Raw genomic sequence first — 72,089 nt, forward strand, 5'->3', positions numbered from 1 at the left:
AGTTCAAATAGTAAATAGAAATATAGAATGATAAAATTATTAGTAAAACATTATTCCTTTTTTTTTAAAATATAATAAGAAGAAAGTAACAAACTACACTTGTAATCATAACTAGAGTATTTTGTGGCAAAAAATCAATAACGGTCAATTCAAAGGAATTCACAATCAACTATCTATTCGGCTAATTCTGCCTATTCATGATGTCAAGAATACTATTTGTAGAATATTTTTATATAATTCATATAATGGTAATATTAGAAGCAGCAGATATAAAATATTTCAGATAAAAGTTATGATCATTTGATAAATTATATATATATATATATATTTTAACGGTCTACATTTTTTTTTTATATATATTACTCGTACGAAATTTGAAACTTCGTTGGGGTGACACACAACATATAGCGTCAACTCAGTCAGAGACTCGGACCCAATTATCCAATAAAACTATTTCAAAAACACCCGTTGTTCTCAACTTCTCCCAAATGAAATTTAAACATTTGACTTATGAGTAAAACTTAAATGTTTCACTATGTGGTTCATTGGCTATCGATAAAAATTGTATAGAGCCTCTAGTAATACGAACGACTTCTAAGGTTTGGACTTTTCAATATGTGATGCTAGTTAAGTTAAGATATTCTGCCACTTAAAAAAAAGGAAGATTAAGATATTCAATAATGGAGCCCATTGGCGTCTCAAATTAGGAATAGATTGGAAGCTAGACACTTGTGCTTTATATGGTTTCACCAAATCCTAGTAAATGGCCTTTTGGCCACACAAAAGATGCCAAAATCTTTTTGCTTGTGAGTTGTGGTGACACCAAAATTTTAGTGAACAAACACCATGTGAAGTTATTCTTTTCAAATGCGAATTCTATTCCCTATAGTTATCTGTATAAACCTAACATACTTTGATTTCTGAGGTCAAAATTTTAATCACGTTTACTTTACATAATTAGATTATGCATGTGCTTAATTAGAATGGCATCATAAAGACTCCCAATCCGTTTTTTTTTTCTCATAATATTTATGTAGTGGGTTTTTGTCATAAAACGTGTTAATTAATTTAAGTATGAACCGGCAAGTGGCGGCTTAACATTTTTAAAGGTCTTAAACGAAATCAACTTTGGGGGCTTAGTCCATTACCATATAAATTAAAATTAAAAAAAATGTAAAAAAAAAGTAACACGACTTTTGTTATTGAACTACTAATAATAAATAAGATTCAGATATTGATGTAAAACCAAAATGATGTTACTTTAATACAAATTATATAATAATACTTAGTCCAACATTAAGACTAATACACAAAATATTGAGGCCTAAAACGATCGTCTAGTGTCATAATACTGTTGAGCCATATCTGGGAGAACCGCCATGTGAATCATATAGAAATAATGGCGTATAAGGCATGTTGCTATTCAAGAAAGTCGCATCATATTCTATTGTAGTTTTAAGATGTCGGAAATTAAGTCAATATCGATATAACACAATATGAAGAAAGTTTTTTTGGTTTCTTTAGGAATTAGACAAAAGAAGTATTAGACGATAGGGTTAGGGTGACAATAATTATTTCTTGTATCTCGTTTTTGTGATAAACTAATAGCGGTTGTCCAATCACCCTTTGTTATATACATACAAACTAGTTTTAATGCTCGTAATATACATACATATGATATCACTATGACAAAATTGCAACTATTGAGTAATAGCCCAGTGACCACTAGTCTTCATTTTCCAGCAGTGATTTAAGGTTTCAGTCTTATCAAAGGCAAACTTGAGATAATCAGGGGATTTTTAAGTGGTTGAGATTCACCTGGATCCTGGGTTCGAGTCTAGTCAAAGGCAAACTTGAGATAATCAAGGGATTATTAAGTGGTTGAGATTCACCTGGACAGATGTTCCTATCCAATTACCCTTTTCACTATAACAAAAATGTTATTTATTTATACTTAATTTTAAAAAGTAAAAAAAATAATAATTCTTAATTTGTTCACACTTAAAAATGTTTAAAAGTGTAAATAAATTTAAAAAATCAAAACTTTCTCTCTCACAAACACATATTTACAAGGATACAAAATGTTAATCTGATCACTTTAGTACGACGTTATCTTACCACCATTTATCTATTGTGTAGCAAAAAATCTGAGTCAAAACATGTATTTTGGTCACGTACAAAGTAGAAAGGATTGAATGAATCAAGCAAATGCAGTACATAAACAAACACAATTCAGAAATGATTTTGGCGGTTTCTTAGATAAGTACCCCCCCCCCCCCCCCCCCCCAAGCCTCAAGAAACTTTGGCGAATGCCTTCTTTAGCAAAATCGCACGGGGTCTAGGAGATGTTTTTGGTCTGTCACCCCGCCAAAAGGTAGTTATTGAATGCCTGCAAGGTCCTCATGCTTAGGATTTTTTGACAGTTACCCTAATTGACGGTTTGGGCCAATGCATGTCTGCAGTTGAGTATAGGGCCATCCTTAAGTACCGGTTGATGATTCCCATGTACCCTGAAGACGAAACATGTCATGTCTGCTGCAAGGCCTGTCTGGATAAGTATGACGAACATGTGGTTCATTGTAAGGAGCTGCCCGGGTTTAAATATAGACACAATTGGATGCGGGACGTTCTATGGGACATTTTAAGGCGAGCTGGGATCGCATCCAAAAAGGAGGCCCCCATGAACTTCCTTACAAATCCCGCGGAAGGGAGATCTACTCTGCGACCAGCAGATTTGCTCGTCTTTGGTTGGGTAGGGGGAAAACACGCATGTGTTGACCTCACAGGAGTATCCCCTCTAGCTGGTTTGAGGGATAATGATTTTGTAACTGAACAAACAATGAGAAAAGCTGAAGCGAAGAAAGTCAATAAGCATGTCAAAGCGTGTGAAGAGAATCAACATGTATTTGTTCCCCTAACTTTTGATACCTTTGGTTCCTTGGCACCATAAGCAATTCGTTCTTGTCTAGGGTTCAACGGGTTATCCATAGCAATATCCCGACTCCAGGGGGATATGGGTTTGTTTTTAGTAGATTAGGTTCCGCAATTCAGAAAGGGGTAGCGGCACAACTTGTTACCCGCCTACCGGCTATTACGATGTAATTTGATAAAATTGTTAAATATATATGTCGGAAATGGCTCAAATTCTGGAAAAAAAAAAATGTATGTTTCATAACGTCTGATAAATGAGTTTTATGTACCTAATAACCTAAATATTAAATAAAGAAATATCAAAAAGCATCAAATCCATAAAATTAAACATGTGCTCCATAATTAACCTTAACCTCAAACAGGCCAAATTGAAATATGTATGGCATTTATTTGAGGCACTAAAACAAGTTATAGGAATGATTAAGGCATGTTAAATATAAATATCTAGATTAAGTTTGGCATCCATCTTAGTAACATCACTTTTCTTGGACCATCTCGATACTTTAACCCCCGTCAACATGGTGTTGCTCTTTCCAATTTTTCTGTATATCTATGTGTCCAATAAATTTACCATTTCAAGATTTTCACATGTGAAAATAATTGGTTTGAAGTAAGTTGAACTGATTGTCTAACCGAACAAAACGACAACATCATATAAACTAAAAGAATGAGGAAATATGTTACGCTATAAAGATATATTACACTACTTTAAGATATTTCAGCCCATATGCAAAAGCTTCTAAGTTCGATTGCTACATCTATGAGAATTGAGAACGAAAAGGGACAGAAATTGAGAATAACATTAATCGACGTATCCATGGGCCTTACACGTTTTGCAACAATTTCGAATTAGAGCCGGTGTGTCGCATCTCGTTAAGATATGGTGCATCGTATTAGCCGGTGGGTTTGATTTTTAAAATGCCTATATATACATGACCAAAGAGCCCTAATATGAACCAACTTATTTTTCATCCAAATTTAGCGTTTCTAGAGAGGTTTTTCTTGGAAGACTTTTGAATTTTTAAGCTATTCGTTCATCAGATTAGAGCAGTTAGATTAAGTATTCGTCTTTTCATAATTTAGTATAATCTTTGTAAACATAAACTCTTCTATTGTTTATATTTTCATTATTGATTGCGTATCCCCAACAATAAACTCTTCAATTGTTTTTATTTATTCATTCATCCAAATTAACTCTTCTATTGTGTATACGTCATACTTTTTAGTATTTTGATACTATATTAATATAAACTCCGTTGTTAAAAAAAAAACAATACCCATTAGATACTACGCAGAGTATATGTTTTTTACATCTTTATCTTATTGTACTAATAATTTTTGATATATTCAAAAGTAGAATATATGTATACACATTAGCTTATAAGGTAAAAAAATGTTTCAAAGTAGTTTTATGTTATTATACTTTCACAAGAATATTTTTCATTTGAAACAACTTAAATCAAATGATGTAAACTGTAAACTATAATATCATTCAAATCATTTTTTCTTACTTTAACAACAATACATCTTTATATTACTATTTAATAAATATATAGTAAATTAATAGTCATGTATAAATAATACATGATACATAATTCTATTATTGACATTCATCATGTTTACTTTTAGTTTTATTACATGACTTGATTTCTTTGTTCAAATTTACTTTTAAACACACCAATAAAATCAAATTATCATTTTTCTTATTATATTAATCAATTCGCAACATCATGCAAACAAATTAAAGGGACACTCACCCACCATAAGATATTTTCATTATTATAATACTAATTTAACGTCATTGCAATTAGATGTCTATAAAAATGACATATATATATATATATATATATGTTTAATTTATATGTCTAAAAATAGGTCTACTTCATACATTATATGATACTTGTTTTTCACTAATTCTCTTTTATTATATTTATTTTTGATTCTGTCACATGACTTGATCTTCTTTTTAAAGCTATCTTTAAGCATACTAATTAAGCACAATAATTATTTTTCTAAAAAATTATTAATTATTGTTAAAAGTATGTTTAAAATCTGACAAAAATACATTTACTCAACTCATTCTCTCTATTCTTTTTAATCTTATACGAGTACTAGACAAAAGACACCGTACGATGCGAAGACCACGGTGGTAGCGGTGGGGTAATGGTGGTGACGGATGGTGGTGGTGATGTGGTCATTGATATCAAGATAATTGGTAAAAAAAATGAGAGTGCAGTTATTTCAATAGTTGAGAGATAGATGTTACAGATTATTTAACTAAGGGTATTTTAAGTATATTGATTAATTACGAGAGCAAGTATCCGCGCGTTGTGACGATCAGATGGTGAGGGTGATAGGTCATAGAGTGTGATAAGTCATAGGAGATGATATGTTATAGTGTGTCATAGCCAAATGCCTTAGCCGTACGGGCTCCCCCATCGGATTTAAAAATTCATCGAAAGTATATCAAATGACATCTCTAATGAAAGAACTTGAAACTTTAAGGACACCCATATAATTTTTATAATTTATCGATATACGGTTTTTGAGATAAAAGATTTTGAAAGAGTTAGAGGAATAAAATGATTTATGGAGGAGAGGGAAAAAAAATGATTGGTTAAGATTTGAGGAGAAAGAAAGGGTATTATAGTTATTTTACGTAAATATAGAATAGATGGGAGGGACATTTTGGAGAAGTACTAAAAATCAATATTGAAAATTTAAGTTCAATGTTAAAAATTTAGAGGTTTTTTGTTTTATAATATAGTCAGATATAGATAAAAGAAAGTTGTTTGAAAAAAACATTATGGGTTTTTTATTAAAAGTTTAAAATTAAAAAATAAAGAAAAAGAAAGTGTTAATTGATTAAAGAGTATAGATATATCATGACTTAATACATCAGAATTTAGCTAGTTTTCTTTAAAACGATAGTGGGATTTCCACTGTCAATCATGCCCTCGAATTGACTGTGCTGGTGACATGGTCGATCTCTATCAGACGATAAAGAGGCATGCCGCTTAGCCCAACCACCAATGTTAAATTTTTTTTACAAATCTAGCAAATTAATCACCTTGTTACAAAAGGCTATTTTCGTCAATAATCACAGAATTTCCCACCCAAACATAACGGGAAGCAACCCTTCCGTTACCTCTCCGTTATCTAATCGTTTAATCCTGGCCCCAAAAAAGTAAAACAAGAACCTTTAACTAACCACACAGGCTTCCACGTGTCCACACACAATCGGATCTAAAAAGATCCGCAAATCCGCCCCAAAACAATTCTCAGCCCGTATATTGATCTTCCTACGTGTCATCCTACGTGTCATATCCTACACCCTTGATTAATTCCACGTCATCATCATAAATCGAATAATAAAAATAATTTAATTATTATCTTCTTCTTCAACATCCCAAAATTTTCCTTTATAATAACAATAAACTATCTCTCATTATATGTAAAAAAAAATCTTCATCTGCCCAACAAATTTCTTCCACTTACTTTCTAAATTAAATCAAACTTTTTTCAATATTTAGTCCTCTTGCCTGGAACTTTTTTTGGCCCAATTTTTCGGATTTCTGTTTCTCCGGAATTTACGGTAAATTTATATATCTATATTGTAGTTGTAATTGAGTCAACTTATAGTAAAGGGTATGCTTGAAATGAATATTTTTTAAGTTATTTTAGTTAAAGTTTGGAATTTTTTAAGTTTTCTTGAAAATTGTGGAGGATTATATGGTGTATATATGTATATATATATATATATATAGGTTTATATATGGTAATTGAAGTAAAGGGTATGCTTGAAATGATGTTTTTGATGTTGGTTTTAGTTAAAGTTTGGATCTTTATTAGTTTTGTTATGGTTTTTATTTAATTAAATATTATGCAAGATTTTATTGTTATTGTAACGTTTATTTTATTTGGTTTTCATCAAAATTTTAGCAGAAAAAAAGGATTTTTTTTAGGAAGATTGAAATGAATTATGTATGTATATGTGTGCAATATCTAGTTATAGTTTACTGTAATTATAAATAGTTCTATTTGTTAAATTTCTCTTAGAACATAATGAGTTTTAGCTTTTAAGAAATATGTAAGACAAAAGATTATTTTTTACTGTTAACATTATGTAATAATGGTTTTGTATGCTTGCTGATTCCTCAAGTGAATTATGCAGGATTATTGCAAGATTTTCGTAAAAAGGTTCGTTACTTGCAGACAAACATTATGTGCCATTTTGCAACAAGGAAACAACTAGTTTTAATATCTCAAACCAACGCCTTATTCACCGATAGTCTATTTGAATTTTGTTAATGAGGTGTGTTGGGGTGAGCACTAATGTTCCGGCAACTAAAGGGTTGGCGGAGCTTAACCACCATAATCGTGTGGAGCTTAAGGAAGTGAGAAATGAAGCTGGTTTTGATGGTCAATGGTTGTCTGAAGAAGAAGTGTCAAGGCTCAATGAGGATGTGAATAGTGCTAGGCCCGAGGAGCTAAGCCAGCGTAGACAACCACAGCAGCAGCAGCAGCAGCAGCAGCAACCTCAAGAACCTGTGGTTCAATGGGAGACCTTTTTGCCTCTTAGGTCTCTCAAGGTTCTTTTGGTTGAAGATGATGATTCAACTCGTCAAGTTATTAGCGCTTTGCTTCGGAATTGCAGCTACGAAGGTTTATAACTATTTAAATTGCCAATAATTGCTTGTGGTACATATACCATGTAAAAGAAATGACAATTTTTATAGTGTGGTTGCAAAGGTTTCTATTTATGTATGATTAATCATAGCTGTCTGTTTATCAAGATAAACTCATCACTTACTATATAGGTATGTCTGTGACCGTAGTTACCATGACTTGGGATACGTTACCACAGACGCTTTTTGTAGTTACTCAATTCTTCTGTTAGTTTAACATTTTAGGGGCAAATTGGACAGATACATGTGTTCAAACTTGTTAAATAATCTACCTATCAGACTTTCTAAATGATTATGCATTCAGACTTTGCTGCCTTTAAAAGTCGCAATTGGTTTCTCAGACTTCCTCCTTCTACACAAAAACTAGTAAAAATGAATACTTTTCCAACAAGACTTGTACGAAACATAAAGAGAGGAAAACATCTAATATCATTATCAAAAAACATGTCAGCTAAAGTCTTAAATTGTTTTTGTTTTACTAGGCGCTTTCATATTAGCTTATTTATCAAGGAAGAGAACCAAAGGGCTTTTGGCCTATAAGCAATATTGGGTTTCTACCATCAACCAAGAAGTTGTGGGTTCATATCTTAGTCAAGACAATTGCTGTAGATAATAGATCGTTTGGAGCATAAGTCTATGTCTCTGCAAGTTTAGATATATGTTTTTAGCCCCAATATTGGATTGTATGATTCATAACTTTGCATCCTTTATCTGTCAAATAGCTAAAATTGTCCATTGGGGATATATTGCCAAGGCAGAGTTCATTCAAGAAAAAAAGCATGGATATATTAATTTCTTGATTAATGTTTTTTTTACCCTGTTTTCTTAAGTTTACTGACCAATATTAATTTCTTTATGACAGTTACTGCTGTGGCAAATGGTCTGGAAGCGTGGAAAGTGTTGATTGATCTAAACAAGCAAATCGATCTAGTTTTAACTGAGGTAGTCATGCCGTATATGTCTGGTATCGGTCTCTTAACGAAGATCATGAGCCATGTTACCCGCAAGAATCTCCCAGTGATAAGTGAGTTTATTTCCTACTCTCCTTGGAAATCTTGCAACTTCACTAACTCCGGTTTCAACATATCTTTGAAATTCCAACTTTTGTACTTAACAAGTTTTACGTGCAGTGATGTCATCCGATGACTCAATGGGTATAGTCTTTAATTGTTTATCCAAAGGTGCAGTTGACTTTTTAGTCAAGCCTATTCGAAAGAATGAGCTAAAAAACCTCTGGCGGCATGTATGGATGAAATGTCACAGTGTGAGTTAATTTATTTAGTTGTTATGGTGCTTATGTATGATTAAAATCGGACAAGTTTTGGACTTCGGCTTCAGGTGTGTTCTGATTTCGTATGTTTATTATTGTGGGGTGGAGTGTACTAGATTTGAGCTACTACTTATCCAGTATGCTCGTCTGTCCATATGAAATTTTCAAACAAATGTCGCCAAGAAACTAAAGAAATCTTTTTCTGTTTTGCTTTAATTTTTCATGTGTTTCAGCAGTCTACCGGTAGTGGGAGTGGAAGTGGGAGTGTGAGTGGCATACGCGATCGCAAATCTACAAAATCAAAAAGAGCCCAGGAGTCAGGTGATGACAGCGATAGCAGTGATGAGGATGATGACATCAGCATTGAACTGAACGCGAAGGGTGGCAGCGATAATGGAAGTGGAACTCAGGTAAATTTTCAATGAATAATATTACCACTACTCTGATATGAATTATGCAAGTCAGAAGTGGGGGGATAATTACCAAAGGCACATAAAATAGGGGTTCAAGCCTCCAAGGCCAATTAATTTACTTATTAAGGGTTGTCTTTTATCTGTTTTAATTTCCTTATTTTAGAAGATGTTTAATTCGGTTTTATATAGCCTCATAACGATTTATCCATCATTGGATAATAATTATTTTCAGTCTTTGGACTTAGGACTTAGGAGAGCTAATGTCTAAAACTGTTAGGAGTACTATAGTTTCTGCTTTTTTTTTTTAGTTTCCCTTTACAATAATCAGTATTTGCAAATCCATTTCGTGGCACGCTACTTTATTTTTGCACTTTTCAACACTTTCTGGCACTTTTTATTCTGCTAAGAGCAGAGGTCTTACCACCACTAAACAAGTAGGCCTACACGTTATCTTTTTAATGGTTCCTTTTCTCTTCCATTTTCATTTTTTCTGTAAATCATTAATCCGTCATTTATTTCAAACAGTGGGATTGCTACCCTAGATCTGTGAATAATATAATTACGGCTTTCTGCGTTAATATATACTTTGACCTTGCGGGATCATTTCGTCCCACTCCACTTTCAGCCAAGTTTTTCAATGTGCTCATTGACCCATGACACAAGCCGAATTGACCCATTCATAAGGGAAGGTGACTTGTACACCACATAAAATTACTACACACATAAGACATAACATGGTACAATATCACTAGGACAACACATAGTGGCTTGTATTATCGAAGTAATATGGACTACAAATCACCTAGCAATTATATGATAACGGATCTAAATTGCTGCCTCTATTTTCTTCATATGTGAATTTTCCTGATCTGTATGATTATTTTCCAATTGTAAATTTGATGATTTTTTTCATTAAGTTGTCCCTAAATACTGTTATATTTGTTATTATCTAGAGTTCTTGGCCAAAAAGGGCTGTGGAAGTTGATAGCTCCCAAGAAAAGTCTTTGTATGATGAAGTACCAAATCCTCGTGATACCAATGCTCTGGCTGCAAGGCCTGAAACATGTAAGAACAATTGGCGATTAGCGATTGCCAATAGAGAGGATCTAACGGAGGATGATAAACTAGGTAATTCATCGCTATTGCTTAATTTCGAAGCTAGTTAGTGAGTTTCACAAACTTTAGTTATTTGAAAATATATTCGAACTATAGATCCAATAACTTATTTACCAACATGGCAACATATGACGTGCCAAATATTTCATAAGCATTCTGGTCCGACATATAAGCAATCTGGCACCATTATACTTTGAATAAGATGTGGTAATCTTAACCCTATTAAATATACATGGGTTGGTTTGGGTTATGTATCTCTTTAATGGGCCGCATGGGTTAAGCTAAAAGGTTTAACTAAAAAATAAACTGGTTGGAAGTCATGTAAAGCATTTTTAGCATGCAGTCACTTTATCAAAAAGTTTAGATTATTGTTGTAGTAAACAAGTTTTGCTAATCATAATAAAAGGATGGATAAGAAAGAGTTATTTGGTTCAGTTCATCCTGTTTAAATTAGTCATTTTGCCATATTTTGGAAAAGATACTTGTGTATTTTCCCGTCACTATTTTATGTGAAACTAGCTGCCTTAATAGATAGTTATTCTTCCCGTTAGTTTTTCTTTCCGTAAGGAATGTTAGTTGTGCATAGTCAAATGCATCATTATTATGTTAAGATCTAAATTTTGCTATTGTAGAAATTATTGAAATGGGAAAAGACTTGGAGATTGGAGTGCCTAAAAGTTCAAATTTTGTGGTTGAAAACACAAACAAAAAGGGAGTGGACAACACAAACTCAAAGAAAGGGGGCGAAAAGTCTGATACTGCTATGCAACTTGGTTGCCAAAGTGGTGCACCAAAGAAGGAACCTCTTGGTCCCACCAAGATAAGTAATACCCATATGGAAGCTTTAAAAGCAAACCACTTGCTCAAGAATATTAACATTGAAGATAAATCTTCATATTATTCAAAGGAATCGCCTGCCCTCGAGCTCAGTTTGAAGAGGCCAAGAGATGTGCAGGATGCTGAAGCTAGTGCCCAAGACCGGACTGCTTTACGTCACTCCGACCATTCAGCATTCTCAAGGTATATTATTTGTAGAGGATGCAATCAGTGTGTGAAATGGGTAATAAAACATGTCAAAGCTGATGACTCACTTTATGTTGAACTGAAACACCTTTTAACTACGTTTTAGTGTTTGTGTGCTAATGATCATTTCTATGCCAGGTATAACACTGTATCAAACACTAACCAGGCTCCAACCGGGATTGTGGGCAGCTGCTCGCCACTTGGTATCAGCTCAGAAGCTGCAAAGCCTGATAACTTACAATCTAATTCAAATGGAACACCTAATCAACGTTCCCATGGCAGTGATGATATGGGGTCCACTACCAACAATGCTTTCACTACCAAACCAGACAACAAACCACTTCCCAAAAATACCACTCTTGTCGTTACCCACAACCATACTTCCACCCTTGAACCACTCATCCCGTCTGCTGCTGAGGATGGGGATGGAGTTAAGACCACTGCTGGACAATCAAAGCAGCAGGTGCAAGTCCGCCACCATCATCACCACTATCACCACCACCACCATCATGTCCATAAACTTCAGCAACAGAAAATGGTTGATCCCGATGATGGATCTTTGAGAAATATGGTGTCTAATGTCTTGACAGCTTCAGCTGAAGGAAATGCTGCTAATTATGGTAGTGCATCAGGAAGTAATAATAAGAGCAATGGTGAAAATGGAAGCAGTTGGCAGAAGGGAAGCAGCTCTGCTCTGGTGGCTGAAGGTGGTAAGATTGAAATGGATAATGCTCCTGCTAAAAAAGATAATGGTGTCGCAAAGGTTTGTAATGATGGAGATGGCAGTGGAAGCGGGAGTGGAAGAGGTAGTGGTTTGGATCAAGAACGCTTAACTCAGCGAGAGGTCGCCCTTAATAAATTTCGTCAGAAGAGGAAGGAAAGATGTTTTGAGAAAAAGGTATATACTTTCTTTAAACAAGCTTTCACATGTTTACCAGTGATAGCAACAATTTCATTTTCTTACCAGTCATGGTAATATTATATTTATCAATCATAGCACAGGCTTATAGCTACCCAATATATCTCATTGCTGCTATGATTGGTTGTAAAAAAAACAAACAGTAATTCTTGATAATTCTCTAAGTATGTCGCTATTGTTGGTAAACACGTGGAAGTATGTTGACTGTTTGTGGAATCATCCCTATATCAAATAAGTGGATGACCAAAGTGACTTAGTTTGGATTAAGAAGACAATTTATGAAATGGAGCCAGATATTCTTTTTCTCCCCTTTTTGTCGTTGGTATGAAACTGAATATCCAATGGACAACTCATTGTTTGAGAACTAAGTTATTATTTGCTTAAAATTAGAAACTAAGAGGTTCATGGTTAGAAGTAATCAAATTATAAGCCTGAAAACACAAATCCGGGCATACCTTTGACAGTGAAACTAACCGGCTTTTATCTGGTGATTTTTGAAGGTCCGGTACCAAAGCAGGAAGAGACTAGCAGAACAGAGACCACGTATTCGTGGACAGTTTGTTCGACATGGGGCTAATGGGGTCAATAATGAGGATGCAGATTCGTAACGGCTGACTTTGACTTTGTTTCTGATATCAAATAAGTAAATCAAGGTTAGCAGTGTTGTAGATATGAAGAGTACGTTTCAAGATACGAGGGGATGCAATGAACGATTTTAGAAGAATGGAATTCAACCAAATCTTGAATTAAAACATATAGTCCACCCGTCTCTAGCAGTAAATCTTTTTTCTCCTGGACATTCCTATATTATGTTCATCCTAATAATGATTTTTCCAATTTCAGTTTTCGGTTTGTGTTGCTTAATATTGTTTGTGCCTGGAGTTTTCTTATATAGAACCTTTCTAGGTATTTAGATGTTCTTGAACTATTGTCCAAGATTATCTATTAATGTGAGCAAGTCATTTTGATAATCTTGTTACCAGTCTACCGTAGTTCTATATGTGTTTTTATGAATTCGGTGTGATTCGATAAGCAAGCCAGTCAAGTGGGAAGAGCTGATGAATCTAATTCCTCACATTTTTTAATTGTTAAAACTAACACACTTACAAGTGTCAGGTCTTTATTTAACAAATAAGTATTGACATTTTTACACTAAAACAAATCATGAAAAGTAAGCTTTAAGAATCCGATCCTTGTATTTCCGGCCAAGGTAAGAATGTGCAAACTTGTGGTACTTTGTCGACAAAAAATCCAAGAAAATGAACATATTTAAAACTCAATTAATATCATACCTCCAACAAGATCCCGGAAAAGAACATACTCACATACATGTACCATGACATAGTATAAATATCTTATGTGGTCTATAACAGAACCTTAGACGGTCATGTGAAATTCGAACCACAAAATGATTGATTATGGAAATTGAAAATAATAATCAATCTCAAACACTCCTACTCCTTATGTAGGTTGACGTGACCTACCAGGACTCCAGGAGGTTCTCGTCATTCTGCCAAAAACATGTCGTACACCGTGAGGGCGTGTTAATGCTCGGTGTTACCAGTAGTATCAAAGGATTAGAGCAAGCCCCTGCAAAACTCGATGTTGAGTTGTTTTATGGCATGTGAGTATAATATGCTTATCGTATAACGATCCTATTCACAAGACTCGGTTTTCCAACCAACCATAAAAAAGGGTTTGCTTTTTTCTATTTTTTAATCTTTATAAAGATATGGTGCATTGTTGCAAGAAATTCGGGCGAAAACTGAGGATAACTACTAATAAGCTTCACGTGTAAAACAATTCATTGTGGTCAAACTCAAACATCGGGACTCTGTAAAACAAAAATACACAAAACATGAATCAATTATAGACCAAACTACACATGAGTTTCTATCAGTTCTCATTGAGATTTGAGCTATGTATTGATTTGTTCGATAAAAAATTAATTTAATCCTTTATAATCAGGTGTGTTGAATCAGTTGGTTATAATGAACAAAACAAAATCTTCTATAAACTACGACTTGACGAAACATGCCCCGAAGGCCCAGTCATGCGCATCTTTTCTTAGAGTACACGGAATCCCCTTACCCCCCCCCCCCCCCCCAAGGGTGTTCAAAATGTTAAGGGAAAAGGCAAATTTATGGCCGGGAACTCCTCCCGGGGGCATTCAATGGCGTTCTCAAGCACTTTTTGGTAAGGTAATGCCCTTTAAAGGGCTACTCCTAATAGTCTTATAACCAACAAAAAGGACAATATCAATGACCCTCAATCCAAGTGGTCCAATGACTTAGTAATGAGAAGGTCTTGGGTTTAGATGACACATGTAACCAAAAAAAGAAAAAAGTATGGGCACTTAAAGAATAGAGATCATCGGCTGGGTCAGCGGCTCATGTATGATCCAACTTGCCGTAAGAAAAAAAAACTAACATGGGACAATGCATGAACACATGCATCATCTATTGACACATCAATTTTGCTATTGAAATGCAATATCCATTACAACCGAATGCATATCTTGACAATAATTACCATCAAAAATGACCTTCAAACAAAACACCCAGCCTGATAACAAAAACTAATTTCACCTATCTTGCAACTTAAACAAAAAACTGATGCAAAAAATGGGTTTAAACAGTCGGCAATCCCTAGTTCATTGGAGCTACAGATCATCTAGATTCTAGAATTAAAAAAAATACTATCTTGAATGCAAATACATGACACTAGTGAAAAAGGATTTGACCAGAATGGTACATATTTTCAAGAGCAGCTCCCTGGATAGAAATAATCCACGCAATTTTCCTTGACCCTGTAACGGAAATTATGTATCTTGCCCTTTGAGCTTCCTGATCCATCAGTGGTTCCCTTGTTCAATACTGTCAACTGCATGCTGACAACTTATGAGTATGTAATATTGTTTAAAGCGGACAAGATAAATGGCTTGAGTTAGTTTAGGTAATGGGTGCTACAGTCCAGGTCTAAAACAGTCGATTTTGGCACAGACCAGGTAGGGTTGAACGGAACACTCTGTCCAAAACTTATCATCCACATATAAGTAACTGGCATGTCAAATGGATCTGAAAAATGATGTTACTCCCTTATAACAAACATGAAACTTTTTAAATAAAATATATAGCAGTTACTATGCATAGAGAATACACTATGAAAGGCCTTCAACTCATCTTTGAGATATAGTTTTCTATTTTACCTGTTTGACAAGAGATAAAAGAAATCAACACATTCATAAGTAAATGGGTCGACATTGCACCAATACTTATAGTGGATGCTAGATTCATTAGTTAATTACAACCACATAAACCGGATAAACTAAAAACACGCATTAACTTTGATTGCCAAGCTCACAGCAAGACACTACAGTCAGGGGCTTGCCTAAAGGGTGGGCAAGGGGGGCTAATGCCCCCTTCAAAAATTTTATTTTGTTATGTATTTTTAAATTTTTTATGGATTTAAAAAAATTTCCTATATGTTTTTAACATTTTGCCCCCTTTTAGATTTATATTTCATGAATTTTTTAATTTTGCCCCGTCCTAAATTTTTTTCCTGGTACCGCCATCGACTACATTTTTGCTTTCTTTTTAGTGACTTTGAGTTCCTTAACAAAACGGAAAGGCAAAATTACTTTTCTTCGTAAGTCATGCGTTTGGACTACTGAACTATGACTGGCCAGAGGAAGCAAAATAATAACAAATACCTGCCCATGGACATCTGCAGCCAAACCAGTAATCAAAGGCTCTGTCTTTATAGTGATGTCAGCAAGGTACTCCATTTGTAAAGGAAGGGTTAATCCTTCTCCACTTGAATAGATATCTTCATGAACAACAGTAACAATTGTACAACCCTGTGAAAACAAACATTCAGATCAACATCATGTTGTGTAGCAAAATGTAGAAGGCACTTAAAACTCAAAATCCAAACAGTGTCTTACAAACTGTGTGGTTAATGTGTGACAATAATGCATAAAATCCAGGACATCTTTTGTAGAACCATTAGCAGCCACCTCCAGAAGAGAAATATCATCAATCATAATTATAATGTTTTTCTTTAACGAATTGACTTCAACAGCTTTTTGAATATTACCAAACAAAGCAATTAATCCACCTTCAACTCCGCCATCTGTTATCAACACGTGAAACCCAAATTTATCAATCTTACAATTATCTGATATCAGTTACTAAGTGGTGCTTAAGAGACATTTATAACGATACTGTTTTAAAAAAAAAAAAAAAAAAAAAAAAGCCATAAAAGAAGTATCTCGTTCCAAATTCCGTACTAGCTCGAAAAGATTAACATTTAGTAGGACAACATTCACCTGATATTCTCACCTGGACACTCCAGCATAAGCATGTCAAAAAATATGAATCTTTTATTCTCCCTTTGCACGGCTAAGTTGCATCCCTGTAGCAGCAACAAATTTGTATATTTAATTGTTCTCGCATAAACCGTTTCCCTTGACTTCTAACAGACAAAAGATGCTCAAACTATAAAGCACCGAAAAGTCATTTCTTACGACTGCCGCATCATCAAATTGCAAGTATTACATTTTGTGACATTTTAGAGCATTAAAATTAACTACACTCTTTATCTACAAATACTTATCTACACGGCTAACTCTGTATATAACTCGTGTCCCTTCAAAAGTTCAAATAAACACAAATTCGGTACATTATTTGTTATAAATTTTCTGTCTCTATAACTCTATGTCTAATAATACTAAAAAAAAAAAAAACAATACATATCTCTACTACTTTATAAAAATTATCGCATTCTCTTACCTGATACTTTTCCACACTCTTTCTCATAAAAAATGTCCCCATTTCTACCCTTAATGAATTAATTAATATTCTATTTTATTCATTAATTTAAACATTCTCACTTAAAATACCTAATAACATTTAATGAAACGAGAGCAAGTACCCGCGCGTTGCGGCGGTAAGATGGTGGGGTGATACCTAGGTCATAGAGTATGATAGGTTATAGGAGTTGATATGTGATAGAGTATGATAGTTAAATGCCTTAGCCGTACGGGTTCCGCCCTCAGATCTAAAAATTTGTCGAAAGTATATTGAATGACATCTCTAATGAAAGAGCATGAAATTTTAAGAACACCCATACAATTTTTATAATTTATTGATGTACGGTTTTTGAGATAAAAGATTTTGAATGAATTGGAGGAATAAATGATTTATGGAGGAGAGAGAAAAAAATGATTGGTTGAGATTTGAGTAGAGAGAAAGGGTATTATAGTTATTTTAGATAAATATAGAATAGATGAGAGGGGTTTGTAGGGGATTATTTAAAATCAATGTTGAAAATCTAGAAGTAATCTGCTTTATAATATAAGTATAGATAATTACAACATAAACCAATCAACCCCTAAAATAGTTACACTACCCCTTCTACTCTAATTATTTTTATAATAATAACCACCCCGCCACCACCACACCGCGCCAACACCAGCACCACCGTGCGTGGGTAAAATGCTAGTATATATGTAATATGTGTGTGTGTGTATATTACAAGAAAGAAATTACCATTTTTCGGAGAATACGGTCATAATGATTAAAAGGTTGAGCAAAGGCCAGAAAAATGACGATATTTTCGGAAGACGGTGATAAAAACCGTTTAATTAGGTGGTGTAAAACGAACGCGCCGCTAGTTTCCACACAATCCGAAACTAACAACAGCCGCCCGGTTTGTGAGTGTTGCATATTAAGTGCTTCATCTAGCAAACCTGCCGGCCGGTCCATTTTTTCCGATCAGTTTTTATTTATTTATTATTTAGGGTTTATATTAGTTTGAGTGGGATTCGTTGAGTCTTGTTGACTTTGTATTACTTGAGTCTTGAGTGGGATACAATAGGGAAACAAAAGGGGGAATTGGACGTGCTGTCCATGTCAATGTAATATTTAATCCAATTTAAAATACAAATTTATACTACAACAACAACAGAACTCAATCTTTGCGCAGGGTATTAGGGAGGTAAGCTATAGACAGTCTTACCTTTACACATAGGTAGAGAGACTGCTTCCATATGGACCTCTGGCCACAAAGATGTGCAAGATGGAAAATGAGAATTGTTTAGAAAAACCATATCTGTCTGCCGAGAATCTGGAAAGAAGAAATACTTGTCTCCTGAGTCTGGCTACTTTGCGGGTCGAAACGAGTATCAACCATGCGTTCTACCGAAATCTTAGAAACATGTTTGACAATACAAATACAAAGGCAACCATATTGAGCATATTAAGCAACATAAAAGTAGCAAACTAATAGGCAACTCGAACAAGTAGTAAGAAACAACCAAGACAAATATACATATAGATAAGAAATGCCAAAACCTGAAAGGGACTCGATGGGACCAAGGCAGTAACGACTTCTAAACAACCTATGGAAAAAAAAGGAACTTAGGCCGCCTAGCTACACTAATCCTAGTCCTCTCACTGGCTCTCCAAACCATTAAACTAAACCTAAACACCTAGTTCTCTAGATAAACTTGTCACAAAATCCTGTTTTAGGACTAAGCTTTTAAAATGACTGTTATGAGGAATGAAACCGGTAAACAGTTCTATTTGGGACTCGTACCGGCTAAGAGATTATTTGTTGCCGCTTATATGCCACTTTAGCCTCCACCTCGTCACCTTTCACGTGCCTAACACACTCCACCACACTTTGACCGTATTAATAAATAAAAAAAATAAAAAACCTAAAACTAAATAATTTCCCTCTTTCTATCATCTCCATCTTTCTCTCCCCAATACCCCTTTTCTTTGACATAAACCTTAGAAAATAAAATGTCATATGGTTCATATCATCCACGAAGAAACCGTAGTAATGTATTGCGTGAAGGTGAGGCACTGTGTTATTGTGGATATCGAATCAATCCACGTACATCTTGGACAAGGAAGAATCCGGGAAGAAGATTCTTGTCATGTCCAATTGTTGTAAGTTTTGAAAAATGTTCAAATCTTTTTTTTCTGCTATACATTTTGTTAATCCATTTTTGTTATTAGGATGATAGAAAGAAATGTCAATTATGATTCTTGGATGAAGAAGTCCCCACCCAATACACAAAGATCTTGTCTTCCAACTACACACTGACTTGAAAAACTTGAAAGAAGAAAGTGAAATGGAGAATGATTTGTTTGAAGAAAGAATTTCTCTAAAGTCAGATTTGAATGTTGCAAATGGGAAATTACAAGTCTATGAAAGTGTTTTTATATGGATGGTTGTTGTTATAATTGGGTTGTGCTTGGTAATCGGTGTAATGGTCATGTATTTGATGTAGTTCACTTTGACTATCTAATGTATCTCCTATTTTCTTATGAAATTATGTGTATGGAACACTTGGTAATTGGTGTAATGCTCATATATTTTTGATGTGGTTTTGAAATTATGTTCACCTATTTTATTGTCTATGTGTTGGAAGTAAATATATAAGAAACAACAAGATAATAAAGTTTGCCCATACACAGTATATTACTGCATAAGTACCAAAATTAAGGGCATACATACCAAAAGATGTGGTTATGAAATTATGTTCTCCTACATGTTTCTGCATGCAAATTCTAAGTACCAAAAGATAGGTTATACATGTTTCTGCATGCAAATTCTAACATACATACCAAAAGACATAGACAAAAGATCAGTTTAACATAACACATCATATTGCAACATAATTAAGTCACTACAAATTGATCATCTTCAATTTGTCCTTGTCCTGGAACTCTCATTGCAAGTTTTTTTTGAGAATCCTTTCACTTGGAACCCTCTTCCATTCCATCAACCTTGGACTCCTCCGTTCTGGTATGACATTTCTGTTAGTCTTTTTGGGGGTGGACTGATTTTGACTAGATGTTGCATTGTCTCTGGACTCCTGAATGGATGCTTCTTTGGGTGTTGAAATCTCCACATTCTGAGTCTGTTGTGGTTCCTTTCCCTTTGACTGCTTCTAAATGGATGCTTGTTTCTTGTTCCAATTCTCTATTGCACTTGGAGGTGTCACATCTTTTGGCCAAATTGGACAAGGCACCCCATCACCACCACCAATAAATGTTTCTCCAGATTTTAAATCAACACACAAGCCAACACCCCACCATCCATGTAATTTTCTGGGACCTGTGAATGCATTTGGATCAACACACAAGTGCAAAACAAATTGCATAGTATTTAGAATCCCTAAATCCAGTTGTAAAACAAATTACAATGACAAAATAAATAAGCATAATACCTTTCACACCAAAGAATTTAGGATCCCTAAATCCAGCACTTGAAACACCTAGGTCCACCCCTGATTTGGTAATTGCACTTAAAGATCCAATGACAAAATTATCTACATTACTTGGACCACACAGATTCTTCTTTGGGCTTAGCACTTTATCCACGTATACTTTTGATTTGATCCACCTTTTTGTGGTGGAAGGTGTTGTTTGGTTCTGGCTACAAAAACCACCATGTTGGCTAATACTTGTTTCACACACCTTTTGTTTTTTCAAAGACTGCCCCACACCCTGGTTTTGTTCTCTTTGCCTTTTATGACCCACAGTTTGTGTCTCATCTTCAACACCTTGAGTTGTTTGACCCACACCTTGACTTGACTTGACTAACCCACACCTTGACTAGTCTACCTTTGTTGACTTCTCATCCTTTGTTGACTTGACTGACCCACACCTTGACTTGTCTGACCCACACCATGACTTGTCGGGGAGAAAAGGGGGACAAAAAGGAAAGAAGGGAGTTAGGTGGGGTAAATGCGTCGGGTGAGATTAAATACAGATATCATCGATAGATATAGATATAGATATAAACCGGGTAGTGGAATCCTACGTGTATAATTTTGATGACATGTAATTTAAATGTACTAAAAATAATTCGAAAATGGATTTAAATTTTGAATGTTACCGGGTACTTGATCGCGGGTCCCAAATAGAACTGTTTACCGGTTTCATTCCTCATAACAATCATTTTAAAAGCTTAGTCCTAAAACAAGATTTTGTGACAAGTTGAGGTATTTTCCAATCAATTAGCCCTTTAAATATATATATATATATATATATATAAAGTAAAGTAATGTCGTTATTTATTGGTTTTGAATCTCGATACTTCAATTGTATATGGAAAAGGTTGAGATATGGACAAGCTAACCTATATATATATATATATATATATATATATATGTATATAGTTATTTATAAAATTACAAAGTTTACCATTGTGAATTGTATGATGTTCGATAGTCAGAAGTGCTATGCATGATGTTCGATAGTCAGAAGTTACATTATTATCTATAGACATATATCTTAGTGATTGAACCCGTTTTAATCGACTTTTTCCATCCCAATTATTTTTTTCTTTTTGAAAGATATAAATTACTAACAAATGTCCATTGCTTTTGAAATATCATTTAAAGTCTCCGCTACATAAGCACACATCTATACTATTATATAAAGATTATAGCCCCATGCTGAAATTTTAGAAAAAATGAGACATGCGAACTCACCAAATTATCTTAATGAATTAAATCACAACCAACTTTTAATATTAAATTACACCATTATTCTCTTATTTTATAACATATCTCTACCACCCCTTTAATCAAACACTTTTAAATCAGTTACCTACACCATTTGACGCCGCTACCACCATCCACACCCGTTGCCGCCCACACCTGTCGCCGCCATCACCACTGCATTGCGCAGGTACCATGCTAGTTCATTCTAATCGCTATTAAACAAATAAAAACATACAAAAATCACTTCCCAATGTCATATTTCAAATCTTAAATGCCCAAACAAAGCCTGTCAAAATGTATATATAACCATGTTTACATATCTCACCATGTTTGGCATTGCTAGTGATAATCAGTTCCCAAGTATAAAGTTTCCAACAAAATTCACCTTTAAAAAAAAAAGTTCCCGAAGTACAATTCCAAATGTACATTCTCATGAATTTCGTGCATCTAAATCATCAGGCAATAATAAATCCTAAGGGGGGACGGAGTGGACGATTTTATGGTGACTTTATGACTTGATACTGGTGGGAACACCGTCGTCAGTCTAGATTTTATGGCTCGCCAGCATGAAAGAAAGGTTGTGAATCGTTGCCCATAAAATCGGAATAATGGGACCCACATGCAAAAATAGACGTTGATGTTTGAATGTGTTGACCAAAAATAGTTGTAGGATATTTAAAATAGGATAATGATAAATCAACCTAATTGGTGTGCTTAAAGATGTGTCTAATTGTAAGAAGATGATGACATGTGGAAAAATCAGGGGGCAAGATTAGGAAAGAGAATTAGTGGAATTCACATGTCAAATTCTTAAGGTTTTAGGTATATCTTTAGGCACACCAATTAGGTTGATTAATCATTTTCATTTAAAATAAAAAAAAAACTTTCATATATTTTTGTATATGTATATAAATCTCGGGGTGCCCAGATCATGTGAGGATTAGGATGGAGGTATTTTACCGGCATCATATGACTCATACGGAGTGCATCGACGGGTATCCAATTATGGTACCGGGGCTAGGGTTCCCCCATTACCCTTTTTTTTTTAATCTCTTTCACTTTCTTCTTTTTCAATTTCACACACAACACACATTAATCTTTCATCAACAAAACATTAACCTTACAATCATGGATCATAGAAAAAACAAAAAAGTTGAACCCGGGTTTAATTGAGGGCGTGGAATTGGTGGGTCTAGGCGAGGGCGTGGCTTAAGCAGTTCTAGTCGCGGGCGCGGTTATGTGCCTCAACAAACAATGTCTCAACCACCCTCTATCGTGACAAGTTGCCAAGCGACGATGATGAAGACGTTGTTCCCGAAACACAAGAACTTCCAAACGGTATTGATTTTATTTATATATGATACGGTTCTTTTATGTTTTATTCATATTTAATCCGCAAATCTCGAGTTTAACAAAATGCGCAGTAGCAAAGCTTGGGTGGGTGATGGTTGATTTGAATTCGGTAGTAGCTAGAAAAATTGGGAAAATGGTGTTACTCTCATCATTATTTGAATTAGGTAGTAGCTAGCTATTGAAATTAAGCCTGGCAATGGATTGGATATTGATCCAATCCGATTCGATCCAATCCATGTATATCACTTATTGGATCAAAAATAATATCCATTTATCCATTTACCAATCCAATGGATTGCTCCATTTCTCCATTTAATTATTTGGATCGACCCATGATCCATCCGGATTGATCCAGATCGACATATCACCAAAATTGACTAATTGACATATCACCATTGACGAGTGCCCCCGGTCAAATGGTGCCCTTGGTCAAAGGTACCCCGGTGACCCGTGTCCCCAATCAAAAGGTGCCCCCGGTGACCCTTTTTTCGGTCATGGGGGCCATCGGTCAACTGGTGACCCATATGCCCAGTCAAAGCTACCATTTGATCAGTGGCATAGGTCATTTGGTAAGGGGATTCTTACAATTTTTGCACTACATAGAATCGTCACATCGACCAAAGACATCAAGTCCATACCAACAATAACGTCAAAACTCCCCATTTCAAAAGGTACTAAGTCAATAAAGAAAGCATAATTATTAAGAACTAATGTGCACAAACGGATGACCTGGTCTAATCTGACTAACCCACCATTAGCCATTTCTATGTCAAAACATAAATACATAGGGCTCGGCTTAGCACTCAATAAAGGAATGAAACTAGTCGCGACAAAACTATAATCAGCTCCAGAATCAAAGAGAACAGTAGCATAATGACCATTTAGAAGAAAAGTACATGCAACAACGTTCGGGTCGTTGCGAGCCTCGGCAGCATTTAGAACAAAAGCACGACCTCTAGCAGCTGGAGCCTGATTGCCCCTATTCTGATTGGGTCCAGTAATCTGTAGCTGGTTAGGATGAACTGCCACTTGAACCTGTTGCCCAACCCACTTAGGGCATGTGTTCCGATAGTGATCAGTGGCCCCACATTCATAACATCCTCCACGAACTCCGGTTGGTCTCCTTTGATTCAATGGTACAACATTCAATGGTGCCCTATTTAATGGTGCCACCTGAGTCCTTGGTTCCCGGCAGTAATTTGCCAAATGCCCAGTCTTATTGCAGTTGTAGCATATTAAGCAATTTCGATTTGCTGTACGGTGAAGATTGCACTTGGTACACTTAGGATGAGGACCCACATATTCCTTTTTGCCAGCATCAGTCACTGCAAATACCTTGCCTCTGTTACGTCTCTTCCCATCAGATCGCCAAACTTTCTTATTATTACTCGTCCCACTGCTTTCCTTCCTTTTTGTCCCAACAGCAGTAATAGTTCCACACTGAACCAACTCCTCTGTCATAGCCTCAGACCTCAATATAGCCTCCTCTAGGATAAGTGGGTGAACAACAGCCATAGTCGACCTAACCTGAGGAATTAACCCACGAAGATACTTCTCTATACCTTTGTTCTCAGGTTCAACCAAATGTGGAACGAGCCTTGAGAGTTCATTAAAACGAGTAGTATATCCAGCATGATCAGCACCGACCATCTTATGTTCCAAAAACTCTCGTTTTAGCTTCACCAGTTCGGTTGCTGTGCAGAACTTTTTCATCATCAACTCTCTGAAGTTATACCAAGACATCGCCTCTGTCGCTAATCTGCCTCTGATTCGGCATTGAGTGTTCCACCAAGACAAAGCATCTTTAGTGAAAGAGTTTGCCACATACTTGACCCTTTATTCGGGAGTACATTCACTAATACCAATCACAGCTTCCATCTTCTCTAACCATTGAATAAACTTGACTGCTCCACCTCTACCATCATACTCTTGCACGCCACAATCCTTAAAGTTTTTGTAAGTACAAGTCCTGACGCCACTTCTAAGTCCCCTTGGCACATTCCCAAGTCGAATTCCTTGATCAACGTCTTCATAATATTCACCATCCTGATCATCCCCTGTGTCCTCATACTGAGCATCTTCATTCTCTGCATTTTGAGCATTTTGAGCATTTTGTGCAAGTATAGTATTAACCACTTGGGTGATCATGGCAATCATGGCTGGGTCTGGTTGCATTCCAGCTTGCTCATTAGTAGTTTCATTTTCAGCTTCACCACGACCGCGTCCATGACCACTACCTCGGCCGCCACCGCGGCCTGCACCACAACCAACTCCACGACCAGTACCTCGACCTCCAGCTTGTTCATTTCCTCGACCTGCACCGCGGCCAACACCTTGAACTACTTCAGGCCCAGTGCCACGACCAATACCATGGCCTCCACTCCGTCCAGTTCCTCGACCAATACCACGACCTTGACCAGAGTCTTCGTTTTCACCACGGTCTCTTCCACGACCGCCGCTAGTTCCAGCACTAGTTCGTGTTCTTGCCATTGTCCTATAACCACACATCGTTAGTTGGGGAAGAATATACTCGACGATGTTAATATCACAAGATACTCTCAGTAAGCTCTCTCATCTTATGGTCTAAGGAATGCTATCTAGAACCTAAACTATTCATGCAATTCATGTCAATGCAATGCATATATATATACTAATAATATATAACCCTAAATTGTAGTTAAAATGTGGTCCGAATCTAACACCTACCTTCGTTGCACTAGTGGTGTATGTATACAGGGTGTACTAGCGGCTAACCCTCCACACCCCTAGTACATCTAATGCAAGGTTGGATCACGGTACTGGTATGCTCTCTAGGTATTGGCTCGGTATGTATACAGGGTGTACCAGCGGCTAACCCTCCACCTAACCAACACCCGTTAAACATCCCAGGGTAGCTACCACACTCTCACTACAAGTGCAATCACTGATGTCAATAAATGTCGCAAGGCATGGCGGTAATCATAGAACAGTTGATCAGGCTTTTCTATGATTATCGCTATGCGATACTAGTTAGCGCCATCACTTCATCTTGCTCTAATACACATAAGTAATCACAATAACACCAAAAGCACACAGTCACCAAATAATAGCCATAGCCAAAATAAACACAGGGTCAATAAGTCTAAACAGGATGTGAACTCAAAATATAAGCGACGTTAGCACGTCTAGAATGCATCTATGATTCCTATCGTAAATGCTATACGGGGTTCTTAGGTTATAGTCTAGGCTTTTCCACCTAATTCTCTACAACCACGGCTCTGATACCATTCTATAACACCCCACCGTTGGCGGAAACATGAGGTGTCATGAAAAGTACAGCACGACATGGAGTTACATAGATACTGCTAAATGAAATGGAATATAATAGATATATTCCCAAAAACATGAGTTCAAAGTCATAACAGTGCTAAAATAGCTTATTACAACCAAGTTCATAAAGAAATAATCCAATGCATGTAGCCTTAAAGTCTGACAATAAATAAGGAGCACTAATCTCCGAAGTCCAGTCTAGCATAGCAATCTTTATCCCTCATTAATCTGAGCACCTGAAAAGTATACTAAAACGTGTCAACACAAAGGTTGGTGAGTTCGTAGGTTTTATGTCAAAAGTCTAATAAAAGAAATAAGCCTTTTGTCGATTCTTTTAAGTCTAAACAAGTAATAGTTCAATATATAACGAGCAGAGTTACGCCATAATAAGTCCAAATGTCTCAAAGTCCGGCCTTACGGTACCTGCCTTAGTCCAAAGTCTCAAGTCTCAACTCATACAATAAGTACGTCTAAAGCACAACAAACAACACATAGTCACACACATACAACAAGATCAAAGCACGACAAATGGCACAAATAACTCTATACACACAGGCTCAATATTGAACATAAAACAGAAATCGACAAAACTGTTTGAAAATAAGTATACTTTCCACCCCAAAACTTGTAAAAGAGGGGCTACGAAACTCACCTGAAAGCAGCACAAGTATAAATATCCTATATCAACGAACAGGAACACGAACAGCCAGATACACTCGAAACAAGCTCACTGTCTGCCCAACAGTCCTACATCGTTCACAAGTCACTCCATAAGAACTTAACTAATTGCACAAGTCCATGTCCTATACCAGTGTCTTAGGAAATGCCATTATGTCTTATCCAATGTCTTAATATATATATATATATATATATATATATATATATATGTATATAATAGCCGTTTGTCCTTATAAGTTGTTCAAGGAATAGTTCATTTAATAATGTCACGTTTTATTGTTTATATCCGTTAAGTCTTCGTGTCAACGTCATTATAAAATATATTAAGTCCGGAAAGTCATATAATTGGTACATCGTCTTTACAAAGTCTTTTAATCTTTGCATTTATATGTAACTATTATAAAATATATAAAGTTCGATACATTATTAATTATTGTTATATGAATGTATAATTTATATATGGTCCTTAAAACGTATTTTTAATATATATATATATATATAATTAGTCATATGTCCATATTAGATTTTTATCCTTATATATATATATAGGTTTTAGGTAAAATAAAACAAGTATTAAAGTAAAACAAATAAAATAATAGGTTTTTTTTCACTGAAAATCATCGTGCATCATAAAAATCATAGGGCATCAATTTCTTCGTGAATCTTCGTGCATCAATTTAACCATGATCTAAGGGTCAAGATCTTGTCCTATTTTTTTACTATAATACTTGTTTTACAATACCCAATCCCTATATATATATATATATATACATTTGTCCATATCAATTCAATTCTTGTATATATATAGTTATGTCTAATAAGCCTTTTAGTATATATTTATATACATATATCCATATTAATTTCGTAATTATGAAAATTGGAATTTAATTATAAACAAGGGTCAAATTAATTTAAATCTAATTTAACTTTGTTTAAATACTTTAATTTTTGACTAAATGACCAATATAATACCAAAACCCTAATCCTTATCAATAAGCCGCCGTTGATCAAGTTTGACCGAACCAAAACTTTGACCTAACACCAAAATACAAACCAAATTCAATTTTTGAACTAAAAACTTTTCCGGCCGGTTTGACCAAGTTTGACCGGCGTTGACCGGCAGAAAACGATTCCCAAAATTAGATCTAAACACATTTTTAGGACCAAAATCACCAATACTATTCGGACCTATGCTAGATCTATCCGTAATCGACCAAGATTTTATATATATCCACGGTTCTTATCATTTTCCGATTTACATACATGTTCTAAAGAATTGAAAATACAAAACACACATTAAATCTAGACAAGAACATAGATTTCGGAGTTAAACTTTTCGGATTGAAGGATTTCGGATTTAAAAGATTCCGGATTCAAAGATTTCGGACTATACTTTTCGGATCTAATGAATCTTACAAACATACATCTCGAATCTCAATGGTTTTCGGGTAAGGTTTTCGGATTTAAGAGATTTCAATCTAAATATATATATATACAATATCTGATATATATATATAAATATACATTTTTGGGTATGTTTAAACAACCAAAACCGAATATATATATATACATATATACAAACCTTAGGATTTTCGAAAGAAGAAGAAGAATATAACCCGATTTATATATATATATAAGAAAAGGATTTCGGATCTTATAACTATATATCTATTCATGATCGAAATATATACATATTGATAAAAATATATAAAAAATTCGTGTATACATAGATGTGCAAGAACCGATTTTAATGATGAACAGACACGGATCCCATCAAAACTTACCAAGATCTAAGAAAATGAAGAAAAAAATGAATAATGATGGTGGTTCGTGGTGGATGGTGGTGGTTTGTAGTGGTGTTCGGCCGATTTAGAGGGAGAGAGAAGGAGAAAAGGGGGGAACGGTTTGAGAGAATGAGGGAGGGAGGAGAAATGTGAGAGAACGAGAGGGGAAAATGGGATGGGGGCTAGGGTTTATTTTTCCTTATATACCCTCCCATAACCCTAGTTACTCCCCTTTGACTTTCCTTTAAAACGTTTGACCCGACAATTTTAAGAAACTCGAGACCCACAAATTTATTTCGTCGACACATTTAAATATAGATTTTCAATAGCTTTCTAATGGATATAAACATGACCATATTTGTTTAATAAATCTATATTTGATTAAATTTTATATATATCACTTAATTTGGCATTTCCACAAGACAACTAGTATTCTTCCTATTCTCGAGTCCACGTATAATTTTTCTAAAGTCTAAACGTTCATAAAGCCCAAATCCAATAGAAATTCATTTATTCCGTGATAAAGTCTTATAAGACTAATTACGTACATAAACTAACGAACTAAAATGACCGAAAAGTGTTTCGGGAAGTGCGCTCAGATGACGGTTGTCACAAACACTATTGGGAGGAACAACTCGAGCCTATCATAGTTTAAATACAAAATGGTCTACAATGAATGGAGCCATGAATTTGTTTTATGGACTCTACCACCAATCGGTAATGGTATATGTATTTCGATTATGCTTATGTAATAGTTTTTTAGTACCTATTTGTACTTTTTTTTGGTGAACTTTAGGTTGTAGTTTCGGCCCATATCAACTTGTAATAAGTTTCTTTTATTGATTTCTTTAACTTGTTGGAAAACGCCTTTGGGCTGATTATGACCCTAAAGTAGGTAAAGCTTTTCCTTACCGATTGGCTTGGAATGTTGTAAAAGATGAAGCTAAATGGAAGCCAAAAGACTACTTAACAAATAACAACAAGCGACTCAACAACATGTTGTCGGTGCTTCATCCACTAGTTCCGACAAGGGAAGAAAATCATCCTATGGGGGCAACTATGCGTCTAGTAGCAATGATCCGGCTACAATCATTCCGGATTTGAATGAAGACAACACCCCCACTCGTCCAAGGAAAGGCAAGAAACTGGTTAGTGAAACGTCTTCGAGCGCGGTTACTATTATTGACTCCGTTCAATCGTATGCGGAGGTGAAGAAGAAAATGATGGCAGATATCACCGAGAAGACAAAAGCTATTTTGGACCTCCAATATACACAACATAAAGAGAAGACCGAGCGGGATGACTACACGTTCTTCAAGGACTCACATAGTGATATTGATGACCCGCTTTTGTTGGAATGGGTGCTCAAGAAAAAACGCCACATCGCAGACACAAATGGGTGGCCATTCAATCCTTAATTTATCATCCTTTATTTGTAGTTTTATTGTGTAATTGACGTTATCGTATTTTTATTTGAATTGTTATGTAATGGACTTTTTATTTATATGTTTTTTTTAAGTTAATGAAGTTGTATTTTAGTTGTTTAGATAATTAATTTCTTTTAATTTAAAAAAAAAATGTTGAAATTTAAATGAATTTGGGAGGGCTGAAAAATTAATGAATGCCAATGAATAAGGTTTAGAGGGTTGAAAAGTTAGAATGAGATGGATGAATTTGATTGGCTAATTTTGGGAGGGCCGATAAAATCACAAAAACAACTCCTAGTCCTCTAACAAGCATTATATGTTCGTTGTTTTCCTAAAAAAACGACTTCAAAAAATAACACAATGCATAATCTATACATTCAAACTAGCTTCAGCAAATACTTAGCTTTACCCTTGTAATTTTTATATTCATTCTCCAAATTATGAATTATCATCTGAAAAAATCATTTAAATTAAGAATATACGCAATTGGATAAGTAGTATCTAGTTATTTACATTGTTTTTTCGTTTATTTCAATAATATCTAAGTCGACACTATCCATTTTGGTTATCACAAACTTCTAAAGTTTTGGTACAGTTCATTATATGCATATAATTGGTATAATATCATGTTGATGTCGTGACATGACGAGTCCAAGAAGCAACTATGGTAGGGTAGCCCAAAGTCGATATGTGATACTCGATAATGACCACCTTGTTTAACTTTATACAAGAGAAAATATCCGTGCGTTACAGTAGGGAGATGATGGGGTGATAGATCATAGGAGGTGATAGGTCATAAAGTGTGATAGCCAAATGTCTTAGTCGTACGGGCTCTGCCATTAGATTTAAAAATTCGTCGAAAGTACATCGAATGACCACTCTAATGAAAGAACATTAAATTTTAAGAACACATGTATAAATTTTATAATAGGGATTCATATCCCAACCAAGTTTTTTTGGTATCTAGACCACACATACTACTTGCAGCGATAGTCGCTGCAAATAGTGTCGGCCCCCTGTCTATAATGGCAAATTTGGCAAAAAATAGCGGGCCCCCTCTCAATAATCGCTGCAAATAGTTGGATATGGACAAAAACACCACTATTTGCAGCGATAATCGTTGCAAATAGTCTGGTTTAATTACCAAAAAAGTGGTCGGGATACCAGCCGCCTATATAATTTATCAATGTACGGTTTTTGAGATAAAAGATTTTGAATGAATTTGAGGAATAAAGTGATTTATGGAGTAGAGAGAAAAAAAATGAGTGGTTGAGATTTGAAGAGAGATAAAAATAAGTGGTTGAGATTTAAGGGTATTTTAGGTATATTAGATGATGATATTCAAACTAATGCATAAAAGGGAAGGGTAATTTGGTTAGATCTAAGTATTTTTATTTTTTTTTAGAAAATGAAGGTAATGATTTATAAGACGAGATGGGTACCCGCGCAATGCGGCGGCGGTGGTAATGATGTGGTTATTAATCTAAAAGTAATTGACGTAAATGTTAGTGTAGTTATTTTATGGTTAATAGATGTATCTTTTGTAATTAACTTTATTAAGAATATTATAAAGATATTAGGTGAAAATATTTAAATTAATTAATAAAGGAGATAGATAATTTGGATAAATATGTGTGTAAAATATTTTAGGGATATTTGGTAGATTTAGTGTGTGAGTTATGAATGTGTTGAAAATTAAGGGTATTTAGGGTATTTTAAAGGTAGAGAGTTGAAAAGAGATGAGGGTAGTTTGTTTATTAAGATAGTATAGATAGTTTAGATTTATATTTAGATTTAGATATATGTTGTCAATTCAATGATTTACTTGATTTAATAGGTAATATCATGTATATCTCTTAAAAAAAAACTCAAAATTTGAATCTCATTAGGTATAATTTTGAATATATATAAAAATTTTGAATACAGTTATAAAATACTCAATGAGGCATATACATTTAAATTTAAAAAATCTAAACTTTTTCAGATAGTTTGAATAGAAAAATCTTATTCATTTATCAAAATATTGATTCGCGTGGATAATAAACAATTAAACATTGTACCAAATCCAATCCATACTAGCCACCAAACTTCAAGTAAAAGTGTGATTTCTTTTTGTTTAATTGTACACACCAACTAATTAAAGCAAAGTCATAATTTGCCTTTTTTTTTTTAGAAATGATAGGGAAGCCTAACTATAAAGGCCTAAAGATTGACCTAACTACAAATAATTGACATCTGTATAAAAAACAAATTAATCTCCAGCTCTTTTTATTATAATCCTATTATACCCTTCATAAATGAATTAAATTATTATTAGATTTATATTTTTCTCTTGAAAAACTTTCACATTTTTGGTCACATGGAATATAGATCCACTTTTATTGTTTATGTAATTATGTTTCCCTTCAACCGTTTACTTATTGTTTTTTGAATTGGCTTATTCTGGGTTGGAGACTTATATATTATGAGTTAATCTGTTGCTTTTTTAATCATAGAAATTGACAATTGACATTGCAACCATCTAATAATTTTCAAAGAGTGTGATCCAGTGGCTCATTGGTTACAAAAGAATCTATACGCATATATCTATATAATGTTTCATGTTACAAAAGATTAGCAAACGATTTCAAAAAATAAGACGGAAAAAGTTATTTAATATGAGCAATGTCAAAAAGAGAAAAAAAAATGGTGTTCTTGGCTTCTTGTTGGCGAGAGGAAGACGAAAGCGGCGTGAGAATGTGAGATTCATTGGAAATAGGTAATAAATATAAATATTTAATTTTATAAAAGAGGGTATAGTGGGAATTAAAATTAATGACAAATGGGTTTTCAAAAGTTGGGACAGATGTCATCACATGATTGTTAGGTTTCTTTTTAGGCTTATTTATTAGGTGTCTGTATCATTTTTGTTTATTTTAGTTAATTGCAAGATTGGTTCATGTAGTTTACACATTTTAACAATAAGGTCTTTTTTTTAGTATCGTTGCAATAGGGGTCCTCATTTTGAGAATTTTACAAGATTGGTTCCTTTATAATGGAACCTTTAACGGGTGCTTTATATTTTTCACGTGGTCATCACATGCAGGGGCAATATTGTCTTTTCATACAACACATAAGATACCCCCATTGCTAGTAAACTCGAAAAAGGGACCCCTATTGCTAAATTAGAAAAACCACATGGACCAATCTTACAATTAACACATTGGAAACTTTTTTAAATAAATAAAAGATTGCAATATAAAATTTTAATTTTTCAATTGAAAACTAATTAGTATATAAATTTTTATTATAATTTAAGGTTAAGAATTAAGATATTTTACGTTAAAAATTAGATATTATTTATAAAAAAAAAATTTGTCCGAATAATATAAATGTCATATATGATATTTTAGTTATCTATGTAGCTATTAGACATTTATGCAGTTGGTTGATTTATACATACTAATTAATAAATATAAGTGAAAATTTATCTTAATGTAAATGCTAACAAATATTTTGGTTTATTTTAAATATATCGAGTAATATATTTTATTTTATCGTATGTGGAAAAAAATTTTAAGCAATTTAATAAATAATTATAAAAAATGAAAAAGTATTAATAACTAATTAAGTATTTAGCAAAGTTTATTCTTAAATAAAGAAACTACAAAGTATAATTTAGTGACGGATTATAAAAAAAAACTAAATTATTAAGACTTTTTTACTATTACAGTATTACTATTAGTGATATTAGTTTTTTATGTTCGTATTCTACAATTTTAGCGCTTAATTAAGTTTTTTAGTTGGTTAATAAATCGTAAATCAGTAGTGTTTTAGTATGTATAAAGAAAAAAAGAAAAATGATGATATATAGTAATTGCAAGATTGGTCCTTGTGGTTTACACACTTTAGCAATGGGGGTCCTTTTTCAAGTTCATTAGCAATAAAGGTCCATTCAATGTTGTGTGAAAAGACGATATTGTCCCTACACGTTATTGTCACGTGTAGAATTAACGTCACCCGCTAACGATTATGTTAAAAATGGACCAATCTTGCACAAAATTCTCAAAATAGGGACCTCATTGCAACGATACTTGAAAAGGAACCCCCATTACTAAAATGTACAAACCACTGGGACCAATCTTGCAATTAACTTATTTTTTAAACCATCTATACAAATTAAAGACCAATGATTTTTCATGCTTACAAAAAAGGATGGAATTGTGTATATGAGAAACAACCGTTATATAGCTATACTAGATTAAACTCGGTTGTCCAGGCCGGACCTAATACATAAAAAAAAAATATATTGATAATTACAGTATTATTCATAGTTTATGATATTATAAAAGTTATTAGATTACCACTGATGCAAATAATAAAATTATGATTTTTTTATAAATATTTATATCTATACTATATTATAAAGCAGATTTACCTCTAGATTTTCAACATTGAACTTAAATTTTCAATATTGATTTTAAGTACCTTCCCAAAATGTCTCTTCTATCATTTCTATATTTACCTAAAAATAACTATAATACACTTTCTCTCCTCAAATATCAACCAATCATTTTTTTTCTCTCTCCACCATAAATCATTTTATTATTCAAATTCTTTCAAAATCTTTTATCTCAAAAACCATACATCGAAAAATTATAAATTGTATGGGTGTTCTTAAAATTTCATGTTCTTTCATTAGAGTGGTTATTCGATATACATTCGACGAATTATTAAATCCGAAGACGGAGTGCGTACGACTAAGGACGGAGCCCGTCAGGTAGATCACCCCATCACCGCCACCGTCGTCGCCGCCATTACATCACCATCCCGCCATCACCTCTATCACCGTCGCAACGCGCGGGTACCATTTTAGTATGATATATGTAAAATGTATTAAAGCATAATTAATTAAACAAAATATTAAGTTATAACAAATTTATATGTGAGAGTAATAATAATGTTAATAATAGTAATAAGAAAAACTAAAATAAAAATAATTAAATAATAATAATAATTATACCCATAAGTATAGAGTATATGTATAATGATAAAATAGATTTTTGTTTGGTTCAACTCTTCAAGATGCAGCCGACTTAATTGATACGGATATATTTCTTACATTTTACTTTTTATTTTATTTTTATTATTAATTAATGATGATTAGGATTAACGATTATGAATAATTTGAAGGGTTTTGTTAAACAAAGGCCTAAGGACTTTCGTTAATGTGCATTAACTAGTTGTACACTTACCATAAAATTCAGAGGGTAGACTTTTAATAAGGAAATGTACAATTTTTTTATGCACGTTTAGTGAAGCTCTAAGAGCTTTGTTTAACATTTTCCTAATTTAAATGACATGAAATGCTTAAAATTAGAAAATTAATGTAAAAATGAAACATCAAAAATCCTACATGACATGCTCTCATAATTGTCAACTAAACAAAAGTATATCCTCTCTACAAATTTCTTCAATAACATTAATTATGCAAAATACACATTTAAACACTCGTTTATAGCAATTAACTACCTTATGGCTCCGTTTAGACCTTAGATGCCATCAACTTTTTTACTTTATTAAATTACTAATATATATATATATATATATATATATAGGGGTTAGTTATTATAAAACAAATATTATAATAAAACAAATAAGACAAGATCTTGACCCTTAAATCATGATAAAATTGATGCACATGTATTCACATATATATTGGTACATGATGATTTTAATGATACACGATAATTGTTAGTGAATGAAAACCTATTGTTTTATTTGTTTTACTTTAACACTTGTTTTATTTTACCTAGAACCATTATATATTATATAATATAATATATTAAGGTATTTTGTGGTATGATGATAAATTTAGAATAGGTTTTTGTTATATATAACAACTAGATTATATCCCGCGTAATACGCGGATAAATATGTATAATTATTAAAATACTAATATTAAATGATATTTTATATTGATAAATTCTAGAGATATTATCACAAATCATCCTTGTAGTTTGCTTGATTCGCATTTTCGTCCCTGTATTTTTTATCACTAACTGTCCCTGAACTTTTTCATTTCATTGTCAAACGTCCCTCCTACAAATGTCCATCCCTTTTTAGCCGTTAAGCCCATTACGTGCTTGCCACGTGAAGGTATAACCGTCCATTCAAAACCACAAGGACTACTTGTGATAAAAAAAATCTTAAATAATTAATTATATATATATATCCTATCATAGGGTGACAATCAAATGAGAACCAACTTAAAACGGGAACAAATGAGAACACTTAAAAACTATATTTTGATGCATTAAAAGTCCATAAAATTGACATAGTGCATAACTAATTATCATTATATAAGTGTTTAACAACACATGAATCCGTCAAAATCGAAAAAAATCACGTTTTTTGTTGGATGCGTCATTTTTATAATATGCATCCAAGATGGATGCATAAAACAAAAAACTTGATTTTTTCGATTTTGAAGGATCAATGTGTTGTTGAACACTTAAATAATGGTAGTTAGTTATGCACTATGTTAGTTTTATGGACTTTTAATGCATCAAAATGATGTTTTTAAGTGTTCTTACCGTTCTTATTTTAAAAGTGTTCTCACCGGAGTGTTACCCTCCCATCACATATATATATATATATACACAACATGTATCTGTGTAAAAGACATAATCATGTTCATCTTTTAGTCTCACGGTTGCCTCATCATCATCAAATTCTTTCATATAGATATATAAATGCGAATCGAGCAAACCACATGGACGATTTGTGATAATTTCTCTAAATTGTAAATAAAAAGTATTAAAAAACAATAATACTATATTTGTTTACATAGAATTAAATGAATTAAAATATATGTAAAAAAAGAATTGCGAGATATAGATATAAAAAAGGAAACATAAATTCTAGTGATCAATTATCCATATAATTTAATAGCCAATTGGTTGATAACCCATCTAACAATAATACTAAAAAAGCACCTTAAATTCAAAAATGAAAAAATGTGAACCATTGGATGAGTTGTCTTATTAAATTTAAGCCATTGATCAAGAAAGATGATGTTATGTTTTACTAATCTTTTGGTCAAGACCAACTTAGTCCTTCAATATCAATAGTTTTTATTCAATCCCTTAAATAAATAAATTATATTATAGAATTTACTATATTATGATATTTTGAAAAACTCTAATATTTCTACATAAAATTTTTCCAACTTATTTCACTTATGAATTTCAAGGTATACATCTATTTTAAGTTAATGCTTCTAACATGAAAAATCAAATTTCTACAATATTAAAAAAATTTAATTAAACATTAAGTATTAAGTATATATAACATAGATTGAGATTCTTTAAAGTTATTATTAACTTCATAGGTGAAGTTAAGAGAATCTTGACCTTTGGATTAAAATCAAAGTTGATATTTGAATTTTGACTCTTGATTTTAATCCAAATGTCAAAAATCGTCAATTTTACCTATAAAGTTAATAATAACTATATAGGATCTCATTCCATATAATATTGACACATTAGTGATCAAATGGTTAAAATGTTTTAAACAACAAACGATCATGAAATTATTAACGCATTATTTTAGTATATATTGACACATTAATGATGTTAAAATGAATTAAAAAAATATTAAATAAAGTTTAAACCTTTGTATTTATGGTGTATAAAAAAACTGTAACTTTCGTATCAAAAGTTTACATTTTTAATTTTATTGAAATGTTTAAGTATTGTATACACTATACACCTTAACTACAACCGCTATAACTATTTAGTAGTACCTAAAAGTTTATAAAGAATAGAAGATAATGAGGTTATTAATGTTTGTTATTATTTTGGGTTTGATTTCTTTTTATTGTACTGTTTCACCTTAGATCTTTTGTTTCTACTCGCTTTGAACATTAACTACAATAGGAATACGTTATGTAGTAAGGACAAAAGCCAAAAATTTTCGGTTGATGTCGTTCAACGTCCTTGATATGTGTGTAGGATAATAAATTTTAATGTCAGTACATTATAAAGTTGATATTTTTTTATTTTACATTCATTGTTATGTTGACGTCTTAATTAATAGTGAGTGCAGAATATTCTCCAGGTAATAATATAATAGGGGTAATTCTTAAGGTTTACGATTGTCATTAAATATGTGATTAGTTAAATATAGTTAGCCGCGTATTACGCAGGTCATTAATCTAGTTAGTAAGGTATTAGACCTTGTATAAATCCATCAGGTATCGAATCTTACTTCCTATATTTATAGGAGTGGATTATTAGGAAGGATTTTTGAGAGTCCTGAGTTTCATTTTACACATACATGGTTCGAACTCCACATACCGTCCAAATATATGTCAATGTGGTGTCTCGAATGCTAATTACTAACCACCAACTATTAACTCGTTGTTCAATTTTAATTTAAAAAAAAAATAATTTAACAATATAAATAAATTTTTTTGAAAAACGGTAATGTTGTCATTTTTATATATTTTTTAATTATTTTCTAGACCCATATACATATTGAAAATATCTTTTATGATGTGAAATTAAATATTTATAATTATAACCAATATTTATTACGTTTTCAAATAAATGTATATATATATAAAGTTATACTTTGACAACAAAAAAAAATCAAAATAGTGGTTTTAAAAAATAATATAAAGCTTAGGAATTATTTTTCATAATTATATTATTAAATTAATTACTTTTTATAATTATAAGATGTAAGAAATTACTTTCCATAATTACTAACCATATATAAATTTATTAAATTAATATAAAATTTAAAAAAGTTATAAAAGATATATGACATCAACGTTGATCTAATGTTTTTAACTAAAAGTTATGCTTTATCCAAGGGTCCAAATTTTTCTATTTTAAAATTAAGGTTTCTCTTTTATTTATATTTAGAGATATAAGTACTTATTTTAAACTAGTTAAATATTACATCAAATTTATTACGAGTATTACTCTTAAAAACTATCCTTAGTATGTGTATGTGAAGGTTTAAACTTTGATCTTTCAGCCAAGAGATATAAGCCTGATACCGAGTGGGTTAACACTACATTAGTTGCAACTTTTTAGTATTCAGTTTTTTTTTTTTTAATTTACGGTAAATTATGACAAATGAATTGAAGTTTTTTTTTAACAAAAATGCACCTAAATACAATTTTAGGTGTTGTAATTCCAATTCAAAATTAGTTTCCAGAATTTGTATAACGTGTAACCTTTATTTACTAGATCTATACCCAGTCGTTGACCAGGTTAGAAACAATATATATATATATATATATATATAGTGAAAAGTTATTTTGAGAACCTTTTTTTTTGCGAGAACTTTTGAGAACTTTTTAAATCAAGCCCAACCGATTATTATTTATATGAAAATTATTTTTTGATTGTTTTCTGAATAACTTATATGTAATTTTGAAGTTTATAATTGTGTGGAGGCATGGATTATCATCCGTTATACAATTATGTGGAGATTTGGATTCTTCATCACATGTGTACGAATATTGCTATGATTACATGTGATTGACTTGCATACATGTGATCATAGCAATATTCGTACACGTGATCAAGAATCCAAATCTGCACATAATTGTATAACGGATGATAATTCATGCTCCACATAATTATAAACTTTAAAATTACACATAAATTATTCAGAAAACAATCAAAAAATAATTTTCATGTAAAGAACAATCATCGGTTGAGCTTGATTTGAAAAATTCTCAAAGGTTCTCGCAAAAAAAAGGTTCTCAAAATAACTTTACCGTGTATATATATATATATATATATATATAACTTTCCTTATTTTGAAAACCATTTTTTTGTATTGGATTATATGTTTTTTTTTGTCCATTAACATGTGAAATGATATAAAAAAGTATGTTGTTAAAGAAACTTTTTTAAATATTAAAAATCATGGGGGGCCAAACATTTATTCAAAATAATAAATTATTGGTATGTGAGGGGTTTTTCACCAAAGTTGGGTGCATAACAGCCCATATTCCTTCCCCCATATATATATGAAAGTTATTTGTGGTACATGTACTTTTTATAGTATATGTGTAAGTTAACTTACACAATTATTCTTCCTTTTTCCTTCTATTTGTAGTATATATGTAAGTTAACTTACAAACTTCTTCTTCTTTCTTCCTTCCATCTCCGACCACCACCACCACCATGATCATCTCCGACCACCTCAACCACGACGCCGACGCCGGGCAGCAAGGGCTTCGCCTGTACCGCAGCAAACTGCCCTCCTCCTTTTTGAAATATGGACAATCTGTATTATATAATTATTTTTTTTCCTTTATAAAACAAACTGCCCCCTCCTTTTTTTTTAAAACTTTCAATCTTCAAAATATTTAAACTACCCTTAATTTTCAACACATTCTTAACTTACACACTACATCTAACCTAAAAAATCTCTAAAATATTTTTCAACCCTAACGATCTAAACTACCTTTTTTCCCCACTAATTTAAATATATTGTCAGTTAATATACCTATAGTATTCTTAATGAAATTTATTTACAATATACATTCTTTTACTTTAATCCTTAAAATAAATACACTACCTCCTTTTACATCAATTACTTTTACATTAATAACCACACGTTACCGTCACCACCACCCATCGCTACCACCACCGCTGCATTTTAAGGGTACACCACTCGTATAATACATATAATCTCTCGGTTAGCATAAAACTCAAATGTTCACCATACATATCACACATTAAGGTTGTTTGCAATATTTTAAAGTGCTCGACTCACTCTAAACTGTTGAACTTCAAAATATTTTCAATCCATTGGTAATTTGTACGTGTCGTTCTATATAAAATATAAAACATTAAATTTGCTAATTGTACGTAGATAAGTAACTTATTTGTATATAGTATCCATGATTCAAAAAGTGTAGATTAAATAGTATTTAAATGGTTACCATATATAAAATAACTAAGTTGACTTTTAATTTTAAGGGTTAAGATTGTTTTGATTATGAATTTCAATGGTTTAGATCAATAGTTGAAATTATTTTTTTTTCTTAATTGTGGTAGCCATTAATATATATAATTTGATAAATTAACGTGTACATTAACGGCCTAACTTGACTAGGTTATAAACCTTTAAAGATATATTATGCTATATTAATATTAATCAATCAAAATTTTTTGACATGAGACGGACCATCTTAAAGTTTTGGCCTTTGCGAGTGTAAATTGAAGATGTATCATGTATGAGTAAAAGTTATATTTTGTTTTTATTTTACTAAAATAATAATAAAAATCAGAAAGTAACACCAATAATTACAAAACCAATATAACTTGTACCTGGTGCAATAATATTATTTTAAGTACCAAACATAAAAAAATCCAACAAACAAGATCTTTAAACAGAGATACTTTAGTTTACCGGGATACATATATAGAGAGAGATATTTTCTTTCTTCTTCTTTTTTTTTTTTTTTTTATTTTAAAAATTTGTTATTTTTAATTCACATCTATACAAACCAAAAACTGCTAACGTAAGCCATATGCACACTTTACGTGCTAACATGAACACACCCTATATATAACTTGATTTCTCCACCCCCAAAACACACACACAAACCTCAAATAACGGTGGCTTTGGCCGTACAATCCCCACCGTAATCAGATCCAAAACGTCGTCGTCACCGCCGGCGATGTGTTCCAGCTGGTGGAGAACAACCACAACCACAACCACACCTTGTAATAATAATAATAATATAAATAATAACAATATTGATAATAATAATAATAATAATAATAATAATAATAATAATAATAATAATAATAGTTTTAGAAACATAAATATAAATAATAATAATAAGTTAGGGTTTCGTGGCTCAAAAAAGCTGTATTTTGATAAAGGAGAGGGGAAAGGTTGTGGTGGATTGAGTATGGGATCCGTTAACAATGATAACGGAAAATGTACGACGGAGGATCATCGGAGCTCCAACGGCGGTTCTACATTGTCGCCGGAAAAGCACCGGAATGTTAAATCTCCTCCGCCGGAGAAGAAGTTATTGACTTTGCCGACGATTTTAACGATCGGACGTGTTGCCGCCATTCCTGTTCTCGTCAGCAGTACGTAATATATATTTATATATAATTTGTGTGTATATTTGGAACAAGTTGTGAATTTGTTTTTGATACGTAGTTTTGGATGAATTTATGGATAAGGAGGAACGATATATATATATATATACATATATGTTGAGAAATTGATTTTTAATTAGTATCTATCTTGATGCTTGTTGTGCCATCATTTAGCTGTTTGCCTTCTTTATATGTTGAAATTCGGTGACTTTCTTTTATTTCTATTATATGGATATCTGATTTTGGGATTCTTGTTGCATGTATTGTCTGTTTGATGATACTAACTGGCTTATTTCAAAACTTGTCAGCTTTTTATTTGAATAGTCGGCTGGGGACAACTTTTACCACAAGTATTTTCATTGCTGCTGCAATTACAGATTGGCTTGATGGGTATCTTGCACGGAAAGTACGCATTTGTATGTTTGAAACATTAATACAAGATACAGTCGGTTTTTATATCTGAATTTGTTTGTGTTGTTTGACGTATTTCAGATGAACCTAGGTACAGCCTTTGGTGCATTTTTAGATCCTGTGGCTGATAAGGTATTTCTGTACTTGATTACTTCTTTGGACATTGAAAGATTTATTTTTTTGTGGTACAACTTTTTTTTTTTGCTGTCTGTCTTTCGAGGAAGTAGTTAATTTAGTTATATGTATTTCATTTGATACGGCCTATATGATACTTTCGGGCTTTCTTTTCCACAGCTAAGATGTTATTTGAATTTTTTAACAGTCATTTGTATCTTCGTCTTATTATGCATACTTACTTGGTGCAGCTTATGGTTGCTACTACCTTGGTCTTGTTATGTACAAAACCTCCCGAAGCTGCTATGCTTGGACAGTGGCCTTGGCTATTGACTGTACCATCAATTGCAGTAATTGGCAGAGAGGTAATGTCCCGAGCTTATCAGCCTAACACATTGTTCATGCTAATAAAAGACAGTCAATTATGTAACAATGTAGGCATATCATTTGTTTATCCTTTTTCATCGTGTTGCTTATTTATCTTCTGGAAGCCTTCTGATTATCTTGGTGTCAGATAACTGTCTATCTGATGCCAATTGAAATGATAGTTAGTGACAGTGCATTTTAAAATGATACCTTATTAGTAGTACCATATGAATTAGAAGATAATGGGTAGAAAGCATGCTGCACACATGGAATAAAATTGATATTTTTGACATTTTCTCAAAAGCGTTAAAATATCAGATAGTTGCACTGCAAGACACTATCTGATACTACTTTTCCTGCTAACTGGAATATGTGACATTAATGTTTCTTTTTTCTTTCTCTTTGAACTGATTGATGGGACTTTAGTATAATAAAAGAATTGCGGGTTAGGCTGTTATTTGTTTGTTTTGTTGGAACTTGGCACATGGCACATAAATAAACCTAACTGAGCGTTTTCCACATGTATGTATTAAAGATGGGGTGTGTGAATTGCATTTCTTATGATACGTGTCAGTGTAAAACTCAACTTTGCACCACTGAATAACCTTCTTGCATTTGCACCATTCACTGCCTCTTTTTTGTTTCTGCTTTACAAAAAAGTTAAATGTTTTGTGAGGTATGTTGGACTTATGCTTTTCCTGGTCGATCTCATCCACAGCAATCTAGAACTTGGTAATGAGTAATAACTCTGAAGTCTGAAATATTACTCCGAGACATGATCTTTTTCTTCTGTTTTAAATGTATAAATATTGAAACACAATTGCTTCCAATTCTTACTAATCAAGGAATACGTCAAGATAGTGTGCTATACTCAGTTATCTTGCCATCCTGCGAGTTGATTTTTAAGTTGGCCTTTTTTTTCTGTTAATGAAGGGGAATGTTTTTTCTTGTTGTCTGCAACTAAGCTCAAGTATATGTCGGCTAATACATTTGTTTTCTCTGTTTGAATGCTAAAACTAGGCTTCAGTATGCTTTCAATAAATCAAAGTTAGGGATCTTGTTCTTAGTGTCCTCTTGCTGCACGTGAAATATTATTAGTTGATACCATATTATTTCAAAATTCATGGCATATGATGAAAATACTACACAATCTTTGAATAACACTTTTATCTTTAAGGAGGTGGTGACAAATGTGTGATAAGTTTCTGTTTTTCTCTTTCCCAGTAGTACAAATATGGACATTTTTGTCATTCGGCATATTTTCTTTGACCGGAATTCTTTTATATGAAACCATATATATATATATATATACTTGGATGGCCTTCGAAGCTGTTTCGATTTGTGGGGGGCCTAAACAAAACCAACCTGAATGCTTGGATGGCCTCTGTTTACAAAAAAGTTGCATTTTTTGGGATGGAGTGAATATAAGTTTCAATATTCGCTCTGCATCTAGAACTTGTGATTCGGTACCTTGTGCTAAGTATGTAACATGATTGCACCAGACCTCAGGGGCATGTGTTACACATGTGATCATTGACCAGATGTTGGTAGGTATGTCCAAAACCTGTGATCATTAAACACACGTAGTGGCCATGTCTAGATTCTATAACATCTGTTCATTGACCATTGTGTTGATTCCCTGCTTTATATGTTGCGTATCCTAATTTGGATTGTAAAGCTCTTTTGCCTTTTGCCTTTTAATGAGCTTTCCGTTGAACACAAAGTTCTAGTTTATTACTTGTTACTGTTTTAGATTAATACTTAAATGTGCAGATGAATCTTTTGTCTACATTATACATAATCAATATATCGAATGGCAACATATTTTGGAAGCTTGTAGTAAATGTTAAAAACTCATGATCTTTAAGTATCTGATGAACATATTACAATCTATTCCAGATAACAATGTCTGCAGTCAGAGAATGGGCTGCTTCTCAGGGTGGTAAACTTTCTGGGGTACATTTCTATAAGAATCACTTGTCATTTATTTATTTATTATTTACAGCTATTTTCAGCATGGAAAACTCTACACACCTTGAATACCGCTAGGAAAAAAGTTTATTGGTGCAACAAAATTATTTCTAATGTCTGTTGGATGATGATGCATGGTTTTCAGGCTGTTGCTGTAAATAATTTGGGGAAGTGGAAAACAGCCACACAAATGATTTCATTAACCATTCTTCTCGTCATTAGAGATCAGAGGTTTGTATGCAATCTGACATCCTTGAAGTTCAAATTTTTACTTTATGATCACTAGATATTACCTTTTTTTTTTTTATATCTCCAACCTTAGAGGTGATAATTTCAACTCATGTACGATGTATGGGCTGTATAATGATCTCCAATTGGTCAAATTTTGTTTATTGCTAAAAGGAGATGAGTCTAACATGTCAAACATGTTGAAAGTCACTCAAAGCTCATCTTTTGTGCATGCAAGTTGTTACCTCTTTAAACATTAACATTGCTAAGTAATCATAATTAACACAATTATTATAAAAGATGGACAAAAGGAATTCCCAAATCCCATCTCAGGAGGTCTAACCTATGATGTGTTTCAACACAAAGGTGTTTGACCTTTACCCAATTTGTCCAATATTTCTAGTCTTGCTAACAGAAACAAAAAAAAATGAAGAAAAATAGGAGCACATTTGACCATCCCGAGTAAAAGTCAGACGAGAACACCAAGCAGAGTAATTAGGGAAAAACATTTATGTAGAGGTGGCAATTATGAGTTGGTTAATTGAGGTGTTTTTTTTTATAAATAATCTTTAACGGGTCAAACAGGTAAATACCAAAGTAAAAAAGATAGCTCCATTTGAAACAGGCATAGCGGTTGAAACTAACTGTTATTAATGCATAAAGCAAGTAGTATTTATATTTAAAAAAATATTTTATTATGATATAGATTTTGGATAATGTTTCACTTTCTGTGAAGGAAAAATAAATCTTTGTGCAAAACTACCTGTTTGATACATTGCCAGACCTGTCCATTTGGCCATGTTGGTTGGTGAAAGCTCATATATTTACAAGTGTTTATGTTGACCCCTTTGGATGTCAAATATGCAGTTTTACGGAGGTAGGGTTACTGGGAACATCTGGTGTTGCCTTACTTTACGTGTCGGCCGGGCTAGCTGTTTGGTCATTGGTTGTGTATATGAAGAAGATATCCAAAGTATTGCTGATGTAACAATTTTTTAGGAAAAATGTCACAGCTGCCTTAACCCTCGATCCACACCTGAAGCTGCTGTATTTTACCCCAGTTTTCTTATATCTGCCATACTATATTCTATAGATTTTTGTTGGTAGAAGATGTCGATTTGTGGCCTCATGTTGATGTTTTCAACTAATAATTTTTTGTCTTCTGGGAAAGTCACCCTCGATACAACATGTTTATTATTTGGTACGAGGCATATTTATATGTATTGTACTTGTAGATTGATATCATATATTAACGATATTCCTCGGCTCTATACAGTAATATTGGAAGCTTTCTATAAATGTCTACAGTTTAATTTGTAGAATGATATGCGATTCTGGTGGCCTACAGAATAGATTTATAAGAAAATATTGGAATGATTATTATATTTTAATGTTGTCGTTTTAATAGGATAATATTCAATTTGTCTTTTTCTTCAAATCTTGATAGTTCTTCATGAACATTGTTCGATGCATTTATTGTTAGACATCAGGTGTTGTCAAATTTAGTTATCTATGGAGCAAAATATTTCAGTACTGCAGATCAAAAATAAAATAAAATAAAATAATGGTATTCCAGATTTCCAGTACCAAGGCTTTTACATATTTGATATTTCTAGTTTTTAGACCCGTTTACCTGTGCGAGAAGTGTAATATATCTATGTTTATTTTTAAAAACTAATCATTTGAAATATCAGTGATCTTAACACTTGCCTTTTTCGTTTTCACATGTTTATCATTATTTTGAATGCAAGAGGTTATGCATAACGTTGAAGGCAAAGTTAGAATAGTGTTTATTTACATGTATATCAGTGTTATCAACTTCGATTTATATTCTGTTCGAAAAAAATAACTTCAATTTATATCTGTTTGATATAAGCATTATAATCATTAATTTACAATAATCGTCCAGTTGATACTTGGAAGGTCATAGTAGGCAAATAATAATTATCCACTATATGCACTCTTAAGTTTTATTGTGATATGTACAGCCAAACGAGAGACGAAAAACTGCTCCTACATAAACAAAATAAAACAAGACTATAACCCAAATATTTCTGTATTCAGAGTCATGGTGTTACTATGTTATTGTTGATAAAAAGCAGAAAAACAAAACCTTTTGTTTATGTGTTACTCTTCGAAGATCAGAAAGAAAGAATCAAAGGACATACGGATCACACCAAGAAAGTCAAAGAGTGGGGATACTTTTCATCTGACCCATCAGAAGACAGTAGGACACAACAATATTTACCAAGTCTTTTCACTTTTAGGATGATTTGAAGGAATTTAGTGATGAAGAATAAAAAAGAGGAAGTCTTGAATTAAGTTATTGTTTAGCTAAAAGAAATTTAGTTGAGGATTAGTTACTTTGAAGATTTCTAATTTTTTTAACCGTAAATTACTTGTATATATTCGGAGGTCTAGCATAAGTTGTTTTAATCGAGTATGGACTAGAGAGTCGTCTAGACGAGCAGATCTTCTTAATTAAATCCCCCGAATAGGAAAGTCCCTTTGCCAAAACTTGGCTCAGAACTTCGGGTTGCAGACTTTCAGGTAAAACTTCTTCCTGGTCCATCCTAAATCACACCAGTGGCCCTTGGTTGGAGATTTCTAGTTAATCGGGGTTGGTCATTAAAAGTAACAAAGCAAGATTCATTTTATATATTTTCTATTTTAAGAGGACACAATCATTTCCTTCTAGATGATTAGAAACATGTAGAATTAAGGTCCATACCCTAATCATATTTGTAAAAGTAAGTAATATCCTATGACTCAATACCGTCTTTCAGGGGTTATGAGTCTTTATTACGCCTGCGATGGAAAGGTTGAGATCTTCCTAAGGTAGAAAAACTACTTTCAAGTTCTAACTTAAGGTAGAAAAAGACCCCGCTCTTGTAAGGAGTGAGGATCAAATCTTTGACCGTGTTGATCCAAGCATTGCTTGTTCCCTAGTCATATTTGCAATATTGTATTTACGTTTTGAAAAAGAAAAAAACATATGTGTTTGTTTTCAGATTTGGAGATTTATTTTCTTCATGCTTTGGATGTTTGTGATGACGATTTTCATTTACTTCTTTCTACGCAAAACGAATGGAATTTGGATAAAAAAGATGGCCATAACTTGGAAGGAGCATTGGTATTGGAAAAGATGTCGAAAAGGATTTATATAGAAATATAGAATGAAGTTATTAGACCCGAACTTGAAGAAACAAGACAAGAAAAGGAGGGAGGTGGTAAATTACAAATACCGTCTATCTTGTCTTACACTTTTACAAGTATCATATGCCTTGTCGCCGGACTAATTTTAACCCAAGTTCGTCCCTCCACCAAATTTTTGTATCTAAGTTCATTCATTTCACCAACCGAGTGGATGAAACTACCAGCCCTGCACATCAATCTCTTTCCCCTTGCCATAACGCATCTCTTTGGGATTTAGTTTGCTTGCAAAGAAATAATGGCATGTGTTTTGTAAGGTTTGATATAATTGTGTAATTTGAATGGCAAAAGTCAGCAATTATTATAAGATTTCAAAAGTCAAGTTAGCAAGCAGTATCGGAATTACTAGGTTAATCTTATGGACATTGACCATTATAAATATGAATGGCTTCTTCTGCCATGGATTATCAAAATATAATAACATGGTAAAACCTATTTTAAAACCATACTAAATTAAAAAACCACAATAACTAACAAAATGATTTTGTTTGATATCACAAGTTCTAATTCTGCAAACTAAGCTACCAAAGTCAATTAGTAAGGGGAGATTACATCAACAGCCTTCATAACTGGGGGAAAACTGAATCAATAGAAGCGTTGTACATGGGATCGGCTAACCATAGTTTAGCAAGAAATTGATAAGAGGATGTGAGCCTGTGAACTTCTTCCATGAGCCAGATGTTAGTTTCCGCTTTACATGGATGGATTATGGTGTCTAATGGTTCTGCTCTGATGTCAGCATCGCCTCTCAACTGATCCCACTCTTTTACACGAACGTTAGTCAGGTAATGCAGTGGCTGCTGGTACAATTGTTTCATCGATTTGGCTAAACCACTCCATGAGGTGAATGTTATGACTGACCCGCGTTGAGCTGGAATCGGGATTTGCTTCATGTATTCTTGATACATTTTTGCACTTCTTATCATTAGTTCTGCATCAATATCAGATTTTGGTTACCCTTTCTCAGATGTATACCAAGTTACTCAAAATCAATAGAAGAAATTCGCAAAATTCATATATTCTACTACTGCAGCCTGATTAATTACGATCAAATTTGAATTTTGACGTCTACATAATCTAAACTGTTTCCTCAATATTATTTTAACGGATTGCTTAATGCTTCCATCAATCCTAGAATTTCCCTTGCTTGAGTTTGATGTATTAACCAAAATATCAAAATTTTGTGTGTTCTTACCCTTCCTCCATATATGTGACACTAGAAACCAGAAGCATATTCATTATCTAAAAACCCCAGATTAATTCATGAAATGTAAATATGACTCTCCACAATCTGATATCCCAATAACTCAATACAGGTAGAGGTTGCAATTTTGACCTGATAACTTATGAGTCGATCGATCTGAATAGTGTTTTATCTCAAAACGGGTCAAACGAAATGGATTAGACAGTTTGAAAGTAGACCATAGTCTACCATGCATAGAACCTTCAAAGTCAGTATTATTTTTATAATTTGTAATCATATTACATACACCAATTATATTAACTTTTCTTAAAGTAAACAAACAACTGTTTGTGGGTCAATCTAACCGACTCTGCCCCCATTTCAACCCATGCTAAAGACCGGTTTCAACCTAGACCCACTTCGACCTTTATCCATTCTGCATTTCTTGCCAGCCCATCTTGCCACCTCTGTATATGAAATACAAAATGATTTGCTACATGTGCAAATGTGCTATATAGATATATTATGGATGACATTTTCTGAAGTTTTCACCATCTGAGTAAACTCAAGCCTACGGGAGTAAAAAGACAAACCTTACAAGCAGAAATTTACCATTACCATAAGAGAGAAATTACCTTCAGTTACTACAACTTTTTTGTCAGAAACGATAACTGCAGTGTCAGTTTTTAGCCTCTTGCCACCAGCAGGATCTTTGGTTCCATTGGATGCAGAAGGTTTATCATCTTCATCAGATGATATATCCAACGGAACAGGCTCAGTTCTTTTCATAGTGAATCACATGCAACCTGGAGGAAAAATCAATACACGTAAAGGATAGTTGGTAACTGATTTTCAATGATATAGCAAATTGCCAGATAAAAAACTAATTGATGTCTTCCTCAGTAGAAAGAAGAAACATACATTTGCACAAAAATGAAACCTATAAAATATATCTAAGAAAATTGAATATATTCATTGTGTTCTATCAAAACTGGAGGTGGTAGAATGGGTGGGTTGGGCAACATCCAAAGGGTCAAAACAAGTCATTATAAAAATCAGGCCAGGTCGGTGTGACCCGCTTAAATTTTCTTCTGAAGAAGCAAAATGAAATTTCAAAAACTAATATTAAAACTTCAACCATTATACCGATGCCCCGGGGGCTGTATATCGTTGTTGTACTTCAAATATTAAAACTTCAACCATCTATAAAATTTCAAAGAAAAATGACAATTAATAAAATCATTCTTACCACTTCAAATAACCCTACATGTAACATATCACCTCACTTATTAACAAATCCTTCAACATAGACACTAGATATGACACTAAATTATAACTGGGTATTAGCTTACAAAGGTATCTAACTACATCAAAAACACTTTAGCAGAAACGTCTATGGTAGGGTACAAACTACCAAAAAGCGGTAATGTGGGCATTATGGTGCCCACATTACAGCTTTTATGTTAGTATGGTACTCACATTAGAGCTTTTATGGTTGTGTGTTACCTATATCAGAAAGAGATTTTTGGTAGTTCATACCCGCGCATAGACGTTTATAAAAATGGATACTATTTAAAGTTTTTTTTTTGGGGACAGTTAGATACCTTTCCAACCTAATAGCCCATTAAAAATCCATCTGCAGAATTGAACACCGAGTTTCAGTAAAATATTAATGCACCAATCTTACTTAACCAACCAGTCAAAACAGGAAAAACTGCAGGAACGGAAAGATAAAAACAAATAAGATCAACATGCAAGAACACACAGTATACTACTTTAACTCCAAAACTGGTTAGGGTCTAAAGGAGCAGGTCACAGTGATTTATTTTTCTAAGAATTGGTCAAATAGTTCATCCCGATGGCCAGCATAAGGAGGGCGGTTCAAGTCGTTATTGTGAGTCATAGTTGCACAAAATTTTTCATAATTTGGATAAAAATCCACTTTGAGAATGCGGAAGTTGGAGTTTAGTCCTAAATCCAAATCAAGCAGTGGGTTGTAAGTTGTAACATACTAAGAGAGAATTATATCTCATCAACAATCTTATATACCACGATTCAAGAGATTTTAAAGACCACTAGACCAAGTTACGCAGTTGTGGAAGTAGCATATCGATCATACAAATGACACATTTGTATCACACATCTCTGGTTGAATTTCGAAAAAATTGAAGACAAGCTTAAGATCTAATCCAACCTTTCCTTAATTTCTAGTTTGAGAGACTACACGGGCTAACTTACTTACATAAAGAATTCATCTTTTCTAAAGCAGTGCTATACAAAAGGACTCGATGCACATACGTGTGGGATTTCATGGTGCTAGAAACTTACGACATCCAGTGTCAATCTAATGTGGCTAGTTTGGGTTGTCCAAAGACTCGACAATCAACGTTTTTGGAAATCTATGACCTCCACATTACAGTCTGACAGCAGGCCAGCTGAGATTTTCCAAAAAGGCGAAAATCAACTTTTTCGGAAACTTAAGACCTTGAGCAAGCGAAAAACCCTTAAAACCTCGAATACGCAATCAAAACCGAAGCACATTACAGTTAAACATGAAATCTAAGTCTCCAAAAACATACCCATATAATAAACAATCTATCACATCTACAACAAAATTAAGCTAACACAGTAATCATACAATACATACCCATATATATATATATAGGTAATTCCTACAAATAGATATAAAAAGAAAAGAAGGGGTTTTAATTAACTTACACAGAAATCTTGGGACTAATTTTTGTACTATAAATTGCAGTGCCCAGTTACTTACTTCACATGCAATTCAAACCTTCGATTCGTGTGTGTGTGTGTGTTGTAAAAAGAAGAAAAAGGGGAAAACTTAATGGGTGACCCGAATCTTTTACCCGACTCCGAAGGTATATATATAATTAAATTTGTTTATTTTAGTTTTATTTGATTTAGGTTTTTTTTTTTTTTACTTAATAAACTTAATAATTAAAAACTTAATCATTTAATTAAACTTTATGTTTTTTATATTTAATAAATAAAAATAACCATTAATTAGCTATATTTTATTTAATATATACAAATATTATTTATATATTCAATCACTTATACATTCATGTCGGCTTCATTGACGATTCATGATGCTGTGATATAGGATCAAAATCGACTTTCATTTCACTTAACTCATCAAAGCAAAGAGTGGCTACTAGATAGACAATTAGTTCCGAGACTAAGAGATTGAGCTATCGGCTGGTATCAGTTGAAGTCAACCATTCATTGCTTAATGAAAGAAAAAAAAAAAACAGAACTTTAGTCTTTGATGAAAGAAAGTTATATTCTTAAATTCATTTATCACAAACATATTTACTTAGACTTATATAGGGTGTTTCAAGATTTGTATTGTGTGATAAGTATATCAATATATATGGTATAAATATTAGAGGAAGAGTTATTTAAGAACCCACAAATAAAAAAGAACTCAAGAACCATTTTGGACCACACATTTTTTCCCTCTTTATCTCTCTTTAATTAAATAATAAAATTCACTCAAATCATTCAAAATGCTTTATCTCATAAACCGTAAATCGTTAGACGAAATAAAAAGCATGGGTAGTGTTAGAATTTCGTTCTCTTTCATTAGATATCCAATTCGATATATACTTTTGACGACTTTTTAATTTTCGTTTTTTGTCCTCTTGTATTTGTGTACCTACACATGTGTAGGATCATTGTTTTCACATGTAGATTAGTAAATGAACATATGTACACAATAATGAAGGTTAAGGGCGGAGCCATAACGGCTTAGGGCGGAGCCTGTTAGGTAGATTACCTATCATCGGTCACCCCCTATGACCTATCACACTATGACCTATCACCTCAATGACCTATCATCCCGACCAGCTTTGGTTTATTCATATCCTTAAGGGCGAAGCTCGCTCCGAATCATAATTTTTGTTCAACTTACACATGTATAAGGTTTGTGTAAGTACTAGAAAGAAAACAAAAATTAAAAAGTCGTCAAAAGTATATCGAATTAGATCTCTAATGAAAGATGATGAAATTTTAAGACTATCTATTTTTTTTTGTATCGTCTAATGATTTACGGTTTGTGAGATAAATCATTTTGAATGATTTTGGTGAGTTTTATTATTTAATTGAAAAGAGAAAGAATGTGTGATCCAAAATGGTTGTTGAGTTTTTTTTTTATGAGTTCTCAAAATAACTCACCTCATAAATATCATTTCTTTTTGATAAAACACACAATATGTGTTTTTGAGTTTATCGAATACTTGTTTATGGTTTGTTAAAAATCATCTTTCCAAATGACACTAAAAGTATTTTACAGGTAAAGTAACTATCACTAAAATAGGTGAAATATCTATACTTATCTAATAGAACAAATGACTCTTTTTTTTCTTAAACTTTCGGCTTTTGAAAAACCAAAAATACCTTCTCATGCATTACAAGAGAAGGAAAAGCAGTGGGTGAGTTCCTTGAATTAGGAGGGTCCTTGAGGGATTCTATATGGTCCCTTCAAGTTAACGATGTGAAGAATGGCGACACAGATTTCCATCTCATGCTCAGCGGGCCTCACACAGTTAAATTGAATCCCGAAAGGAAGCTGGAGTATGAAGTCAAACATCATGAAAGGCGAATACACAAATACAATAAGTTTGAGGTACGAAAGGAAGATGAGATACAAGGTCTGAAAATAAGTTTGAGGGTTTGTGAAGTTGCAAGGAAGAGGCTTGAGGGCGTTGCATATGCTAAAATATCTGCAGAAACACAATTACTAACAAGAAAGGAAGAACTTTTAAAGGAGCTTGAAGTCTTACGATCCCAAGTCAAAGATAGATTTTTAGAACCACCATTGGGATCTATGAAAATAGGGAAGGTTGATATCCCGCAATAAAGTGTTATGGTCCTTCATGACATGGGATGGTCAAGAGCCTGGTTTATCATCAGGAAGTGTAAAAGAAAAGAATGTATGCATAAGGAAGAATGCGCTAGAATGTGACATGATTCCAGCAGCAAGCCTAGCCAATGTCAATAGTTTAACTACGAAATTCATCAGGACAGGTCACCAAACTAGTGATAACTTTCCATCCGGAAGTTTTACGAGTATGATGTATCAGCTTGGAAAATGTGTGCTTCCATTTGTATCCATGGTGTGTATGAAGTCTGATCAGCTCAATATGGATTCTGATAGCAATGTAGAGATCATAGAAGCCCATGCAAATGCATATTGGGAGATAGATGTTGTGGAGTCTCGGTTGATGGGATTCATGAGAAAGAGCAAGCTCAAGTTTTGCAGAAGGAGTAATGGGGCATATCTTCAAAAGCAAGATTCTGCATTTGACACTAAATAAGCCGAACCAGAATTGCCAAACAAGAAAGGGTTTAAAATTCGGAAGCATTGGAAAGATTGGTTTTGGTTATTCTTGGAGTTGCATAAAGGGAGTGAGGTGTAAAATCGAGTCTTAAATTTATAAACAAGAACTACCTAATTACCGATTACTACACATTTGCAGGCAGTGTACCCGTTCATATATAGTATAGCTAAAAGGCAAGTCCAGGATCGAACACAGGGACTATTTATTTATGAAAAATGTGAGTTTAATGCAATTCTAGACGATGGGGGGTCTTGAAAACAGTTAGTTACAAACAAAAAAATTAAAAGACCATCTACTTCGAATCAGATCCACAACAGTTTGGGTTGCAATTAAAATATTTTATATAATAACCGGGTATCAAGCAAATCACTAGACAAGTTCACGTGGTACCACCAACCGCTAGCAAGTCCGTATCCTCTACCTAAAACCCCTAACCAAAGAGTTCCACTATAACTGTGAGCACCACCCTTTCTGTTTATAGTTTTCTTAATTCAGTTAGTTTGTTTGGTTATTTAAATAATAGCTTTGCCTAATGTGGGGTAACGTGGTACCACCAACTGCTAATCCCAATTGACAGATTAATTCTTATTACTACTGTATTATATTGTTCACTATCATACTATGAACTAGTGCTAATTGTTTATAGACAAACAATTAAAATCACATATGCATACAATCGGTACCACCAACGAAGCACACATATATCACCAACAATAATAATAACAAATGTCAGAATTAATTCATCGATCAAGACCACGGCAAAACATCAAGTGTACAACTAAAACATCACAACCATCACATAGTTACTTCACGTCATCTCGATAGATGATAAATGATTTAGCTACTCATAATAAAATTAATTAACATAAGAACAATTGATATTAAAAGAGAAAACATATTGTTAACCAAAACCTTGAAGAAAAGTACGGTTGCAATCAAGTCTTCCAAATAGTAATGTAATTCTATGATAATTAATTATTAAAGTAACCAAAAACTAAAAGAAATATGATGTAACCAAAAGATGCCGCAGCTCCTCTCTCGACTTTCTCCTCTCCGCTGCTGCTACTCGAACCAAAAGCCAAAAGGCTTTGCCTTTGGCGGCTGACCAACTTCACGCAAGACTCCCTCTCTCTAATTCGATGGACAGTTTATATATATTTGTGCACACGTTTTGTTCAACCGCCACTCTTCCCAGCCCTCTCTTTTTTCGTTTGGGCTTTAATTTGTGTTTAGCCCACAATCTTTATTCCATAAGTCCATAAATCACGTAGCTTTTTGTCTCTTTATTAACCTTTAAATTATGTTATTTGTAGAATTGTAGGTTACGTGCTCCATTTCCAGCCAAGCTCCTCAACAATCTTCTTTGATATTAAAAATCACATCTTTTAGCCCATTTATAGTTTTATACCATCAACCATTATTTAAAACTACAATCAACAAAACATATACTAAATATCAAAAGTCCATGAGATAAACATAATTTAACTATAAAAGAACTGATATCGAGTAAAATATATATATATAAAATAGGCGATATCAAGGAGCAATGAAGCTGCAAGTTGGATGATGTTGAAAAGAGGTTCTACGAATTTGATTTTTGAGGGCAAAAATCTTATAAAGGGAAAGTATTGTTACGAAGTAATTGTGAATAAGGGTAGATGTATAATTAGTCTGTAATATAGGGGGGTCTCTTGTAGCTTTTATTAGTTGAGGGGTCAAGTGTGTTAAGTTGAAACTTTGTTAGTTAAAGTCGGTTAGTAACCAATTGTAACACCCCAAACTTTTATGATTGACTTTTGACTTGTCAGTTAGTCAACATCAGGTTACGTCAAGTTATGTGCCTTAGATGAATTACGTGATTAAATGCTTATGTATTTAATATATGAAATGTAAGATTAATGTGTTAATGGGCAATACGATTAAAGTGATGAAAAGAATGATATATTATGATTAATAAAGTCACAAAGTGTTTCCGATAGAAGTTAAAGGTGGTTAAATATTCCCGTATGCGTTAAACGAGCAACTAGGTTACGAAACGAGTTATAAGAAAAGTGCAAGGACCTAGAAGTTAATTCTTGAAACTTGTTCCAGCAGATTTAGGGCTTAAAATCATGTTCCATGTGCTCTAAAATCATATCCAAATCTGTATTAAGTTTCACACACCAAAACCCTAAGTTTCTTCAAGTTCTAGTCGATTTCGGGGGTTTCCGGAAGGAATTTCGATTGCTTTTCGATCCATTAATCATTCCTACATTTATATTATCATTCATTGAATATTAATCAAGTTTTCAATTAGGTTTTGCCTTTGTAGGGTTGACCATAAGGGTTGGGGTTGCCCGATTTTGATTTTTTCGGTCAATGTTTTCATAACCGGACCGGATAGCCAACCAGTCCTCTTATCGGTTACTGGTCGGATCGGTCAAACTGGATATAAGAACCGGATGACATCATAAATAGTTAAATACTGTATATAATTATATCCACTTAATATGATAAAAAAATAATATCATTGAATTAATAATTGATAAATATAAAACATATTGCTTGTCAAAAATATAAAACATATTGATATGTTAAACTTGTACGTTATATCCAAAAAATTCGTAACTGCATTTTATTATTATATTAATACAATTGTTTATAATGAGATAATGAAAGTAAACACACAATGCATATTATTATATTAATATACCACAAAACATAAGTTAGACTATTCAATCTGGCCCTTACTGCAAGTGACCTTTTTTGTCTACCATCTATATAGATGAAATAATATTATTTAAAGCTAATCTATGATAAATACTTCTACAAATAAATTTTTGGCCGCCTCCCACCACTTCAAGCTTTCATCGTCTTCATCACTGCCAATTTGTGATGCTATCGGCGAAATATATATAACAACACCACTTCGAGATGATGCGGCGAAATATCTTCAACAATACCACACAACTATAAAGAAAGAGAGCAGATGATGCGTGAAGTTGTGATGCTTTTCTGGCGATATCACGACGGCAACACCAGTAAGATCCGTCGAAACCCTTCATTATCCAGCCATATTATCCTTCCTCTTTAAGATCCGACGAAGTTGTGATGCTACTGACCTTCTTTTATGTCAAGATTTGACCTCCCTAATCTGGACGGAAAAATCGAATTGCAACTGTCCGGTCCGGTCATAAATAGACGGTTGACTGGTTCAACCACCGGTTCGCGGTTCAATCTCTGGCCAGCTGCACGCCCGTTTTGACAATCATAACCGGACTGCTTATACTGCTGGTTCCCGGTCAAACCGATCCGGCCGGCCGGTCCGGTTGTGAAAACATTGGTTTCGGTTAAAAACGATGTTTTCATGATTAAATTGCTAACTGAGTTGGTAAACTACATAAAGTTGCTAAATTTAAAGATGAAATATTTTATTTATATGTAAATAAGGGAAACTCAGGTGTTTAATTAGATCCATATGGGTTCAATTATGTTTTTGTATAAAACGATGCGGTTTCGAGTCGTTTTGATGATCAAAAAGAGGGATTTGTGTATGCAATTGATTTAAGGATCAAATGATGTTTTCAAAAGCTTAAATGTGACCTATTTGGTGTATGTTTAGTAGGAATAAATCGTGGTGGAGGTTTAGGAACTGTTCGGAAGGAGATTAAAGAAAAACAATTGATGTTTTCAAAAGCTTAAATGTGACCTATTTGGTGTATGTTTAATAGGAATAAATCGTGTATGCAATTGATTCGTGTATGCAATTGATTTAAGGATCAAATGATGTTTTCAAAAGCTTAAATGTGACCTATTTGGTGTATGTTTAATAGGAATAAATCGTGGTGTATGTTTAATAGGAATAAATCGTGGTGGAGGTTTTGCTGGTCGACACCCGAGGTGCGGCGCACCTAAGCAGGTCAGAAGTTTCTGACTTGTTTTGTGCAGCGCATGGATGGGGGGTGCGGCTCACTTACATGTCTGATGGTCGTTCAGGCTTGTTTTAGTGCTCGTTTGACCCATAGACCTTAAGTATAAGTTACCTAGATGTTTAGGGAACTTAGAGAGGTTCTTTTGAGCCCCTTTTTATATTACATATTGGTTATATGTTTGCTATAGGTAGTCGGAAACACAAACAAGACACTTTGGATATTGCTCGTGGTGCTCGTCACGAGGTAAGATAACATCTTTCGTCACATGAGGGACAACAAAACATAGTTTTTTTAAAGTTAACTTCCCCAAATGAATGATTGAATGCTTATGTGTTCGGGAGTGTATGGGAGGTTATGATGGGATTTATTATGATTACCCTTTAATGGTGAATGTTAAGCTTATGCATGCTATAACGAAATGATACTATGTTTATGTCGTAAAATGATGTTATGATGAAATGAAGTAAGTGATAAGCTCAAATTGATGAAAGATAAGATGTTATGATGATCTAAATGTATTATGCTATAATGAGATTGACATCATGATAATGTAACGTTAAGACAACATGATAATGAAATGATATAATTAAGTATTACAATCACGCTAAGATGATATGATGTTATGAATGATACGTTGATACGTGTGTCAAATGATATGATGATGTGATGTTGATATGTGATCATGCTAATTATGTTATGAATGATATGTTGATACGTGGTCACGTGGTTTGGGAATCTAGATACCTCCCCGTGGCATAGTTACTTATGAGTGTATCCGGGTGGAATAACTAACCACTACACGCACAAAGGTTAAACGATATACTCAGTTGGATTGACTTTATCTTTCCTTAACGACAACGATGGACCACCGAAAGGTCTACCCATCAAGTCGGGTGTGAGGTTTCCAAGTTATGTCCTATGGCCGTCTTCACACAACCCCACATCCCAAGTAAGTGGCCTATGTCTAGGCAAAGAAAGTAAAGAAAAGAAAAGGAAAGAAAAGAAAAGTAAAAGGAAAGTAAAGTTTATGATGTTAGGCACAAGTAGGACCACGATTTATGTATGATGATTTATTGTTGATAAAATGACCTTGTTGCTAATGTATGATATGGTAGACACCATACAAATGTGGTGATCTTAACGTGTTTTAACGATTAAGTGATATTAACAATTATTAAAGGCTTTTGTGTATATAAAAAGAAATGGAAATGTTTTTATAACTCATGTGATCTTACTTAGCTTTAAAAGCTAACACTTGCAATTTTGAAAAACGTTGTCCTCTCAGGCTAAGCAGATTGAGCTAGTGAAAGACTTAACTTGGTGAGACGGATAATTGCTTTGAAGAAGACATATTAGTTTCCCCCGCTTAATTATTTATGTTAGCCTTAATGATGATTGGTTACTTTTAATATGACTTATGTATTGTCTATGTTGACATTTATGTTGGTGCCAAATCTGAATTATCTTATACTATTTTAATGATATTTATTTTGTAACACCACTTTTATAAATGAACTATCCATTAAGGGTTAGTTATGTTTTAATGATTATGTTTTCCGCATTTCTAAACGCCGTTAGGCAAAGATTTTTGAAAATCCAGATTTAAAATGACTAGTGTTACACCAATTATATATAGCTGTTGTAAAATACATTGGAGGATATGAATATGATATTGTGTGTGATCAATCACATTACCTCTTTTCTCTGAATTGGGGATTATTTGAGAACTCCTAAAAAAAAGAACTCAAGAACTCCTCTACACCCTTGGATCAAAGAAAATGGATGGACAAGATTAAAAATAAAAAACTCCTCTCAACACTAGAGGGGTATTTTCGTCAGCTCTTTTTTTTTCTCTCTCTTACTTTAATATAATTCTGTCTAATTCACTAAAAAACTTTTATCTCACAAACCGTAAATCGTTAGACGAAAAGAAAAGCATGGGTAGTCTTAGAATTTCATCCTCTTTCATTAGAGATGCGATTCGATATACTTTTGACGACTTTTTAAATTTCGTTTTTTTTCCATCACGTTCATCTTACACATGTGTAAGTTGTACTTACCCATGGGCAAGTTGTATTGGGTTTAGATTTTCCAGGGTTTTTAGAATGTAGCGTCCCCCTCGGATTAGCAATTAAGCTTTAACCCTCGGGCTTCAAACCCTAAACCCTAGAGTGGGAACCCTCATCCGTTTTAGGTTTTTAGGGTTTAACATTTAAGGTTTAGATTTTCCAGGGTTTTTAGAAAGTAGCTTCCCCCTCGGATTAGAAATTAAGCTTCAAGGTTTAGCATCTAGGGTTTTACAATGCGTCCTCATCTTTTTTGAACTTTATAAGTAACTTACCCATGTGTAGGTTGTACTTACCCATGTGTAGGTTGTACTTACGCATGGGCAAGTTATACAACTCACTACTTCTAGGTCTTTTCTACACATGTGTAGGTTGTACTTACACATGTGTAGGATGAACGTGATGAAAAAAAAAACGAAATTTAAAAAGTCGTCAAAAGTATATCGAATCGCATCTCTAATGAAAGAAGACGAAATTTCAAGACTACCCATGCTTTTTTTTCCCGTCTAACGATATACGGTTTGTGAGATAAAAGTTTTTTAATGATTTAGATATTTTTTTGATTTAATAAAAGGAGAGAGAAAAAGAGTGCTGGACAACTTTTTTAATAATGACAAACATGCCCTTCCTGATCTTGATGAATGGAGGACGGAGATTGGTTCTCGCGTTCTTTTTTTTAGTGGTTCTCAAAATAACTCACCCCCATTCTTAACAATATATAAATTTCCAATAAATTCGTATTTTTACAATAGTAAAAGCCTTTTTTGAAACTCCGTAAACCACATGTCTCCACACTAGTCCCAAGCAATTGTCGGTTGATCTAGGGCCTTATTTGTTTGGAACTTAATGACTTTAATAAATAAAAACTTAATCCATTAAGTTAATCAACAATATTTGTTTTTTGACTTAATAAATAAAAAACAACTACATCGATTTAATTCATACAGATATTATTTAACGATACAATCATTTTATCAATTCAGTAATTTAATGGTTAAAAAATATGCTGTTTGTTCATTTATATCCTTAATTTTCCATTGATCTCAAGGGCTTAATCTTAATCCTTGGATCATTCCCATCAATGGTTGAGATTGACATTTACCCTTAATTAAAAATAAAACACGGAGGGGTATATTCGGAATTTACACTAAAAAAAGAACCCTATCTCTCATTTCTCCTGAACAAAACACACACTCTCTGCCTCTCTTCTCCTCCTTGGACGGTGACCGCCACCACCACCACCATCATTACCATCATAACACAAACGGAAACACACAAAGTTGCTTTCTCTTTTTCTCTTTCTCTCTCTCTCTCTCTCTCTCTCTCTCACATCTTATAGCAACGACAACTACCACTACAATCTGGATCTCCATCTCAAACCACTAGCAACAACAACAAATGGATGATGATGTTTCAGATATTACTAGAGTGATATTTTATATAGTTTATGTTTTTTATATAAAAATAGATAAACAAACTGTTTTTATCCATGATTGGTAGTTTTTTCTATTATTTTTGTTTTTTTATATGATAAGAAGTTGTATCTTTGACAAGTTTTTTTTGTTCTTTTTCGTGATTTTTGTTGTTTATATGATGAGAAGTTGTAAATTTGGTTAGAAGTTCTTAGAAGAGTTTTGCTCACAAGGTGTTTGATGAAATGTCTAAACCAAAGTGTATATACTAAATCAAATTTGATTATATACGTATTTACCGATTATACAGCTAATCATATGATATAAAATACAACAGATTCAAGCATAGAAGCAAATTTGATTATATATAGGTTTGTTGATATAAACTCCATTTGTTTGTGTAAATGTATGAATACGTACAGTGTCAAAAAGTATACAAAATCAAATTTGATTTTATGCATACTTTTAGAAAAACAAATAGAGTCTATATCAAGAAACCTATACAAAATCAAATTTGATTTTATTCGTACGGTTTGAAAAACCCATTGAAAATCAAATTTGATTTTATGCATACATTTAGAAAAACAAATATAGTCCATATCAAGAAACCTATACAAAATCAAATTGGATTTTTGGGTTTTAGAATGCGTCCTTCTCCCCAAAAGGTTGCCATTTTTAGGGTTTTAGCATGTGTCCCTCCCCGACGATAACAAGCTTTAGGGTTTGAAGCCCGGGGTTTAACCTAATGGCAGGCTAACCCCGAGCTTCAAACCCTAAACCCTAGAGCGGTGGCCGAAGTCCCTGTTGTCATGATTCCCCCTCAGAAAAAAATTTGATTTTGCACGTCCCTCCCCTACTACATCCTGCTCTAGAGTTTAGGGTTTATTGGCCGAGGGTTATCCCTAAACCCTAGAGTGGGAACCCTCACCCTTTTTTGGGTTTTAGAATGCGTCCTTCCCCTCGAAAGGGTGCCCTTTTTAGGGTTTTAGAATGCGTCCCTCCCCTCTAGGGTTTAGGTTTGAAGGTCGAGGTTTAGCCGTTAGGCTAACCCTTGGGCTTCAACCCTAAACCCTAGAGCGATGGCCGAATTCCCCATTGTCATGATTCCCCCTCCCAATCAAATTTGATTTTGCACGTCCCTCCCCTACAATACTTACAAATTCAAAAAGCTATTCAAAATCATATTTGATTTTATGCATACATCTAAAAAAACAAATGAAATCCATATCAAGAAACATTTACAAAATCAAATTTAGTTTTATGCATATAATGTCAAAAAGCTATACAAAATCATATTTGATTTTATGCATACATTTAGAAAACAAATACAGTCAATATCATGAAACATAAACAAAATCAAATTTGATTTGATACGGATAGTGTTAATAAGCTACACAAAATCAAATTTGATTTTATGTATACATTTAAAAAAACAAATTGAGTCCATATCAAGAAACCTTTACAAAATTAAATTTGGAACAGAACTAAACACAATTGATCTATTTCACAACCAAATTTGATTAGTCAGACAGGAACATAATTTGTAAACAAATGATCAACCAATGAAAACTATCATCAAAGTATAAAATTTGTAAACATCTAAAAATTATTTATTTCTAAACATGTATAATAAAGAAAAAAAATGCTTGTCTAATTGTTTGCAGCTCCTTCAGTATCCATGTTTTCATCTACTTTTTGTTTTTTCTTTCCACATGTCATGCTATTGTGACTCGTACCTCAACACTTGCTACAATTTCTCCAACAGTTTTCAAGGGTTTCATACTTTTTTCCAAGCACTGGTTGTCGTTTATAATCAACTATTGGCGCAAAAAACTGCAATATATCTGGTGTTTGAAATGTTTGTGTAACATTTGTTTCAGGTGTTTTTTTCAGCATAGGAACTGTATGAAAATATACATGTCAAAAACAATAATCAACGTAACGAGTATGAAAAAATATATATAATCAAATTTGGTTCTTTTAGAAAACAACATATTGCAATGCAAAATCAAATTTGATTGTACATAGATAAAATTACAAAAACACAGATACCTTAAAAACTACAAAATCGCACATAATCAAATTTGATTTTAAGCATAAAACTAGACAAACATAGGTATGTAAAGCTTACATAATCACATTTGATTTAAAACATAAAATATCGCACATACATGTAGTTAAAATTTTCAAAGCTCAACATAATCAAATTTGATTTTAAGCATAAAACTACACAAACCCAGATACCTTAAAAACTACAAAGCTACACATAATCAGATTCGATTCAAACTATACAAAATCAAATTTGATTTTATTCATACATTTACACAAACAAATGGAATTTATATCATCAAATCTATACACAATCAAATTTGATTATATACTTGAATGTGCTTGATTTCATATCAAATGTGTTTTTCTTGACCAATCAAGTGTGATTGACTGTATAATTAGTAAATACATATATAATCAAATATGATTTGATACATACCTTTAGTTTAGACATTTCATCAAACACCTTGTGAGCAAAACCCTTCTAAGAACCTCTAAACAACGATAACCAAATTTACAATTTCTCATCATATAAACAACAAAAATCACGAAAAAGAACAAAAAGTCTTGCCATAAAAATAAATAGTTTATCCAATTTTTACAAAAAAAAAACAAAAAACGAATGGATCTAATCTAGCTATAATAAATGAATAAAACACCAAATTGCAACGAATCTGATTGGAAAGAGGATAATGGAGATGGTGTTTACTGAAGGTTGACGATAGCGGCGGTGGTCATCGGAGAATTTTAACGGAGAGTTTGGGAAGGATTGATTTGGTGGTGGTGGTTGCCGGATTGATTTGGTGGTGGTGGTAGTTTCTGACTAGGTTTTTAGAGAATGAGAGAGAAAGAGAGATACGAGATATGGGATATCAGATCTAATGTTCATAGTCTAGTTGACCAAAACACCCCTCATTTAGTTATTTCTACATCTTATCTCCACCTTTTATCTTAGTTGATCCAAGGGCTGAGATTTAGCCCCTGGGTTTCACCTAATTATTAAGTTTCTCCTAATCACAATTTTAAAAAATATACATGGTTGACATTATATTTATCTATAGTTACGTATAAAGCATTTTAGTTTGTTTTTTTTTTTTTGATGTTTTACAACTACAGAATTGAATTCCATATTTTCTTGTACATATTTACAACATATATGATATATCCCTTATTTTTTAAAGTACTCACACTATCCCTTACATTAATTACCTACACTACTCGACGCCCTTACCACCACTGTCGCCACTAACACACTCTGATGCTGTCACCATCGTCGCATTACGCAGGTGTCCAAGTTAAAGTAATAAATTTGTTCGAATTAAATTAAGTTATTTATCCTTGGGATTTAGCCCAACTGGACATTTAATGCCCATTATGTCTTTCATCCAAATGTTGGTCACGGGTTCAAAACCTTTGAAAGACATATTGGGAAGTCTTTGCCAATGAGGTGGAGCATGGAGGTTTTATCTAACATTTATCTAGTTTCCTCCAGAACGGTAGTGGGACCTCCACCGTCAGTCATGCCCTCGGATTGACTGTGCTGGTGACGTGACCGATCTTTACCGTACGATAAAGAGGCATGCCGCTGAATTCAATAAAAAAAAACAATGACTTCACTTCATGTTCTTATGTGGGTGATATTGTTCGACCAATATGGCACGTTCGTTATAAATCAATTTTTAAACTTGACAAGTAACTACAAAACATAAATTGAAATTCCAAGAATGCAACCGGATGAATTTCGTGAAAGTGTGAAACTATCTTGTCTTGTTCATCACGGCTTTTTGTAAGAATGTGTAAAAATCAAAATGGAACCCGATGTTTAATTAATTACATACTAGCTAGATTATTTCCCGTGTTAACATTTGACACATACACCTTTAAGTCACATTAAATTTAAAAGTTAAAATGATGTAAAGTTTGTAACGGTCATCAGTTATAAAAAGTAAAAAAATGAGAAAAAAAAAAAGTCATTTAGATCAGTTACGTGCTGTTCAAAAAAAAAAAAAAAAAATTTAGATCATTTACGTCTTTGGAAAAAAAACCTATAAATAAAAGAATTCAATTTATCTACGTATTTTAACTTTTATAGAATAATAAATAAATAGTTATATATGACAAAGTATGTCAAATAATTAACTTATTCATCTTTCTTTTAGAACTTACATATATGATAAAATATGTATGACTTTTTAGTTATATTTTTAGTTCATTTAAACTAGTTTTTGTCATCCGGACGTTGCCCCGGGAGACATTACGTTTATTGTATGCGGTAATATATACATTTCAAAATTGACCTCGCTAACATTCGTTATGTTAAGATATTCACACGGGTGTACAGTGGCAGTTATGAAAATACATTATTGCATAAACATAATTATTTTTTTTTTTGACTAATTAGAGTTTCAATAGAATTCATAACAAAAAATAAATAAAATTAAGTAAGCACATTAGATAACATTTTAAAAATTCCACTATTGTTTAACAAGTAATATTAAAATAATCAATAAGGAATCGACTCGCAAATTATAATCTTATGTATCGTTAAATAAATTGATCAAAATATGACAATGATATAATAAAAAAGATATAATTTTAAAATCAAATACAAATTTATGTCATGAATGGAAAGAAATGGAGCAGCCTTAGAAGTTATCTAAAATGCTATAGTAAAACTGAAAGAAAAAAAAAGGACAAAAATAAAAAAATGTCAAAAATAACCCGTTAAAAAATAAGCTACCAATGATCATATAGTCATATACCATTATACCGCATGATCTGAGTGTCTGGACTGTGAGAGAGTGCTGACCTCACCCAAGGTAGTACAAACCAAAAAAAAGAAAATGATTAATGTGCTTAAAATTTAGGCCTAAAAGTATGCTTGATAAGGTATGATTGACACATGACAAGATCAAGGATAAGGATTAACAAAGAAAATATATGGATTCCATGTGTCAAAATAAAATAAATTAGACATACTTTTAAGCATACTTATTAAACATATCTACCATTATCCAAAAAAATAAAGCGAAATGGACAAATCCAATAACAAAGTGGGCCCAAACGAAAAATTAAAAAAAAAAAAGAAAAGTGAGAGGGTGCTGACCCCACCCAAGGTAGTAATATTTAGAATTTCTTGATTCACTATAATTCATACCCAACTTTAGAAACATACTAGATAATGTTGCATCAAGTTCAAGTATGAGGGGACATAGTTTACTCCTATTAATCGTCGTACTTTCGGGCGAATTAGTAGGGAGTTTTCCCCTATTGGGTATCTGAAATAGACATTTTTACTTCAATGGAGCTCTCTAACGCGGACCCGGTTAAAACAACGTATGCTAGATCTCTCGTTGTCGAATCGCGGCACGAAGTATTCAGCAAAATTTACCTTCAAAAAAATGATGTTGCGCCACGTTTTGGAGGTGTGATTGGTGTGATGGCATGTGGTGTACTAAAAGCAAACAGTATGTGTTATTGGTACAAAAATAATCGATGTATAAAGGTTAATGTAATTATTTATTAATTGTTCAAAAATAAATGATACAAATTTATCCATTTAGGTAGATTAGTGTATGACATTAGTGTATGACTTGAGCTTGAGAAAGGGAGGGGGTGTTAGCTATTGAATGTTTATTTATAGATAAACTATATACAAATTAAAATAAAGGTTGATGAAAATTTAATTTCAATCCATTTAAGTTTGAATACTAATAATTTTTCTAAAAAAGTTAATGTTGTGAGTCTTTAATTAATGAAAAGGATTAATCACGGGATGTATTTTTCGGTTTGTATATAGTTGTCCATTATACTTTTTTTATTAATAGATATTACCCACAAACTTATAAAAATTGTACATAGTTAATCATTATCTTCAAATCCGCTTCTCTCTCATCTACATATCTTCAAATCCATTTTTCTCTCTAAACAAATAACCCAGAAAACTCATAATACTGTAATACTTTGAAAAAAGAGTCATTAAAAAAATCCTACTTGATGAACATGTATGGATTTAACGATTGCACTCTTAATCTATATTTAAAATGCGTATCTACACCTCCACATCATAAGCATAACAAGGACTATCTTACTATCATCATCATCCCCATTAACCCTCTCTCATCAGAAAACCCTTTACACCTTTCATTCCCATCAAACTCACATTCACTATGAAATCAATTCGAAATTAAGACACTTTCAGTGTGAAATCATCAAACAAAACTATAACATAACCTTCCTCCCATCACCACCGCCGTCCCTCCTCCCATTACCACCATTAAAAGAATGGGGTCCAACCGATCTAATACTTCATCGGTAGAGATGTATATATAGGAAAAGTAATACTTCACCGATCTAATACTGTGATATTGGTTCTAATTATATAAATACATAGAGATTTTTTATACCTCCGTCCCATTTTAGTTGACATGTTGACTAATTTTGACCGTAAATAACTTTGTTTGTGTCATGTAACACTTGATATAAAATATATGAATGGATTGGGTTTTTAATTTACTTTTCGTTCATATAAGTTTCATCAACTACCATATATTACAAACAAAGTTATCTATGGTCAAAGTTAGTCAACATGACAACTAAAATGGGACGGGAGTATTATTTAATGATGACGTACCCACCCAGAGGTCGGCACGCAGGGTACATTCAGAGACCACGTTTCACTTTCGGTAAACAAGGAAAAGATACATGCTTATCAAGAATCCTATATTTTAGGAAAGAAGATCATATCAAATCCCCAATTATCGGAAGTGATATACACGACTCATAAAACCCTACTTGGAGGGGAAGCCACGAACCCCCTATAAATAGGGGGAAGGATGGCTAGATCAAATCATAATCACACATACACACTATTGGCGTACAAAAGACACAGCCTTACCGGAAGGGAACCGCCAAATAACAACCACAACCACCCCCATTCCTCCTTTCTAGGTCATCGGATTGGCTGTACAAACAATTGGTGCCATCCGCGAGACATTCTCCGAACAGCAAAACCTGCAAAAAAATTTTGTTTTCCCAAGCCCTAAAAACCTAAAAGATGAGCGAGGAAAATAGGCCGCCATCCGTTTTTGGAGAAGAAAGCATAGATTTGAACTGAAATCAAGGCAGTACACCAATAACACCTTACTCAGCAGGGGCAACACATGCCTTTACATCAGCTCAGTCTCAGATCGATGAAGCATACATACGACAGAACTATGCAAGAATCCTAAGCACCCTGCGACGTCTCCAAGATACAGGGGCATTATCAGGAAGGGCGATCAACTTCGATGAAGAATATGACGAATATGACGGTGATACACCACCAAGTGGAAGGCGTAGACAACCAATGGATCCTCGATCAAGAGTGCAAAGAACCAACAATCAACAAAAAAATGCTGCAGGGTCACAAGGTAACACCCAGGAACAAACCAACCCAAGATCAAACACCCAGGGACAAGGCAACCCAGGGTTGAACACCCAGGGACAAACCAACCGAGGGTCAAACTCGAATAACCATGGTGGCCATAATGTACAAAACATACCGGGGTATGTACACTATATGCAACATACCAATATTCCCCGGTATTCGACAAGTTCAGTGCCACAATACCAAGCACAAGAAATAAGCACCCCAGGATATCACAGTCAGGGAGCATTTACTCAGAACCCTCAGTACGAGGGTCAAAGGCCGAACACGACAGGGTACCAGCAAAATCCCTAGGGACAGTTCAACCAAGGGTATTCAGCCAACACACAAGCGTCTAACATGCTGGAAGTACAAAGTCATACCCAGGGTACGCACACGCAGGGAAATAGTCAAACCCTACATCCCACAAATAAATCAAGCCACGCCGCAGGCGCAGGCAGGATTTCCTCAGAATCAATCTCAGCAAGGATTCCAAATTTCGGGTCAAGTCCCAGGAGCACACTATCAGAGCACAGGATCTCAACCAGGTCAGGGTTATAACCAGCACTATTTAAATAACCTAGGCATTAATAACCAAGGGTACAGGCAATACTATTAGGCTGGGGGTTCAAACTTAAGCACCTACGGAACAAATACCTGGGGACCAGACACGATATACATAATTACCATAGAAATTGTTCATAAAGCATCCAACCGACCCATCGGCTCAAAAAATAATAACCCAGTCACACTGGGGTGAATAATATTGTCTTAACAAACCAAAGGCTAGATATTAAAGATTGTTCAAATTGTAAAAGAAAGAAGTTGATCAACAGACATGTCAGGGTGTGCAGCAAATGTAGCAATCACGGGAAATTTGGCATCTTCCCATTCCTTAGCAGCAGCCTCAACCTTCAAGGAAGCATTGGCATAATAATCAAGACGGGAAGAAAGGTCAACATGACCTTCCTGGCTAAACTCATCCAGCACCCTGGACCTCTCCTCCAAACGGTTTGCAGAAATTCCATCACCAACCGACTTCAACACATCAGGGCTCGCCAACAAAGACCTGCATACAAATGGGACATACTCAGATATCACCCTGTTACGATCAAACTTCAATGCCTGCAACTGCTTTGAAAGATCTTCGATCATCAACTTTTCAGCCTGAGACTGGGATAACAATTTAGAACTTTCAATTGACCTTGACTGCAACTCTGTCTTCAACTTTGAAATTTCTTCATTTCTGACAAAGAGGGTTGATTCCTGAGACTTCAACAAACCCTCTGCTTCCATCACTTTCTCCTTCACAGGCTCAGACTCACCCTGATCAGTATAGTTAGATAGCTTCTTCTCCAAATCAGACACAGTGTCACTCAACAAAGACTCCCTATGTGTACTCTCCTTCACTGCTTTCACAAGAGCTTCAAATCGAAAATGCATCTCAGTAAGCATGGTGCTATGGGCATCACAATCTTCATCATACAAGGCCAAGAACTCAGAAGGATCCATTGACCTTATCTCATCAGCAGTATGCTTTGGAATTTGAGATCTAAACACCCAGTTTGACTCATAAAAATCTCCAAACAAAATAAGAAGCAATAAGGAAAAGCAGAAGAAAGGAGAGGATAGTAAAGAAAAGACATATCTAAAAAAAGTTACCTTTCCTGGGAGAATCTTTAGCAAACACAGACTAGCGAAATTTCCTATTAGTGGCTCGAGATTTCTTGTTACCTTCTTCAATATCATCAGTGGTAGCATGAACAACAGTAGTAGCAGCAGTTTTGGCCCTCTTGAGACGAGCGCCAATGGAACCACAGGGGGAAA

General features: G+C 33.5%; 4 protein-coding genes across 7 annotated transcripts; 2 read left to right on the top strand and 2 right to left on the bottom strand.

Moving 5' to 3' along the window:
* The first annotated feature begins 6,392 nt into the window (after window positions 1-6,392).
* LOC122585889 (two-component response regulator-like PRR73) lies at window positions 6,393-13,224 on the top strand. 2 transcript variants are annotated; one of them, XM_043758005.1, is made up of 9 exons: window positions 6,393-6,526; window positions 7,106-7,596; window positions 8,482-8,643; window positions 8,750-8,883; window positions 9,123-9,299; window positions 10,256-10,430; window positions 11,051-11,438; window positions 11,580-12,339; window positions 12,861-13,224. In XM_043758005.1, the coding sequence occupies exons 2-9, from the start codon at window positions 7,242-7,244 to the stop codon at window positions 12,966-12,968; spliced, it is 2,259 nt and encodes a 752-aa protein (XP_043613940.1). In that variant the 5' UTR covers window positions 6,393-6,526; window positions 7,106-7,241; the 3' UTR covers window positions 12,969-13,224. The 2 variants fall into 2 exon arrangements, with proteins under 2 accessions (XP_043613940.1, XP_043613941.1); XM_043758006.1 differs by having other exon boundaries at window positions 9,126-9,299.
* Window positions 13,225-14,352: 1,128 nt separating this feature from the next.
* LOC122584663 (elongator complex protein 6) lies at window positions 14,353-18,221 on the bottom strand. Of its 2 annotated transcripts, none has more exons than XM_043756709.1 (6): window positions 17,913-18,221; window positions 16,704-16,776; window positions 16,307-16,494; window positions 16,073-16,219; window positions 14,974-15,250; window positions 14,353-14,446 (listed from the first exon to the last, which is right to left on the bottom strand). In XM_043756709.1, exons 1-5 carry the CDS (start codon window positions 18,126-18,128, stop codon window positions 15,215-15,217), a joined length of 660 nt encoding a protein of 219 aa, XP_043612644.1. In that variant the 5' UTR covers window positions 18,129-18,221; the 3' UTR covers window positions 14,353-14,446; window positions 14,974-15,214. The 2 variants fall into 2 exon arrangements, with proteins under 2 accessions (XP_043612644.1, XP_043612643.1); XM_043756708.1 differs by having other exon boundaries at window positions 14,974-15,243; window positions 17,913-18,217.
* Window positions 18,222-42,038: 23,817 nt separating this feature from the next.
* Window positions 42,039-46,951, top strand: LOC122578482 (CDP-diacylglycerol--glycerol-3-phosphate 3-phosphatidyltransferase 2-like). The gene is made up of 7 exons (XM_043750457.1): window positions 42,039-42,556; window positions 42,877-42,974; window positions 43,061-43,111; window positions 43,345-43,458; window positions 45,359-45,415; window positions 45,576-45,661; window positions 46,526-46,951. Exons 1-7 carry the CDS (start codon window positions 42,133-42,135, stop codon window positions 46,644-46,646), a joined length of 951 nt encoding a protein of 316 aa, XP_043606392.1. The 5' UTR covers window positions 42,039-42,132; the 3' UTR covers window positions 46,647-46,951.
* Window positions 46,952-49,306: 2,355 nt separating this feature from the next.
* Window positions 49,307-52,888, bottom strand: LOC122584878 (protein RDM1-like). 2 transcript variants are annotated; one of them, XM_043756951.1, is made up of 4 exons: window positions 52,773-52,888; window positions 51,659-51,690; window positions 50,690-50,860; window positions 49,307-49,802 (listed from the first exon to the last, which is right to left on the bottom strand). In XM_043756951.1, exons 3-4 carry the CDS (start codon window positions 50,841-50,843, stop codon window positions 49,435-49,437), a joined length of 522 nt encoding a protein of 173 aa, XP_043612886.1. In that variant the 5' UTR covers window positions 50,844-50,860; window positions 51,659-51,690; window positions 52,773-52,888; the 3' UTR covers window positions 49,307-49,434. The 2 variants fall into 2 exon arrangements, with proteins under 2 accessions (XP_043612886.1, XP_043612885.1); XM_043756950.1 differs by lacking the exon at window positions 51,659-51,690 and having other exon boundaries at window positions 52,773-52,887.
* Between the last annotated feature and the right edge of the window lie 19,201 nt (window positions 52,889-72,089).

Source organism: Erigeron canadensis, chromosome 1, assembly GCF_010389155.1.
Source record: "Erigeron canadensis isolate Cc75 chromosome 1, C_canadensis_v1, whole genome shotgun sequence".
In the NCBI taxonomy this organism is placed as follows: Eukaryota; Viridiplantae; Streptophyta; class Magnoliopsida; order Asterales; family Asteraceae; genus Erigeron; species Erigeron canadensis.

Coding starts and splice junctions, on each gene's coding strand:
- LOC122578482 (XM_043750457.1), top strand. CDS start 42,133: ATGTGTTCCAGCTGGTGGAGAACAACCACAACCACAACCACACCTTGT. Junction 42,975..43,060: donor ATGGGTATCTTGCACGGAAA/GTACGCATTTGT, acceptor GACGTATTTCAG/ATGAACCTAGGTACAGCCTT. Junction 45,662..46,525: donor CTCGTCATTAGAGATCAGAG/GTTTGTATGCAA, acceptor TCAAATATGCAG/TTTTACGGAGGTAGGGTTAC.
- LOC122584878 (XM_043756951.1), bottom strand. CDS start 50,843: ATGAAAAGAACTGAGCCTGTTCCGTTGGATATATCATCTGATGAAGAT. Junction 49,803..50,689: donor AAAAGTTGTAGTAACTGAAG/GTAATTTCTCTC, acceptor ATATTGATGCAG/AACTAATGATAAGAAGTGCA.
- LOC122584663 (XM_043756708.1), bottom strand. CDS start 18,128: ATGGACCGGCCGGCAGGTTTGCTAGATGAAGCACTTAATATGCAACAC. Junction 16,495..16,703: donor GCTTATGCTGGAGTGTCCAG/GTGAGAATATCA, acceptor TGTTGATAACAG/ATGGCGGAGTTGAAGGTGGA. Junction 15,244..16,072: donor CTGCAGATGTCCATGGGCAG/GTATTTGTTATT, acceptor GTCAGCATGCAG/TTGACAGTATTGAACAAGGG.
- LOC122585889 (XM_043758005.1), top strand. CDS start 7,242: ATGAGGTGTGTTGGGGTGAGCACTAATGTTCCGGCAACTAAAGGGTTG. Junction 7,597..8,481: donor TCGGAATTGCAGCTACGAAG/GTTTATAACTAT, acceptor TCTTTATGACAG/TTACTGCTGTGGCAAATGGT. Junction 9,300..10,255: donor ATAATGGAAGTGGAACTCAG/GTAAATTTTCAA, acceptor GTTATTATCTAG/AGTTCTTGGCCAAAAAGGGC.